Source organism: Rattus rattus, chromosome 8 (genome assembly GCF_011064425.1).
Source record: "Rattus rattus isolate New Zealand chromosome 8, Rrattus_CSIRO_v1, whole genome shotgun sequence".
Lineage (NCBI taxonomy): Eukaryota > Metazoa > Chordata > Mammalia > Rodentia > Muridae > Rattus > Rattus rattus.
Genome location: NC_046161.1, coordinates 11,464,137 through 11,536,225, shown reverse-complemented (window position 1 = coordinate 11,536,225; position 72,089 = coordinate 11,464,137). Strand labels below are relative to the sequence as shown.

The 72,089-nt window shown below is 45.0% G+C and overlaps 1 protein-coding gene across 1 annotated transcript; it reads right to left on the bottom strand.

The window, feature by feature from the left end:
• Nucleotides 1-40,476: 40,476 nt before the first annotated feature.
• On the bottom strand, nt 40,477-68,739 carry Slc36a4 (solute carrier family 36 member 4). The gene is made up of 11 exons (XM_032909965.1): nt 68,384-68,739; nt 56,962-57,085; nt 55,919-56,009; nt 54,714-54,802; nt 53,137-53,232; nt 52,157-52,241; nt 49,517-49,744; nt 48,006-48,104; nt 45,560-45,729; nt 41,784-41,953; nt 40,477-41,343 (listed from the first exon to the last, which is right to left on the bottom strand). Exons 1-11 carry the CDS (start codon nt 68,427-68,429, stop codon nt 41,039-41,041), a joined length of 1,503 nt encoding a protein of 500 aa, XP_032765856.1. The 5' UTR covers nt 68,430-68,739; the 3' UTR covers nt 40,477-41,038.
• Between the last annotated feature and the right edge of the window lie 3,350 nt (nt 68,740-72,089).

Sequence of the window (72,089 nt, the reverse complement as noted above, 5' to 3'; positions counted from 1 at the left end):
ATGACTGTCTTGTGTTTTCAATTTATTCACAGAACCAATTCTATCTGAAGGTGTGTTTTCCCACTTAACTGCTTTTTGGCTGAATCTCTAACAAAAATACCTGTATTCCAAAGACATCTTGTCAGAAAAGGTTGTCAGATGAGTCGGAGCTGAGACTATAACTGTGGCTATCTCTACACTCACCAGAGATTTAAAACCATAGGAGAGGGTGGAATATTATATGAGAAAGATAAAGGTAGATTCAAGCATGCTGCATGACACCTACAATCCAAAGTTTCAAGGTAGAGATAAGAAGATCAGACACTCAAGGACAGATTTGGCTACCAGTGAGTTCAAGGTGTTTGAAAAAATGGAAAGAAAAAAAGAACAATGTTATATAGATGCTTTGTATGTACACCGGAAGATGCTGTGCTATGTCTCCTGTAGGCAGCTTGTAATAGTGTACAAGAGCCCATTGTCAAACATTCGGCCAGTTTTCAAACATGGCCTTTGTTAAAGCCAAATAAAATCAATTCACAATTAAATAAACTCAATTAAAATAAAAGTAACAAATGCTCATCACTCATCTCTAACTTATTGCACTGGGTCATTCTCCAAGCTCAGGCTGTTTATGGTACCTGGTGATGGAAATACCTTCACATCCCATGACACCATTGTCTGAGCTATGAGGTCATGGCGTCTGATAGAGACACCTTTGAACAATGACTCATCTTTGTCCCACTCTGCATCCTGCATCCTCTTCACACGCATGGCCACGGCGGAAGTGTCTGCTCAAGTGTTATAAATCAGCTTGTCCTTCACTGGAGATACAGTTATGAAATAGTTACCAGCACGCTACAAAGACCACACAGAGGATGTCTTGAAGGGACGGTATAGATCCACATTTGGAGTTAGGAGGATGATTCTCTGAAGTAGTCACAGTGGCTTCATGTACACGCAGGAAGAGGTTAAGAAGTGGTTATGGAAAGCTCAAGATCTCAAAGGAATAACGAGGGCCCATGACTTGACCTTGCTTGTATGTGTTGGGGAGCACCAGGGAGGAGGAATAGACTCTGCAGGAAGACCTAGAAGGTTGGGCAGAAAGACCTGGGCTTTATGTATCCTGTAGGAGCAGACACTACTGATTGTAAGCTGCTCTGGGATGTGATTTGCTGTAGACACACAGCAAACTCTCAGCAGGATTCGATGAGGGAAACAAGAGGAAGAAGGCTAACAAAGTGCTTCGCAGTCCACCAAATCTACAAAGAATTGGAAGGATCATTCAGGACGTGTGAGCAAAAGATGCTCACACATAAAGAAAGTGATGTGCTTCCAGGGCCGACAAGACTGCTAGGGAGTAAAGGTGTTTGCTGGGCACCTCAATCTGGGACCCTCAATCCAGTCCTGAGGGCCCTGGGAAGGAAAGAACTGACCATGTGTGCTCTAACCTCCTCCCCACCCCACCCCCACACTAAATAGAATAATAAAAATAACTTAAAATATAGGCTGAAGAGTGAATATTTTACTTTCTCAGCAAGCCCAGAGCACGTGGGCTCCTGTAGAAGACTTTGGTTTGATTCCCAGTACCCGCAGCATAGTCCACAACCATCTGTAATTCCCATTCCAGAGGATCTGAAGGCTTCTACTGACCTCCTCAGGCAATGCACACATGTGGAGGACAGACAAACATGCAGGCAAAACACTTACGCACATAACAAAATAAAAATAATCTTTTAAAAATACTTTGAAACGTGATGTCAGGTAAAAATTTACCTCCCCAGGTTTGTGTGAACTACATGAAAATAAAGTGAGCTGTGGTCTGAGAACCTCTGAGTCTGAATAGTGGACTCGTGCAAAGGTTAGAGGAAAATATAGAATAAGGGTGACTCCTTGATGAAGTTCAGTACAATTAAATCTCCACAGGAAAAGAATCCTCATGAACCTCCCATCACACCCCCTCCACTGACCAAAAGCTCCCAGGAGCCTGCTCTCCTACGCTCTCCTACCCTCTCCACTGAGCTGAAAAGGAGTTTTCAATGCGCTTACTTAAGGACAGTCCCTTACCGTGGTTGAAGCTCATTAGTAGCAGCTGAAAGTAATTAGAGGGCTAATTAAAACAGAGTAATAAGGTGGTTCAGCACTAATGATAGGAGACTCTTTGTTACCCACTCAATGGAGCTCTTTGTGTCTCCTCCTTAACTGAGAGAAGAGCCGTGTTCTGCCGGATACTGGGGGTCTTGCCACTTTGGGCTTAACCTCGCAATTATGAACACAGGCGTAAAGTCGAAGAAGAAGAAAAACGTGCCACCTCTCCACTTGTATAAAGCAAACAAGGCACCCAACATGTGGGTGGTACCTGGGCTGTAATGGCTACTCTTTCATCGTCATGTGAGGACAGGTGTCTGTGGAAAGAGCAGCTTGCATGTGGAGAACACAGAGATACTAGCACAGCATGGAGAGTTGTTGAAGGAGAAGGGACCTGCTCCAAGGAGAATGTGAGAATCCTCATGAACCTCCCATCACACCCCCTCCACTGACCAAAAGCTCCCAGGAGCCTGCTCTCCTACGCTCTCCTACCCTCTCCACTGAGCTGAAAAGGAGTTTTCAATGCGCTTACTTAAGGACAGTCCCTTACCGTGGTTGAAGCTCATTACTTTGCTCGATACTTTGTCGAGAAAAGTAATGATAAACTATTAAGCACTATTGCTGTTGTTGTTATTGCTGTTGTTGTTTTGTTTTGTTTTGTTTTCTTGAGCCAGTTTGGTAACATTAACATGACTTGGAAGAAAATGACTATGTTCCCAGAGGAAACAGCCCAGGAGCAGAGCATTTCGAGTGCAGAAAATGACTGTATTATAAATGTTATTTTTCCTGGGGTGAGAAATCTAATAGAGAAAATGATACCATTAGTGGTTCAAAGCAAATGTTTGCATATATACTCGTAAAAGCCCACAGGACTATTTGAAGATGGTGATATGGAAGTCTTATTATAATTTCTAAGAAACTGTAAGACTGTGATCTAAATAGAGATGTGTGCCTGTTTTAAGACTGATTTCAAAACCAGTTGACAGAGTATCAATAGGAAACTTTGGGGATAGAAATGCCGATGCACTTCCCCAGTTTAGTGGGAGTGGGCTCTCTAGCAGAACTGACCTATCATGGTGTCAGGTCTACTTGTGTATGTCTCTAGTGCTGACAGGAACACTTGGCTCTCTGGTGTGAATCCCAGTTAAGCTGCCTGTTCCCAGGGCCAGGTCTACCCCAGGATGACTGACTGAAACCATGAGTAAAAAATAACCCTTCTCCGATATGATTTTCTGGTGAGCATTTTGTCACAGAAATGAGAAAAAATAACTCAACTGCCCCAGTGGTTAGTTTAAGCCTCTTGCCCTACCCAGAGCTAATGAAGTAAAGGCGGTTACTCTGTTCTCCCCACCATGTTGTTCTTCCTGCTGTGGCCTCTGAGTTCTTGGATTATAGACATGAGCTGCCATGGTCAGCTCAAACCCAGACTGTGTCTGATACAAGCACTGCCGAGACGCAGAGTCCTGTAAGCACTTGCTGTTCTGTGCACCGCATGGCGTTCGTAGCGGACCTGAGATTCAGTAGCATCTTGGGCAGGATTGTCCAGCATTGCTGCTCTCAGGGCACGGTGATCATTAATATCTCCAGGCAGCGCCAAGTGTTCTTTGGGAACAAAAATCACATTGATCTGAAAACCCAGTCATTACAATCCCCCTGCATTTATTAGCAGCATAGTCTGGGGACCTGTGTCCAAGGTCCTTTGCCAGGCAATTCACTAAGATTGTCACTCTCCGGTCTTGCTCAGAAATGTCAGATAAGGATCGGCAGCCTCATTTATGCCTGGAGACAAGGTTCGTAACTAGCTCAAGGTCACAGCTCTGGGGTGGTAATAGAGAGGCGGATGCTTGCAGCCAACCATTGGACTGAGCATGGGATGCCCAATGGAGGAGTTAGAGAAAGGACTGAAGGAGCTGAAGGGGTTTGCAACCTGATAGGAAGAACAATAATACCAACCAACCAGAGCTCCCAGGGACTAAACCACCAACCAAAGAGTACACATGGAGGGACCCATGGCTCCAGATGCATATGTAGCAGAGGATGGCCTTGTTGGACATCAATGGGAGGAGAAGCCCTTGGTCCTGGGAAGGCTTGATGCCCCAGAGTAGGGGAATGTCGGGGTTGGAAGGCAGGAGTGGGTAGGTGGCGGAGCACCCCCATAAAAGCAGAGGAGGAGGATGGGATAGGGGGTTTCCAGAGAGAAACCGGGAAGGGGATAAATTTGAAATGTAAATAAATAAAATATCCAATTAAAAATAAGAAGTTCTTCTGACTCCAGAGATGATTTGGGTAGCACCAGCTGCCCAGGTGGACCGCTTTTCTCAGATTCCCACCAACATCAACCCACATCACCCACCAATATCACCCCTTGGCTTCCCTTCCCTGCCAGGAGCAGCAGATGTCCCCGTGTTCACAGGGGCAAAATTGTTATGATCCCTCAGAGACTCCAGGACCTGTGTCCCCTTCTCACAGGCTATGTGTCACATCCTGGTGTCTCTTTATGCATAGGAGAGTCCCACACCATCCTCTGTCACCCCTGCCTAGGTGGCGGTCCCCACCAAGCTTCTCAGTGTTGGACATTTACCTTCTTTCTCTTGTTCTGCCAGCCCCGTATGATGGCCGCTTTCTGAACTTGGTGTTCCTATAATTTTTTATCTTTTATTCTTGTTATCATTGTTGTTGTTGTCAGGGAATCCCACACATCCCCAGAGTATATTTTGATCATACCACCCTGACACTCCCCCTCCAACTCCTTCCATATCCCTCCAGCCTCCTGAAATTTCCTAACCTCTTTTTTTAATAACCCACTGAATATGAGATTAATGCTATCCAAATGCATATGGTTAGGGAGCTATTCCAGTAGAGCCTTGTCAACCTGCCCAGGGCCATACCCCTGAAAAGAACTGACCCTCCATCAGCAGTAACTGCCAGTTGCTCCTCAGCTGGGGAAGGGAACAATTCACCAGCTCCAGCCTTTCCCATCTGAGAGAGCTCACAGGCTTGACCTTGTCCAGGTCTTAACACCGGTAACCACAGCTGCTTCAAGCTCTTAAGTGCAGCAGCCTGGGCTGTCCAGAAGCTAGCATCTCAGAGAAGTCTACCCAACTCTGGCTCTCACAATCTTACTACCTCCTCTTCCGCAGTGCCCCCTGAGCCTTGGGGGTAGCAGGAGAGATCTCTGTGATTCATAATTGCTTTCTCCTTACTATTCAATTAATCAATCATCCTGCTTTTATACCTAATTATGGACCTTTTGTATTGTTACCTCTCTTATAAAGACAGCTGACTTGATTCTCAGCTCCTGGTTGGACCCTAACAGCAACAGATGCTGGCTAACGTTCAGGAAGACCCATCACTGAACATTCCTAGAGGCAAAAGACAGAACTGGTGACATTTATTATATATAACTCAAACAATATCATGCAGAGCTTTGCGTGAAGTCTTAGACATTTTGACTCATCAAAAATGTTAACATATCTGATCTGTCTATGACATGCTCATGGAAGAAAATAAAACAGAGACTGTTGTAGTGATATGGTAAGGACTTAGCTTTAACTTTGACTCTGCTTTCCAAGGGAGGACTGAATGTGAAGAAGATTGAAATCTCCATGCACTAGAAGGAGCAACAGAGCACATCTAGTAAACTTTTGAAAAGGAAGACATTTAATAAGGCAATAAACTTTTGGAAGGAGATTAAATTGAAATATGAGAACAGGAGTTCCCTGGGTCAGTGCCCTAGGGAAGTGTTTGAAGAAAAGAAGTCTGTGAAGAACAGAGTTCTGGGTGACAAATCCCAATGCTTCATTCTGATTAGCAAATAACTTTTCCCTCCTAGTCACAGAATGTGAGTGGCAATGAGTTTTAATCACAGAAAAAAACATGCTTTATACTGATATCCCAGCAGGCAGTTCTAATACTTTTTCCAGGCACGATTCTGTGAAGTGCATTCTGCCTCCAAAATGTCTGAGGGCTTTCAATTACGGCTCTTGTAACAAGACCCATCTTGATTCAAATGTCTAACCTTCCATCCAAAGCATCCTTAAATCATTGCATTATTTCTAGACTGTCCTTGGGGGTTTCCATTAGCTAGTCAGGACCAACAGTTATGTACAGGAGACCTGAAATCTTACAAAGAAAGCTTCCTGTAGAGACCCCTGTCCCTCTAGCCTGAGTTATAGAAACTCTGCGAGGACCCCTGCAGACCTTGCAAAGACTGTGTTACCTCTAGGACCTCTTCCTGTTTCAACAACCACTCAGACTCCTACAGGGACCTTCCGTCACTGAGAAATAGCACATCCAGGTGAGTTTGCCAAGGTCCTTCTGAATTCCTTTTGGGTGTTTTTTTTTTTTCCTCCATAGTATGACATCCAACAAGTTTCTATGTTTATAATCTCATGATTCTCATAACTATACCTGGAAGTCAATAATAAAGATTTTTGAAGCCCTGGCTGCTTACTTGAAATTTACTTAAAAATGTTCATTATGCTTTAAAATACATAAGTAAAAATTATGAGTGGAAACCATCTGTTCTTCTATCACCAGTGTGGACTGGAAGCTGAGAAGAGTTTCATTCTCTGAGTTGGGCCTAGTTTGGTTTTCTATAGTTGTCAATATTCTTTTTTTTTTTTTTCCTTTTCTTTTTTTTTTTCGGAGCTGGGGACCGAACCCAGGGCCTTGCGCTTGCTAGGCAAGTGCTCTACCACTGAGCTAAATCCCCAACCCCTGGTTTTCTATAGTTGTAAGGAATATTATGACCAAAACAACTTGTGAAAAAAAAGAGTTTATTCATCAGGGAGGTTATATTTCACCATCCAGGGAAGCCAAGAAAGGTGAAGAAAGAAGAACCTTGAAGCAAAAACACTGGAGGAAACTGCCTACTTGCTCACCCACTGGTTCATGCTCACCCACTCGATATTTTTTGTTTTCGGAGCTGGGGACTGAACCCAGGGCCTTGCGCTTGCTAGGCAAGCGCTCTACTACTGAGCTAAATCCCCAACCCCCCACTCGATATTCTTACATAGCCCAGGTCTACCCGCCTAGGAATGGTAATGCCTGCAGTAGGCTGGACACTGCTACATCAATCAAGACATGGCCAGAGGCCTATCTGAGCTGTCCTTGGTTAAGATTCCTGTCAGGTAACACTAGATTGTGTCAAGAAGACGATAAAACCTAACAAATGCAATAACGACCCTGCCATTCTCCTCGGCAAGGATGACTTTGGAGCTGGGTAGAAATCATGCAGGGGTCCCTGGGATATCTTTCAATACCAGGAAGGGGGAAAGTGTGCAACAAAAAGCCTAAATTGACAGGGACATTCCCACAGAACATAGTAAACAACTGAAAAAATCCCCAATAAGCAAAACTAGGAATTTTTGAGCGGCAAATAAAGTGGAATTAGATCACAGTCCGACCTAAAAATAAATACCCGTGAGTTTACACTGGCGTAAGTAAGTGAGTGATGAAAGGAGAAACAAGAGGCAAATCTTGTGTGCCTGAGACTTGCAAATGACAGGTATAAACAGCAGAGTTTGGACGGCAACCTAGCAACGTTTAGCAAAATAACAATAGTTATTCTACCTCTGAGCCCCGAACCTCCCCAGCCATGGGCTTATGATCAGGGTTATAGTACCAGGCATAGAATCCCCTTCGGTGTAACAGACCTTGAGTCCTATCAGAAAGCAGTTCCTTATTCCTTTATAGCCATGCCAGTGTTGCCCCAGTGGGTGCTTCTTGCCTGACAGGTAGGTACTGTAGCATTCAGAGTCCAGCATTGACTGCCCTTACCCTGACTGCAGTGAGTATAGAAACAAAGGGCTGGTCAAAGGCTAAGAAGATACGTGAGTGTTCAGCCCTAGATGGGACATGTCTATCAGCAAGCCTCCTACCGTCTGCCAAGCCTCAGGGGACCATTATAGAAGAGAGGGAGGAAAGACTGGAAAGTGAGGAGTCTAGTGAAATGCTCTTCTGAACATGGCTATTGAATTCATAAAATCACACTAGCTGTGATTGGCTATATAAGATCAAGATCAATTTAACCAAAACCCCAGCATAGATGGGGTAGAACATCTGCAGGCCACACCCCTTCCTGAGGAGCTACCGTCAACTGAAAGCAACTGAGGAAGGGAAATGCACTGAGAAGCTTCTTCCCATGCTCCCGTGGGTGAGCCCACGTCCATGCACATAGGCAGCACTAGTTGAACGTAGGGGTTACCTAAAAAGGGAAGACGTAAAATCAAGAAGTGTTGGTGTAAATGGGAGGAGAAAATAGGGGGTATATGTGGTCATGTTTCATCATGTGCATGTACAAAACTCTAGGTGAATTTATAAATGGAAAAAAAGTCAAATGATGTATGTGGATACAGAAACCTCCACTCTTAGTATGTGGACTGTGGGCTCCTTCTGAAGAGTGTTGGTGCTGGGAGAAAATGTGTCACTATGAAGAAACCCAAATCCCATTCCAGCCAAAGGCCAAGTTCAGCAACCACCATGATTACTCATGTAAATATCATGCCCTCTTTCATGATTTGACAAAAGCGACCCTTTTCTGTGTTATCTCTTCCCTTAGTCAAATAGAGAGAAATCCAGAGAGTACCCTACTGCTCGAAGCCTGTGATTTGGTGGGGAAAGGATGTACAAAATGGACAGAAGGCTTCACCAACCTGGACTCTTTTTCTTCTTCAACCACCACTCTGGGATGCTGAGGAAAAGTGCACCTTACCAGCTCCTGTTCAGTTTAATTCCAAGCTCCAAGAGCTTTACTGTATTAAATGTGCTCCCCTTTTGAGTTCACTAGGGGAATCCTGAACATACGTTGTCAGTACAGCTTGAAACTGTCCCAATCATCAGAAATGTTGAGAGATCATCACAGTCCAGAGAAACCCAGGGGACTGAGGAAATCCAAAGCGATGTGTCTCAGAATTTTCTGGAATGGCAAAAATATTCAGGAGAAGTAATTAAGTAAACTGTGCCCTTGGATTAATGAAGTATCAACATTTATTGAATGTGCCAAACTGCAAAACGTTATGGGAAATGGGGTGAGGGAGCTAATTAAAAACTCTGCTAAAATTTATTGTTCAAACTTAAAATTACTCTAACAAATAAACTCAATTTTTAAAAATATTTTAAAAAAAGATTTAGGAATCACTCACATAAACAAACAAAACCTCCTAGCTGTATGTAGTGGTGCACATCTTTTAACCACAGCACCAGGAGGCAGAGTCAAGCAGATCTTGTGAGTTCCAAGCCAGCCCGTTCTATGTAGCAAGTTCCCGAAGAGGTGGGGCAACTTAGAGACCTTGACTGCATAAAAATCCATTATAGCATTATGCCTTCCTTTAGATTTTCTAAATATTAAAGAAAAGGACAAAGGTTATGCAGCAAACACTGAGTCACATGTCCAAAGCCATGATTCTACTAGCAATAAACCTCTCTTATGAGACGAGAGGGAGGAGGCCTTGGATTCCCGTTGAACACAGCTACTCCTATCACAAGGACACAACCTGGTTCTGATCATAGCGGAGCAGTTGGTCAGCTCCCTTCAGTCAGAACAAAATGGGAAACGTCAATTAAATGAGCCGTGTAGATCCGACGTTCACTTCCTCTAGCCTCACACGTGGGGGTGGAGCATTCCCCAGAGGATGGAACAACGCTGCAGACAGCATTTCATACCAACAGCCGAGCGTTCCCTCCATTGTGCCATCCAAAGAGGCATGCGCTACGTCTTTCCTTCTGATAATGGGACTGCCTTTCTGCCTGGGCTTCCTGGAAATTTAGAACCAAATGATACGCTAATTACATTAGCCAGACTATTACCAGGAATTGCTCATGGCCTTTTCCTATATTTCTTTTCCTATTCTAATTCCATTACCTAACGGAATGTCTTTTAATATGAACTACATTAAAATCCTTTCAAGTCATAGATAGAATACAAATAGCATTGTCGCATATCCACATAGCTTGGGTGAGGTCATAGAGCAAGCTCCGGCAAAGGCAGAGCTCTAACGGCCAATTTACAGTCCCAGAAATAAGTGCGTACAGCTTCTCTCCCAGGCCATCTGTTCACGCATGCTTGTAATTCAGGACACAACATCATAACCTTCTCCAGAAGTAATGCAAGTAAGACGGCCCGATGGCTCCCTACAGAGCGCAGCTCCAAGGCTTCTGTGGCTTTTCTAGAAAACAAACGTATACCAACATCGAAATGGGGGGAAGATAATGACATTTTTTTTCCCGACTCAGGGATGAATCCATTGCCTTGCTGTTTTTGTTGAGCGAACTGTCAAATGTCCCTTGATCCTCTTCTGTATCTTGTATTGTTATTGTTCACTGTTTCGTTATTTGAAAACAAGACTGTAAAGTTTAGCTTTGGGATCAGTGTGATGACTCCACAGGTAAAGGTGCTTGCTGTCAAGCCTCATGACCTGAGTTTAGCTCTATGTTAGAAAGGCAGCGAGCTGTTGTCTGACGTCCACATGCATCATGACACATCCTCTCTCTCTCTCTCTCTCTCTCTCTCTCTCTCTCTCTCTCTCTCTGTGTGTGTGTGTGTGTGTGTGTGTGTGTATGTCTAAACAAACACATAAATGAGTAAATAAATAAATGTAATTTTTAAAAGAACTAAGCTCAAATAGTTCATAATATTCACCCTTCATAATATCAACTGACAGACGAAAAGGCACTTTTGGATAAGAACAAATGGCTTTAGAATTGAAGTTTAGATTTTTTAAATCTAAAAAATGGGATCATAACAATAAAAATATAAATAATGCTGCAAACCGGCAACATTTATCTTGAGAGAGGCCTGTGTTAGTAAATATATCCATCTATTTAATTCTCAAGGCAACCATATAGACAAGTGTTGACAGGGTCCATTATACAGATGAAGAAACCGAGGCACATTTCAAGATTGAATATTGTCTTAGTTTGCTTTCCATTGCTGTGATCCAAAGCCACTTTCAGAGGAAAGCGTTTATTCATCATACAGCTTACTTAGAGGTCCATCACAGAGGGAGGTCACGGCAGGACTCAGAGTCGGCACCAGGAGACGAAGCAGAGGTCGTGGAGGAACACAGCTTGCTGACTGGCTCTCTACAGCTTGCTCAACCTGCTTCCATGTACACCCAGGACCACCTCCTCGGGCAGTACTAATATCAGGATACAGATGATGTAAAGGGGACGACAGGGCTGGAGCTTTAATGAGGTAGAGGGAGGGGTCAATACAGAATGAAAGGGGGACAGGAGAGAAAGGACAAACAACACTAACATTGTTTAAAAAGCTTTAACTCATATTGTTTTATATTTATCATATAAAATTACACACACACACACACACACACACACACACACACACACGGCTGATAGTGTGCCTCACAAGAACCATAGATACACAAAAGCCCGGTTCTCAGGCATGAGGAACCACCTTTCAAGCTGTAGGTCAGGATAGCCCAAGAAAGTCTCAAAACAATACCGTCTGTTGCTGCTGTCGTGGTCGCCTCCCAGAGGCTGAAGGTCAATCCCTACTACTGAAGACACCGCACATTTAGGAAGAAGGATTTAGAAGATTAGAGCTGGATGTGTCCTAAAAGCCTCCTTCTTCAGATCTAGCGTCCAGAGTGTCAGAAGGTGCCACGCCAGCTGTCAAGGGAGGCAAGTGATCAATAGTCCCCACAGCCGTGTCGCTATCTCTGAGCGACAGTAATCAGCACGCAAGACACGAGCAAGGTGAAGGACTGGCGCTCAGGCCTCCGTGGTGACCAACAGCGAGCTGCCTCTGGATTTAAGGCTCACTCCACAGGAAGGAAATCATGCGTGGTACTAGCAGCCTAGACAACGACCTGGAGCTAGTGAGGTTGTGGATCTGAGAGAATATACTATTTCCACTTGAGCAGACCAGCGCAATTCCTAAGCATTTATTTTTGTTTGGTTGGTTGGTTTTTGGTTTTTTTGTTTGTCTGACTTTTGTTTGTTTGTTTGTTTGTAAGGTGTGCACTTTTATTAAAATGGCCTCAAGTCAGTGTACAGGCCAGCCCTGGCTGCCTCAACACCTCAACCCACTCCCAAGGCTTAGTCTTATACCCACATGTGGTTCCGCGATTTGCCCAGCTACTGGGGTAGACAAAGGAATAGCAGAGACGCTAGTCTGCACGTACCCTATACCCGCTGTTACAGGGTGATGGGCTTTGGGAAACGCAGAAACACGGCTCAGGGAGTAGGAGAATACAGCCTTGTATGTGAGAGACAAAAGCTGGGTTTCCCTGACTCCCGGGTGTCCAGTCGCCTCTGGAAACCATGCAGAGGAGTCGGGAAGGAGGGTCGGGTCCACAAGCCTGCGATGAGGAGCCCAGGGCCAGGGCCTCCCAGACTTCAGGATATCCAGATGCTGCTGGGTCACAGGGAGTTGGGAACAGAAGAGGCCCACGGACTGAGGAGTCCAAGGCCCAGGAGAAAAAGAACCCCAGCTTAGCTCATCAGAGATTGTCCACAGCTTAGCAGCAAGTGTCTGGGAATGTGGAGGGGCCCTCTGCCAGAGACATGGATAGCGGGGCTCTGTAGATAAAGGCTTCCTCCATGATAACTAGGGCTGTTCTTGACGAGAGAGAGTCCTTGGTTCTAAACTGTTTATTGACTGTTCATAGTGGGAAATGGGTGCATGCCACCTCCTCGGGGTGGACCAGAGATTAAATACCTTTTGCAGGAAAAAATGTCCAGGAAAGGAAACTTATTGAAACTTTCAGAACATCTAGATACCTCATTAGCATGGAGAACTCTGTCGATCTATGTGACCATAGGTCATATTCCTGTGTAGGGAGTATGGTCATCTAACAGGGGCCTGGTCGGAAGAAGGTGAATCTCCCGCCGTCCCCTCTGGTTCTGGGCTTCCAACCTGCTCAACTTTACCAAATTTCCTGGTGCAGTTCACTGCCCCGCACCCACAGATAAGTGTAGCTCTCACCCTTTTTGCAGTAAACAGTCTCTGAAAACCACAACTGCTCTAAATGCAGAGATCAACCGCTCTTGGGATGCCCAGCCACAACAGATCCAGGTGCAACACAACTCTTACCCATGATGCTCAGGGAACATGGTGGAAAAGGCGGTGAATGGATTCTAAGAGTCAGAGAACCAGGAAGTCTGATGTGAGATTCTGATGCCTTGAAATGACTGGGAAGCCATTTTATCTCTTTATGGGGATACCCATAATATCTCAACACTACAGCTTCCTCAGACAGTATATTTTTCCCTACCCTTAATTTCCATATCCACAGGAACTGAGTTGATAGTATTGCTGCTTTTATAAGAGGATGACCTTTTTAGGAGACCAGACCTCGAGGAGACTCTTCTCATAGGAGGAACTCCACTAAAGACGTCTTACTGACGGCAAGTCAGTCTGAGGCAGTCTTACTTTTCTTGGACTCTGCTACTTACCTAGTTGTCCCCAGACTTGAAGATTTCAAGGATGAAGTATATTTCCTCTAGGTATATTCGTTCCACAGCCCAGGATGAAGTTGTCTGCAGACCGGAAAGTCTGCTCCTTCTGCCCCTATCCCTTCCAACAACACCAGGTACTTCTTGCCTTGTGGATGGCATGGAACCCTGATGAGCAAGCAGACTTAGAGCCCTTGTAAGAACAGATACTACCACCCTCCTATCTCCTCCTCCCCTTCTCTCTGCCATGCAAGGATATAGACAAGAAAATTGTGCAAACCAGTATTTGTTAAGTCACCAAACCTGGAGCAAATGGTTATAGCAGCCAAAGAGTGATGGGCTTTGAAACCGTGCAGCAAACTACTCTCCCCAGGAGCCATCACATTCCACTGTCATTTAGGATTCACAGCCCACTAACCACACACTCAGGGAGGAGTTGCTGTCTAAGCCACTCCTCTCTCGTCTCGTTTTTCTTCCTCCATAGGTGGATACTTTTAATGTCTATTCCATTTGAGCTTCTCACACCTTCAGGACAGGTGAGCTACTTGTGGTCCTGAAACAACTTGTCTAAGTCAGTGCCATGGAGTTAGTGAGACTGCTGGCTTCGTCTTGGAAAAGGTGCGCTTTAATAGTTTGTATAGCACCATTTAATTAAGGAAGAGAGAAACAGAATGGAACCTGGCCTATGGTTTGCTGACCATGCCTTAAGAGAATCTATTTGATCTTCTGATAAGTATTTTCATCTTGAGTACATGTCTTTTTAATGAACTCTGGCCACAGAAAATGTTTGCCAAATTATTTTTATTTTTTTCCAGTATAAATGTTAATGAGATAGCAATTCCTAAGGGAACACTTCTTTGAATAAAGTCCTAACTTCTCCATCCTACTAAATCACAGACTGTGGGTGTGTTCCATAATTTGAAAATAACTGAGGTTTTATGACCAGCAATGCGCAGTGGGCCTGTGGGGTGATAAAAATCTATATCTGGATTCGCTCTCATGTTTATATCCGATTCCTAGCATCAGAATGTATTAGTCTGAACTCAGGGAAGTCATCCAGAGTCTGAGTCATAGCTGTTAAGGTAATACTATCAAATCCATCTTATATAGTTCTTGTAAATACTGAGCTATAGATAAAACCAAACTGGAAATGGACTGTAAGCTTAAAAACAACAGATAAAAAAATAATACTCGAGGCTCTATCAAAATCTAAAAGTCTTACACTGTAATTAGTGGCATTAAGAAAGTGAAAGGAGTTCTCAGGGAGCAACTTCATATGCAAGCCTGCTGGAGCAGAGTTCAGATCTCCAGACTCCGGGTAAAAGCTGGGCAACCAGTTATGGCAGGTTATGACCTGTAACCCCAGTGCCTGGAAGAGAGACAGAATCCCTGAACAAGCTGACAGCCAACTGATCAGCCAGACGGCAGAATCGTTGTCTTGGTAAGCAACCCTGGCTCAATAAGTAAAGTGGAAAACACCAGAGGGAGACACGTGGCATCAACCATGGCCCTCCACATAGGTGCACTGTGCACACATCTGTGCCCCAACATGTACAAACCCACACACATAAATACATACATATACCCCCACACATACACAGATACACAAAAAAAGAAAAAATTCATAAGATCATAAAAACATTTGCAAGTCATAAATCTAATAAGACACTCACCCAAAATACAAAAGAAGTCTGGCAATGTTCTTTATATCCATATACATTCATAAATCCTTCCACGAGAGCATTCAGAACCAGTCTAGGCACAGCCAACCATGCTTATGATCCTAGAACCTTGGAAGCTGAAAGTGGTGGTGTTAAGACCAGCCTGGGCTGCACAGCACAAGATTTTCTCTAATGGGGAGTAAGAGGAGGGAGAGCCTGGGGGAGGGGGAGGAGGGGAGCCCGGCTGGAGAGATTGCTCAGTTAAGAGCACATGCTGCAATTGCATCAAGGTTTCTAGCACCAACATCATATCAGGCAGCTCACAACCACTTGTAACTCAGGTTACATCCTCCTTTGGCCTCCTAGAGTGCCTGCAAGCAAGTGGCACACATACAGAGAGGCAGGTAGGTGCACACACATATGCACAAATAAGAAAGCAAACAAAGGGTGATTACAGTGGAATCATTTACATAGCTAAAACATGAACAAGAAAAATCACAGTCAGATTATCAATGGACAAATGAAATCCAGTATGCGTGTGTAATGGAAAAGTGTTCAGCCATGAAAAGGTCTGAAATGCTGACATATACTATAATGTGCATGAAAACACGATACTAGATCTTTTTAAAACCAGATGCTAAAGCCAGGTATTATCTACTTGCATACAATGTTTTTGGAAAAAGACAAGTATATGCATAGAGATAGTGGGTTCATGGGTTGGTGATTGCCAGGGCCTGGCTGAGTGTGAAATAATGAATGGGAAGGGAATGGACTGCCTGAGAGTCTGGATCCCCCCTGTGCAAGGACACTTCTCTAAAGTCACATCATGATTGTGGTCATAGAGGCCTGGTTTGTGCACTATAACTCGCTGAGCTTAGGGTCTGTGCATGATGTTCTGGTGAAAGGACTTGTAAAGCATTAAACCTGCTAACACTTCTCCAACTGGTCCTTCCCTCTGGGCTATCACAACCTGGAGTAACTTTATGTATCTCATGACCTTTCCCTATTTATTAACTTCTATTGTCATCCTTATTCCCTGACTTGCTGCTAGTCAGTCGTGCCCAAACTGCTGAGTTCCAAGAGACCTTGTTCCAAACAAAAACAGGGAGAGAGGAGAGTGATTGATGGGGATCCTTGGTGTCCATCTCTGACCTACCCACATACTCTTCAACACAAACATGTTCAGACAGACATAGTTATAGTATGAAAAGTATATTAAGAGCAAGAGTCTTTCCCAAAATGATTTTCTTCTGGGCCTTGCCTGCCAGAGAAAATCTATCACAGATTTTAATCCCATCTCAGGAAGATAACCTGCTAGGTTTTAGCTCCTTCAGCAATAAGTAAGAGAAAATGCCTCAAAAAGTAAGTGATTGATGAAGATGCTCAATGTCGACCTGTGACCTACACACACATAAAACAAAACCTGAACCCAGCATATCTAATTAATGGTATGGATGATCCCAAAAGAAGGTATGGTCTCGATTACTTTGCATCCTTGTAAAACCCTTCTCCCTCTGAACAGGGATGTCTAAGAGAACCCAGACTTCTCCTAGCCCTGTTGATATGACTGGAACTGTGAGAGCCATACACAGGCCAAGGAAGTCAGCCAGGCCCAAGCTCAGTGGACCTATTCAGTCCAATGATGACTAGGCAGGGGAGAAGAGGAGAACTGAAGGAAGAGTGGAAGAGAAGTTTAAAGGGAAAGAGGAAGAAAGAAAGGAGGAAGAGGAGGAAGAGGAAGAAGAGAAGGAAGAGGAGGAGGAAAGGGGTGACAAGAAAGAAAGAAAGAAAGAAAGAGAGAAAGAAAGAAAGGAAGGAAGGAAGAAAGTAGGGAAGGAAGGAAGAAAGGAAGACAAAGAAGCAAAGAAAGGAAGGTTGATTCTTGGTACTAGGCACCAGCCCCTCCCTTACTACTTAGCATGTAGTGGGACTCAGCACAGGCCCTCATACTGGAAGAAGGATGATGCCAGGCTCTGACTTAAAGCCACATACAACTGTAGTTCTCTGTGATATTCCTTAGGAACGAAGTGTCTATGTACACAGTTGGAAATTTCAAAGTCTCTTTCTCTGCCCCGCCCCTTCTCCCCTCTCATGTGAACCATGACCATGACGGCTGTTTTTCATTCCTACCATTCATGGCTCGCCTGCTACATCGGGCACACTGCCAAGTGACTTCATTACTGTAATGCCTTCACTGTAATAGCAAACTTGTGAGGTAGGCACTGTCACCATTTTACATATGACATCTTACATTTGTATTTTTTTTTAATCTGGCAGGTACTGTATTAAGAACAGGTAAAAATCTCATTTTAAGGAAGGCAATATTCACAGTCCTATATTGTGGAGATGAACACAGAGAGAGAGAGAAGCAAAGAAGATTGTCCAAGGTCTCACCTGAAATGCCCTGTCAGTATTCCCCAGCAGAGTTCATAGCAAGGGAAATCACAGCCCAGCAGCCTAAGGTTAATGTCCTCCTGAGGCCCTCCTAGTGGATTCTTCCTAACAGCTCTGTCAAGATTTTTCCCTAGCAACACTGTCGACACGGAAGACCTGCCCCTTCAGAGTTTAGTTTTATTGCTGTGAAAAAATACCACAACCAAAGCAAAATTTAGGTGGAAGAATTCATTTGGGTCTCCATTCTAGAAAGCATGGGCAGAGTAGCCCAGGAGGCATGACAACAAGCAGCCAGAATGAGATGGAACAGTCAACCACATACAGAAGAAGAGAGAATGAACTAGAAACAGAGTGAGGCTATAAGCCCAGTTCATTAGCATATTTCCTTCAGAAAAGTTTACTCCCTAAAGTTTCCTCAACCTCCCCAAAGAGCTACACGAGCAGTGAAGCGAGTGTACAAACACATGAGTCCTAGGGGGACGTTTCTTATTAGAGCCACCACAGTTCCCATGCATGAGCTTGTCTGGGAAGCTTGTGTCGGCCTTCCTTCCCCTAGACACGTTTCAGATCCTGAAGGCTGAAGGTCATGAGGTTACACTCAATGGGAGTGGTGTGACCCTTGGACTGAACACATGGTGAGTCTCACGGTTGGTATGTGGGAAACTAGAGATGAATAGTGTGGGTAGAAAACTCCTGAGGTAGGTCAGAGGTCAGTGTGACATCATGGATGAACCTTTTTGCCTTGGTGACAAACAGACCAGAATACCAGACCTGGCTCTGTCAATAATACATCCCATTAGTGAACTTGAGAAAAAGGCATATGTGCTCATTTTCTTATCTATAAAACCCTAATTCGTGGATTATGGACATTAAATCCTATGGCTATGAAATAGTAGCAACTATCAGGCCAAGCATACAGACACATAGAAACAGGAGTTTCTTTGTGTTTCTATAACAAAGATAATTATTATTATCATTATTGCCATTAATACTACATTGTCACCAATACTAATACATTGTATAAAATCTCATATATCCGGACTGAAGAGATGGCTTAATAATTAGAAGCACCTATTGATCTTCTAAAGAACTTTGGTTCAGTTCCCAGTACCCACATCTAGATAGCTCACTCATAGCCACCCTCCAGTTTCAGGGACTCCCATGCCCACTTCTGGCCTCTGAGGGCACCTACACAGAAGTGTGAATATGCATGGAAATACATAGAGAGACACAAAAGTAAGATAACACTCTAAAAGAAAATCCTCTACATCACAGGCTGGCTTTGAACTTACTATATCACTGAAGATGCTTTGAACTTCTGATCCTCTTGATTCACCCTCGTGAGTCATGCCCTGGCTTATGGACCATGTGCATGAGACCCAGGCTTCATGTGTACTAGGCACTTCCAACTGAGCTGCATCTTCAGTCTCTATTTGGTTTTTGTTGTTGTTGTTGTTTGTTTGTTTGTTTGTTTGTCTATATTTAATGCTGTTCTGCAAATTGGCCGAAAATGTCAATCGACCTAAACATATAATTTGCTCAATTAAAAATCTTGTTCTAACAAAGATTCTAACTTTGAAAATCTGAGATGGGATCAAGAGTCTCATCTCTTAACAGGTTCCCAAAAGTGCAAATGGTGATTCTGGTCCCTCGCCCACAGTTTGAACATCAAGAATCCAAGTCTTTCAGCACTGACACCCAAATTGAAAGGGAAAAGGAAGAGGAAGGAGATGAGCCTGTTTCACTTCGAAAGCAATGTCTCAGTCTGTGTTTCTGCTGCTCTGATAAACCACTGACCAAAAGGGAAAATGGCTTGCTTGGCTTACAAGTCCCAATCATACTGTAACTGAGGGAAGATCAAGAAGGAAGCATAGAGGCATGCTATTTACTGGATTCCCCACCAGATTGCTCATATTTCTTGTACAATTCAGGAGCACCTGCTCAGGGGTGGCACTGTCACGGTAGGCTGGGACTTTCCATATCATCATTAACCAAAAATAAATGAATAAATACAAAAACAAAAACAAAACAATAACATCAAAAAACCACCCATAGACATGCCCACAGGCTAATCGAATGGGGACAGTTCCTCCATTGAAGGTCTTTCTTGCCAGGTGACTCTAATTCACAAGCCTTATCCCAGAATCAGGGACATTCAGCAAGGGTGAATCGTTACCATGAATCTTTAACATTAGAGCATATCTGTGCTCCTGAGAGCTCCTGAGCTCCTGAGCTCCTGAGCAGGACCGAACCCAGGCCCTTGTGCTTGCTAGGCGAGTGCTCTACCACTGAGCTAAATCCCCAACCCCTCTCCTTCTTCTCCTTCTTCTCCTTCTTCTCCTCCTCCTCCTCCTTCTTTTCTTTCTCACAATCCTTTTCCTCCTTCCTCTCTTCCCTCTCCTACTCCTCCTTCTATCCAAATTAAAATGTATACAGTTATGTGATGCCAGTGATTTTGATTTTAAGACTGAATCTTGCTATGCAGTCCTTGCTTGCCTCGAATCTGTGACAACACGGAGATTGTATCCAGCCCCGAGGTGTTGCAGGAGGTGCACAGGGCTGCAGGGTCATGTCTGTGCTGGGATGAAGGGAGAAATGGAAACCTGGTTTAACCTTCTGGCAATGTCTGGGACCCCAGTTCCCACTGAGATGAACTTAGATTCAAGAGCCAATCCAGCCCATTCTCCACTAGCACCTGAGGCCGGTTGGCCAGATGAATTCAGATGAAGATTCTCAAGTTTGGATCTTTTCAGCCTTCTAAAAAAATGTGCATTTTAAGTCAGATCCCCTGTGTTTTGCTGTGGAGCTATTGAGATCTGTGGATTCACAGTCAGGACAACAATACACAGAGGTTTTCATATTCTGGGAATGTCTTTGTAGCCTGTGTATTGAACCTTTTCTTGTAGGAAACTTTAGAGTTTGGTAGAATCTCACGGGTCAACTTTTGCTTTGGTTGTCTGTGTCTTGGGGTCATATTTAAAAAACTGTCTGCATAATCAGTCTATTCAGGGGATGATCACCCCTTAACTAGTTGTCCAATACCAAGTGATCAGTCCTAAAAACATCCCTACAAGCAACATGAGAGTGACTGGTGGGACTAGGAGAGAGCTAGGAAAGACTGGTTAGATGTTGGGATTAGCCTCCAGATGATGAGGTTAGCCTGCGCTACACAGTGACCTCTAGGACAGCTACAGGGCACCCTGCTTCAAAAGAACAAACACATAAGAAAAGGCCATTTAGGACATTTTAAGAGTGTTAACTCAAGGCTGGAGGGATGGCTCAGTGGTTAAGAGCTCTGACTGCTCTTCCAGAAGACCTGGGTTCAATTCCCAGCAACTACATGGCAGCTCGAAATGGTCTGTAACTTGAGTTTCACGAGATCTTCTACAGACGTTATGTACAGACAATGCACCTAAAATAAAAATAAATAGGTTCCTATAAAAATAATTCTTCAATCCACTAACACAGTGTCTTTCTTGGTTTTTGGTACCCTTTTCATTTTCTTTTCCCTGTAGTGGATAAGTTCCGCTATCGAGGCCATCCACTTCTGGATTCTAATTTTTCCCAGGTATTTTAGAATTTCCTATTACTATTTATGCATCAGATTGCTCTCCCGATGCCTTTCTCAGGAGTTTCATTGCCAGGATATAAAAGCCTGTTACTCTGTATGCTGCCCTTACGTTTGTTAGCCTTCTTAATTTGTAGGTCACTTCTCCTTCTGGTGCTATCCAGGTCACTTCCTTTCTCTCGTCTTATGGCTCTGGCCAGGTACACACAGATAAGTGTGTCCTTTTGACCGTGGTCCATAACTCTTTCTCATAGATGTCCTTAATTTTTTTTCTTTAAATAATTTTTGCTAGATAGTTATGCAAATTTTTCCAAGGCTCTTAAGAGTATTTAGAATTATTATTTAAGGGCTTCTTCGGCTCCAAGATTTCTGTTTGATTTTTCTTTAGTGGTCTCTGTTTAATCTTTCAATTTCTTTTTTTTTTTAAAAACCCCAACTCAATAGAAGATTTATTAATTTATTATATATAAGTACACTGTCGCTGTCTTCAGACACACCAGAAGAGGGCATCGGATCCCATTACAGATGGTTGTGAGCCACCATGTGGTTGCTGGGAATTGAACTCATGACCTCTGGAAGAGCAGTCGGTGCTCTTAACCACTGAGCCATCTCTCCAGCCCCCATATCATGGGTTTTCTGTCAGTGCTAGGATTATCTGTGATGTTACTGTGGCTGGACAAAGGGACAGGGAGGGACTTGAGAGTTAAACAAATTCAAACCTGTATTGAGCCTTTGCAACCCAGAAACACAGCTGTGAGGGCAAGACCACCCACGTCACTGGATACCGTTACCTGCTCCAGCGCCAGTCTCGGTCAGTCTCCCTACACAATGGCACAGCTAGGAAAATGTAGGATGATGTCACAGGTGAGGCAAGATAGAAGACAAGATAGAAGGAGGCCTGTCATTGGACGAGAAGGAAGGATGGGCGGGAGAAAAGTTTGAAGGAAGAGGAGGAGACTGGAACAGAGAGAGGGAGAGACAGGAGGGAGAGAGAGACAGGAGGGAGAGAGAAGCCGTGGCAGGACGATGGAGGCTGACGTTAAGATCTCGCTCTGTGTATTTACAGGTTGTTATTAATGTTCCTGAGGGATGGATGGTACTGGGCTTTGTATGTTTGGGTGCACAATTATATCTTACCAATTGGGTGTTCTTTTATGTGATCGTTTGAGTGTAGGAAAGTGTGCGGTGGTAGGAGCCTCTAGGCCACGGAGGAATTGGGATGTGTTTCCGCCAAGATATCTAACAGATATCTTGGGGCACCGCGGTGCGGACCTAGAGAGGTCAAAGACACCATACTTTTTTATTTTTTATGTTTTTACAACAGGAAAATGGTACCCCCCACCCCCAGGGCTGCAAAACATGTGCTGTGCTCAGCTCTCTCCAGGCAGGGGCAGCACCTACTCCCCCGGGTTGTTTTGAGAATTAAAATTGACCAGAGTTCCACAAGAGCAGTGATAAGCAGGTGATTCTGGTCTTCTGGGTCTGACAAAGAACTCTCCATTAATCCAACCCTGTGTTCTAGGCAACTGTGCCTCACTGTTCAGACATGATTAACTTAACTCAGCGCCTTCAGTTGTGTTAAAGAAGCCATGTGACTGGCTTACTGTATATCCCTCAGAAAAGAAAGAAAATAGAAAAGTTTCCTGTCACCTGTGTGAGGCTATCTCACACGACAGACGCTGTAAGTTGTTCCTAGTGGGAAAGGGAATAATGTCAGAGATCACTCGTGTAATAAATGTCAGAGATCATATGTGTAATGTCAGAGAGATCATTCGTGTAATTCCAGCACTGGGGAAGCTGAGGCAGGAGGATTTTGATTATGTGACCAGCATGGGCTCCAGGGTAAAGCTCATCTCAACCAAAACATTAAGGAGAGAGAGAGAGAGAGAGAGAGAGAGAGAGAGAGAGAGAGAGAGAGAGAGAGAGAGCGCTCCTGACCTCCTGATCTCCTGACCTCCTGACCTCTTGAGCTTCTTCGGTTGTGAAAAGGAGAGTCCTCACCAGTAGCTCAATCATTGCCTCCTCGCTCTTTAAGTCATCAGTCTCCAGAGTTACCCAAATCCCGTTCCTATCACTGAAGTCCCCTAATCCGTAGTATTTGCTACCTCATGCCAACTTCACCAAGACAAGTGATATCCTGTATGAAGCCAAAACCTAAGCTGACCTTTATTTACTAACAGATTATTTGGGTGGTGACCTGAAGCAAGTTAAAATAGAATTTGCTTCACGAAGTACAAGTTCTTAGAAAAGTCAAGTGGAAAGTACAGGGATTTCACACACACACACACACACACACACACACACACACCCCTCCTGCCCTCACCCAGCACATTCACGACCCCCTCTAGTAGCAGGGCTGCTCACCAGAGTGGTGAAGCATTTGTTGTAACTGAGGAGCCTGTGCTGACTCATCGCAATCACCCCACGGCTGTGGCACTAGGATTCTCTCTAGGTGTCGCACCTTCCTTAGGTTTCAACAGACCCGTAATGGCCTGTATCCATCATTGATGTTCTAAAAGTCCTCCATGGCATGCCTAGCCCCCACTTCCCAGCTCATCCCCTGGGAATCACTGGTATTTTTCTATTGCCATAGCTTTGACTTTTCCAGAAACTTCATGGCTGCACTCACGCAGGATCTACCCTCTCAACCTAGCTTGCTCTGTAAGACACACTAAAGTCATTTCCTATTGTGCTAAGGCACAATCCTTTTGTACGTAATAATATCCCATCGTCTTCATGTACAGCAATGTACCCATCCTCCAATGTGCTGTCTGTTGATCTGAGACTCAGACCAGTTCATCGCTATAACTGTACCTCCCCGCCCATGGGAGAAAGAAATGGAGGTGGGTGCTATTGTGAGGGAGGTAAAGTGGGAAATACAGAAGCTGGGAAGACGAAGAAGGAAAGAGCTGAAGGGGAAACTGAGGAAGTCTTTATGTCACATCTCATAACAATGATACCAGAAACAAAGCCACTTCTGAGACATAAGTTCCACCAGAATGAAGGGTCCCTTTCCCACAAGTAGATCTTTCATTAAGACAATGGCTGCCTTCTAACCCAGGTTCTACGGTACCTCATATGTGTTGTGCTTCAAGAGTGCTGGTCCTTGCTCTGCCCTCCAAGAGTAGATACAGTACATGATAGATGATGGAGTGTCCCCCCATTACCCATGTGCCTAGGTTTCCAAAATGTGGGGTATTCTTGTCAGCCATTGTCAAGTAGGAAAGAGGCAAACCTATGAAGGGAAGCTGCTCCTCAGATCCAGTATTTCTTAAGCTTCCTTGCTCCTAGCCCAAGCCTGGAAATGATACCTCTACCTTGACCCCACACCTCCTCCACTCTCTGCTGGTCTCACCCAGGTATTAGGAAGGAATCTGTCAGGCCTCCCTCCTGGGTGAGCCTCATTCTTTCTGTGAAGTTTGATATTTGATAACATGGAAAATGCTCTGATCTTGTTTTAATGTGTTATTTATTCTTTAACTATTCAGTCAATAAACATTTGCAACCCTTAGGATCTTCTAGTGTCCCATGTGCTGGAGCCAGGCACATAGAATCTCACCCTCGAAACAAATCCACATGGCAAAGGGGCTTTAAAGGGAGGTAGTCAGAGAGATTCAGGCAGAGAATTCATTCGGCCCACAATTTAAGATGCTGCTTTGGTACAATTACAGAAAAGTCTCTCTTTGTCTGAACTCCACAAAGAATGCCACATAACTTGTGCATCAGGGTGCAGGGAAACAAGAAATGCACAGCTGGCTGTCTGGATGCCCTGCAAGACTTGCCAGCCTGCCTCGCCCACTTCCTTAGAGTTTAGGTCTTACCTTCTGCTGTTGGTCCACATTGCAGCGAGGTCTGAGGGAGGCCTTGATTACAGTGAGATGTGATAACAGCATTGGAGCAAGTGGGAGCGGGTAACAACATCAGGGCTCCAGGAGCCCAACAGCAGAAGTGCTAGGTGAGCACAGCATTGCTCACAACTTAAAATGCATCCTCACTGTGACCCAAGCTATGGGTACCTGAACTCCTGAGAGAATGAGCTCAACAGTTACAGGAGTCACTTCTCAGAGACCTCCAAATCTCAGCCTTAGGCCATTTACATTAACAGAGCTTCCTGTTTCCCTAGATTTCCACAGCTCTAATCTCTACCACAAATGAATATGTCGTGACCAAGGTGAAAAATAATTTATTGGAGTAAATTCCGACCTTAAAAATGTATGTTTTTACTTCTGAACTGACAATGAGCAATCATTACACATAAGAAGACATGTTTACTATGTGTCTATTTTATGTTTTTTAATTAGTAGTAATTAATAGTTACATTTCTGTTCAGATAACCATAACAGTCTTATTTATATCATTCTGATCCTGATGGTAAAAATTTGTTTTTATATATGAGCCTACAATGGCCTTTTTTTTTTTTTTCCGGAGCTGGGGACCGAACCCAGGGCCTTGCGCCTCCTAGGCAAGCGCTCTACCACTGAGCCAAATCCCCAACCCCCCAAAAAATTTGTTTTTTTTTATCTACTTGTGTGTCTTTTAAAAGTAATCAATGTGATTTATTTCTGATCATTTTAATGAGTAGGTCTCTTGTTGTACCTCTTCTAACCATCCCAAAGCAAATTTTATATAGCTTTTGTCGCTATAAATAGGATGAGTTTGAGATAGACAATAAAAGTTCACTGGATAACCTTTGCATGAAAGGCAAAAGACTCTAGCTCCCCAGGGCGGTGACTTTCCTATGCGATTTTTCACTTCCATCAGGTAGGCGTTAACCTCTAATAAACTACAAAAATGGCTGTCTACGGACATTTCAATTAGAGGGACCAGTGCCTTATAAGTAGAATAGTATTCCAGGGTCATTTCAACATTTTCTTATCATACTACGACTCATGTACTTACTCAATAAAAAATTTAACATGTATTGATTTGTATCTGGAAGTCAAAAATCCTATCAATTTTTGAAAATTAGCCTCTGTAGTCACAAAATTTGGTTATTAGTATTATCAGGATGTGGAATATAGAAGCAGCCTTCTGCTCTTTTGGTCAGCACAGTAAAACAGACACAAAATACATAGGACTTGAATCAAAAGGCTTTCCTGAATTCCAGCCCTGGCCCAGTGTCTTTTATACAAATTTCTAATTAACTTGACAAAGACTCACACGTTTGCTGTGCACATCCATTGCTAGAGTCAAAACAGTGATGGAGACGTCCACATAGGGCACTAGAAGGGTTTTGTTGTTTAAGATATACCTAGGATATGGTGGAGAATCTTTTAGGTATGCCAAGGAGACTATAGTTGGATCTTGAGGTAGAACTATTCAGTTTTCTGATAAACTGTCAAAAATTGATTTCCAAAATGGTTGCCCAAGTTTGCACTCCCACCAGCAATGAAGGAGTACTCTCCTTCCTCCACATCCTCACCAGCACGTGCTGTCACCTGAATTTGAGTTGTTTTTTTCTTTTAGCCGTTCTGACTGGTGTAAGGTGGACTCTCAGAGTTGTTTTGATTTGCATTTCTCTGAGGACTAAGGACATCAGGCATTTCTTTAAGTGCTTCTTCTCAGCTATTAGAGATTCCTTTGTTGAGAATTCTCTGTTTAGTTCTGTACCCCATTCTTAATTGGATTATTTGATTTGCTGATGTCTAACTTCTTGAATTCTTTATATATTTTGAATATTAGCCCTCTATTGGATTTAGGGTTGGTGAAGATCTTTACCCATTCTGTAGGCTGGCATTTGTCCTACATTAATGGTGTTCTTTGCCTTACAGAAGCTTTTCAGTTTCATGAGGTCCCATTTATCACTTATTGATCTTAGTACCTGATCTATTGGTGTTCTGTTCAGGAAGTTGTCTCCTGTGCCAATGTGTTCATGAAAGTCCCCTGCTTGCTTTCCTATTAGATTTGGTGTTGAGGTCTGATCCACTTGAACTTGAGCTTTGTGGGGGTATTAGATATGCATCTATTTCCATTGTATGGTTTTGGCTTCTTTGCCAAAAATCAAGTGTCCACAGTTGTGTGGTATTATTCCTGGGTCTTTGATTCTATTCCATTGATCAATCTGTCTGTTTTTCTGCCAATCTATGTGGTTTTTATTACTGTTGCTGGGCAATGCAGCTTGAAATTGGGGATGGCGATACCTCCAGAAGTTCTTTTGTTGTACAGGATTGTTTTAACTAACCTGGGGGGTTTTGTTTCTTTGTTTTTACGCATGAAGTTGAGAATCGTTCTTTCAAGATCTGAAAGGAATTGAGTTAAAATTTTGATGGGAATTACATTAAATCTGTAGATTGCTTTTGGTAAAATGGCCATTTTTACCGTGGTAATCTACTCGTCCATGAGCAAGAACGCTTGCTCCACTATGCTCACAGCAGCTTTACTTGTAATAGCCAGGAACTGGAAGCAACCTCCATGTCCCTCCACCAAACATAGATAAGGAAAGTGTGTTACATTTATACAGTGGAATGCTACTCACTATTAAAACCAAAGACATCATGAAATTTGCAGGCAAAATGGATGGAACCAGAAACTATCATCCTCAGTGAGCTAACCTAAACCCAGAAAGGCACTCATGGTATGAACTCACTAATAAGTGGATATTAGCCATAAAATAGAGTATAACCATGCTACAATCGACAGACCCAAAGAAGCTAAGTGAGAGAGAGGGCTTGAATCTCGCTCAGAAAAGGAAATAGATATAGGAGGTAAATGGGGGGAGAGAACTGGGTTGGAAGAGAGAATGGAAATGGGGGCATCTCTGGGACAAGCTGGAGACCTGGGGTGAGCCAGAGCCCTGGGACTGGGAAGGCTCCCAAGAGTCTGTGGGGACAACCCTAGCTGAGAATCCGACCAGTGGTGGATACGGAGACTCAAGTGGCCACCTCCTGTAGCCAAGTGGGACTTCCAGTGTAGGGAGGGGGACATCAACCCACCCACAAAACCTTCTACCCCAAATGTGTCCTTCCTATAGGATGCACAGGGATAAAGACAGAGCAGAGATTAGGGGACAATCAAACAATGACCGCCCAGCTTGAGACAACCCATAGAACAGAGCCAGCCTCTGAGAATATTAACGATGCTCTGCTACTTTTGCGGACTGGAGCCTAACATAACTGTCTTCTGAGATCCTCCATCCAGCAGCTGATGGAAACAGATGCAAAGACCTACAGCCAAACAATAGGCAGAGCTCTCAACGACTTGTGGAGGAGTTGAAGGAAGGACTGAAAGAACCAGAGGGGTCAAGGTCACCACAAGATGACTTATGTGACCTGTGGGGGCTCACAATGACTAAACCACCAACCAAAGAGCATGCATGTGCTAGACCTAGGCACCCACACATAGGTAGCAGGTGCAGCTTGGTCTTCATACGGGTTCCCTAAGAACTGGAACACAGGCTGTCTCTGACTCTGTTGCCTGCCTTCGGATCCCCTACCCCTAACTGGGCTGTTTTGTCTGGTCTCAGCGGGAAAGGATGCCTTATTCCTGCTGCTACTTGATGAGGAGAATGGGAGGGATTTGGGGGAGAGATATTTGAGAGTGGGACTGGAAAAAGAGGGGAAGGGGAACTTCTATCAGGATATAAAGTGAAGAAAAAGAGAGAGAAAGGAGGGAGGAAGAAGGAGAAAAAGGGGAGAGAGAGCATGCGAAAAATAAGTGTACTTGGGAATGACAAGTATTTCTTAAAGTATCACAAACAATCTTAGCTATGAACCACTTAATGATTTTACAGTAAAGGGTCACAGCCAACAGCAGCATTCTCTGCAGAAATCTGGCAAACACCACTTGCCCAACTGTCTCAGTGAAAACGAGCAGTGGCACTGTTGGATGAATGGGCAAATGCACAAACCAGTGGCCATCGTCAGACCTCGGACAGCATGTCCCAGGAGTTAGCAACTGTATGGAGCAACAGGGCCTAAAGCCTGAAGTACGGAAGCCTGACGAGTGCTGCAAATGTCTACCGACCAAGTTCTAAGGAAATTGTGCCACACAAGAAACAGTAAATTAACTGTGGGGATTTTTTTTTTACAACTTATATTTTTCCTGTGAAAACAAATAAAATTTAAAAATATGGTAACCCTAGTGAGGAAATGTATGGATTTTTTTGATGTTTTAAAAGAGGGAATCTTGCTCAATAGTTTGAACTATTTTTTTCAAGGAGCCCTGTTCTATTCTACTCTCTTTCTGATTGTCTTGTCGTCATAATCTAATACTAATTCTATTGACACAAATCTATACAGATCCCTGAGGACTTTCCATGGCTCAAATTCAGTCGGGTCTCTTACGCTGTCTTCAGATTCACTTATTCCGTCTCAGATGTATTCATTCCATTTTTGACTCATCTGATGAGGGAATTTCCTCCTGTTGCTTATGACAAGGTTTGCTATAAAACCCAGGCTGATCTAGGTTAATGTCTTTAATTCCAACAAGTGCTTTTTCTCTGTTGAGCTAATTGTGGTTCGGCCTTTCTTCTATTGCTACAGCACATTACACTAATTGACATGGGAAGGCTTAAAGGATCTCAGAATCCTGGGGGAAATCCCTCTTAGCTATTATGGTGGTTTGAATAAGAATGGTCCCATAAATTCGGGTATTCAAATACTTATGGCGTGGCACTATTTGAAAGGATTAGGATGTATGGACTTGGAGAAAGCATATCACTACGGGTGGGCTTCGAGGTTTCTCCCTGCTGCCTGCAGATCTGGATATTGAACTCCCAGCTCCTTCTCCAGCACTGTGTCTGCCTGGATGCTGCCCTGCTTACTGCTCAGGACTAAACCTCTGAAACTGTAATCCAGCCCCAATTCAATGCTTTCCTTACAAGATCTTCCATGGCTCTAGTGTCTCTTCACGGCAACAGAAATTAAGTAAGGCAGTTACTTTGCATATTCCTTTTGACATGTGCGGAGAGCCTTCTCTCAGGTAATTTTGCCTCTACACTAAAAGGGAATATTGATTCTCAGTCTTCTGTCTGTGGTATCTTTATCAGGTTTTTTTTTATTAGGAATTTACTGTCTGGCATCACAGCATAAATAATGTTCTAATTTTTGGAAGACTGTAAAAAGTTAGCTTCAGCTTTTTAAATCTAGGTCAGCTTTCGGAATTGGAGGTTGAGGTGAACTGGCACACACAGATCTCCTGAAGATAGGCTTGTGATTAATTTCCCTGCTCATTCAGAGCTTCCATAGCCAGAAACAGGGAGGTTTGTTCTTCCCAGGGTCCACTGGGAAGATCTATGTCTGCTCCCACAGCAGTGTTAGGGTCACGTTCTGCACTGACCTTTCCTGCTGCTGGGTTTCCAGTATTTGCACACTTTCAATGGCATCATATTTCAGGAGTCCTTTGAAGAAATGGAAGCCCACTTCCCTTGACTAATCCCTGACAGACCTACCTATCCTGTGTGTGTGTGTGTGTGTGTGTGTGTGTGTGTGTGTGTGTGTGTGTGTATGAAGCAGAATTGCACTGTGATATATCAGTACCTTGGAAACTAGATTGTGTTGCCTAGTATATTACCTTAAGGTTTCCATATTTACAGAACGAGAATATCATTTGATTTGCCTTAAAGCCCCAAACATGCAGCACAAAATTCAGTGAGTTGGTTTTCCTATTTTCATTCTAATCATGTATACATATGTTAGAGGAATGTTATCTACATGTGAGTGTGTGTGTGTGTGTGTGTGTGTGTGTGTGTGTGTGTGTGTGTTGTCTGTTGTTGGGACTGTTGTTCTAGTTTGCTTTCTATTGCTGTTATTAAAATTATGACCAAAAGCAACTTGGGAAAGAAGGGATTCATTTGTCTTACAGGTTCCAATTATAGCACAACACTGAGTCAACCCGCAAGACAGGAACTTGCAACTTAAGAGTTCCAGCAAGAGACCATGGAGGAGTGCTACTTACTGGGTTACTCCTCCTGGCTTGCTCAGTTTGCTTTCCTGTATGTGCTACTGACCACTTGTCTGGGATGGCACTGCTCATAGTAAGCTGGGTCATTTTACATCCATCATCAATCAAGAAAATACCCCGCAAGATAGGCCCACAGACCTGATGGATGTAATTCTTCATCCTCTTCCCAGATGACTCCTGTGTTGACACAGGCTAGAGTCAAAAATAGAAACATACATACATGTATGAATGAGTGTGTTTGTGTATGTTTGTGTAGGATACGTACATATATGGTGTATACATATACATATATACATATCTGCCATTGTAACCATATTAAATTAATATTGAAATATTACATTACATGGCTCTCTTAATTTCTATTGAATTCGTAAATAGCAGCACAATATTATCAAAACCTAAATTTTCTAAATAATTCTTACATCCAGAGAGAATGGGTATTGTTTGATACATCCTGAGTATAATCAAGACATTAGATAAACATTATCAAGGAGCTGAATTTGAATGTGGGGTTTCCTTAGTAATGAAAACCATTAAAGATTTTCAAAATTAAGGTAGCCAGTTTCTCCTGTGCTGGGCAGAATCCTTTAAACCTTTTGAGGATTCTTTAACACATTCCATTTCTTAGTCATAAATTTCCATAGTTATTACACTCATAGGAAATTCTTCTTACATCTGACCTGCTCCACTTTGAACTTGTCTCCCCCTTTTATCTCCTGACATTTTGAAGGAGGCTAGAACATACTGGAAGCATCACGTAATCACCTCCAAGAAGTCCCTACCACGTTGTGTGACTTTTGAAAAATGCCAAGGGCTATTATCGTTAAAGTGGAATAATGCCATAGAATGGTAATTAATTCGATCTTTAACTGTTCGCTGTCATCCCCTGAATGGAGAAGCAATGGATGTATTAAGTAATATATGGGCTAAAGGCATGAGGTTTAGTGTAGGCCAGGTTGAGGGGTCTCTCCTGACCCTTGGGCATGCTGTTGAACCTTATTAACTCTCATTTTCCTCTCTCAAAAACAGCTATAATAATAGTGTCTCCTTTGTGTAGTTGTAAGATTTAAACAGGTGTGATGGTGGCTAGAAAGAGCCCTGCAATGACATGGACATGGAAGAGATCTCCTTCGACTGACCTGGGCTATCAGAGCATCACGTGTTCTAGACTGTGACTGTAAAGACATCTGAGAGGTCGATTCCATTCTCATCTCTCCACATGGTCAAAGTCCAAAGCAAGTGTGAGAGATTTTTTTTCTTAAGTGTTTTTTTCTAAGCATATAAAAGAGCGGTAATTTTTAAATGTTTTCACAAACTTTAAATAATTAGATTTTTCACAGAGTATATTCTGATCCTGATTTCTTTCTTGCAACTCCTCCCAGATCCTCCCCACCCATTACTCTTTGTTTTGTTTTGTTTTGTTTTGTTTTGTTTTGTTTCTCTCTTTCACAGCAGTGTCCTCAAAGCTAGAGGACCAGACAACATTGGAACCCCTGTGGTGACCCAGCTACAGAAGCCAAGTGTTTGTCAGGACTAAAGGGGCTAATTTGTAGACTGCTTCATTCAGGCCATTAGACCACTATTAATTGGGTCAAATAGAAAGAAGCGGTAGCAGGATAAATAAGACACCATCTACAGAGCACAAATGTTAGTGTTATTCTTGGTTAGTGAGAGATAACTGCGGGTGAGGAGACACTGGGGTAATATGAGGACCTCAGCCTCCTTACTGCTTGCAGTGCCCTGTGCTCACACAGAGGGGGCAGTACTCTGTCATGCTCAGCATGGACTCCACACACTAAACCTGGAACTCTCCAGAAACAAGGCAGCATAATCCATGTAAACTATACCAATCACATGATGGCCTGTCAGGTTTATTCATTATGCAAGCCATGAGCAGATGGGCTGACGTAGTAGGTAGTTGCTGGTGAAAACGAAGCGCAAAAGAACAGGCCTTCATCTGACCTGGATGGGATCTCAGTCTCGTTATGAAGGACGTCTGGTTGTGTATTATCTGTTACTCTGGTAAGGCAAAATTCCAGAGATAAACCATTTACCAAGAAAGAGAGAGGTTTATAGTTCATGGTGAAAATCTGGTGAGATCCCCAGAGGATCTCATGGATTCCCATGTAAGGAGCTAATAAGCACATAAAGAAGCACAGAAAGAATTTGGATTCCTCATCTCTTCTGAGGCCCTGCCTCCAATGACTTAAGCATGGCTCTCTTCACCACATCTCTTAAAGGATCCATGGCACCACTCCTCAAACCAAGGACCAACCAGCGTATGAACCTTTGGGAAGAATGCATTTCAACCATACTCAAGCCACACCCAACAGTTTCTGCATTATATCCAAAAGTATTCTCTTCAATATTAAACATGCTCTTTACTAAAAATACAAAGCTTACAGCAAGCAGCCATTTCCACCCATGCCACGATCAAGCATGCTACTAAGTCTCTGGAAATAAAGAGAAGACTCAACACAGCGGGTTTAATTACTGATTTTATCTTTTAAATGAATAATGGTAGAGCCTTGGGTCCTGCAGCGTCTAGGCTCTGCATCTGTTCCTCAATTCATCAAATGTTTATTGACAGCGTCTGATGCCTAGAAGGGAAATTTACATGCATCCCAGCATCTGCACGCCTTGAACGGTGCTTGGATAACTCTGAGAATTGGGGGTTGAAATGGAAAAAGTAGATGCAGATCTCAGAATCAAAACACAGTGGAATATTGCTCCGTATTCCCTGAAGTCAAGGTTTCCTTCTTACTTGTTGAATTCTAAAATCTGAAGAGAAGAAAAGAAGCAATGTGAGGAGAAGGGCGGGCTTGGGGCTGTGAAAGGGGGTCAGTGGAAAAGGGACCTAAACCAACACAGTGTAATGTCACAGATGTGTAGAAAGTACCACCATGGAGCCCATCGCTTTATATGGTAACTTGCACTGATCGGTTTTTATTGTTAATCTGACTCAACCTAGAGTCACCTGGGATGAGGGAACCTCAAATGAAGAATTGCCTTGATCAGACTGGCCTGTGGCCATGTCTAAAAGGAATTGTCCTGAGTGATATGGGAGGCTCCAGCTCACCATGGACACTAGACTAGCGGGGCATGGGTGACAGAAATAATCCATGGTAGAATTCTCATCTGCCTAAGTAGACGGGCATGGGCATGGGGATAAACCAATAGGAGGTGACAGAGAACAATCCAGAAAGCAGCTATGACAATTTTAATGAACATGGCCCCTTTGGGCTCAGATTTGAATGCCTGGTCCCTAGTTAGTAGAAGTGTTTTTGGAAGAATTAAGAGGCATGACCTTTATGGAATAGGTGTGTCACTGGGGTCTAAAGAGCTCACACCATTCCTTAGTTTTCTTCTCTTACCTCTCCTCTCTTCCCTCCCCCTTTCTCCTTACCCTGCCTCTCCCCTCTCTTTTTTCTCCCCTCCCTTGCCACTGGTTTGTGGATTAAATGCAAGCTATCAGCTGCTGCTCCAGCATCATATCTGCCTACCTGCTGCCATGCTCTTGCCAACATTATGATAACAACCAAGCTCCTGAAACCATAAGCAAGCCCCCAATTAAATGTTTCCTTTTATAAGTTGCCTTGGTCGTGATGCCTCTTCACAGAAATAGCAAAGCAGGGGTTGGGGATTTAGCTCAGTGGTAGAGCAGCGCTTGCCCAGCAAGTGCAAGGCCCTGGGTTTGGTCCTCAGCTCCGGAGGGGGGGGGGGGGATGGTTTAAGAAATAGCAAAGTAATTCAAACAGCAGCCCTCATCCATGGTTTCTGCCTCTGCCTCTGCCTCTGCTCCTGCTGGAGTTCTTGCCCTGACTTTCCTCCATCATATTGTGCCTTGAATACAAGCCAAATAAAAACCTTTCCCTTCCAAGTTGCTTTTGATCAGGGTGTTTAATCATAGCAACAGGAAAGAAAACTAGAGGTAGAAATTTAACTTTTTAAAAAACCGAGTAATCCAGGTTCCTTTCCACCTTATTGTAACAGAAACAAGTCCCCTGCCACTGCGTTTTCAGGGTCCCATGTGGGTGCTTGGTTCTAATGGTGAGCATTCCACAGGTTTTGGTCCCTCCCAAGTCATTTGTCTCCACAGCATGGGAGGAGGATGTGTGGGCGGGAATGCTCTCAGTGTAGCTCTGAACATCATGCTCTGGCTCTCCGTGCCCGTGACTGAGATGAAGATGAACCCATGCGGACAGCTCAGAGTGAGCCAGTTCTTACTAACTTCATCACTTCACCTGCTGAGGAGGATGAAAAGTCCAAAGAACAGTTTGCCAAAGCAGCTCCTGGTCAGCAGTGCCAATGAGTTTCCTCAGGGGTCCATAGAAAATCCCAAAACAGGATTCCTGAAATTCAAACTTCCTTAGGAGTATTGCTTTGGTCTCAATCTTCGTATTTTAAAATCGTACTTAATAGCACAATTGCCTTTTCATATAAAATAATACTCTCCCTAGTGTCTCATGACATTCCGACAGATGTTTTCAATCCTCCTTTCTCTTCCTGACGTGTGTGCTTTCTCGGCCCCTCTCTGGACTGGGGCTGGGCAGGCGATTAGTCCCAGGCATTACCATGAAGGTGGAAACAGCATCTCTCTAGTCCAGTCTCTTTTTATTTCTTTTCCCTCCGTGGTGACTGTGGTGGTGGCACTGATGAAAGATCTGGATGCTGCTTCCACGTGGAGAAGAGCCCAGGGTTCAATGTTGTAACACAAATCAGAATTAGACTTTTATTAATTAGTACAGATGGCGGGACAATGAGAGATGGCTTCTCACCATGGGGATATTTCCCTATATATTAGAGTGGAGAGAGAAGGGGTGGCCTGTCTCTTCTCTTGTGAGACAAACACATGTCCCACAGACAAGGGATTTTTGTTTACTGGTTTGGTTTTCACGATAGGGTCTTCTTCAGTAGCCCGGCCTGGCCTAGAGTTTCAGCTCTCCTGACTCGGCCTCCTCAGTGTGCTCTGCCCGCCCAGCAGGGCTTTGCTGTTATTTTCTGTTTGCAGCCTCTCTCTCTTGATGAAGTTCCTCACATACCTTGAGATGTCCTTGTCTCAAGTTCACAGGATCAGAATTCCTGGGAGTCGAGATATAAGTACCTTTGTTTCCTTTGATAAGGGGATGGGATGAAGCTTTCTGAAGCCATTGTCCCATTTTATCCAGTGATATGGCTGATACCTGGTCATTTCAAGGCTTTTTCAAAGGACACATCAAATTCTACAGATTTACGGAGCACAATGTGAGGTGTTAAAGCTCGTACACAATGCACGGTGATCAAGTCACAGAGCTGACACTCCCGTCAACTCAGCGTTTATCGGTCCTTAGTGGGATCAGGCATTTGCCACATTTAAGCTCCTTTGACATAATGGGAGTGGTAAGCCGACTAGTGCATGTCCCTGGGCTCATGGTTCTCAGGGTCCTCTCATTTTTCCTCTACTCTTAAACCTTTGAGGCACAGACTTCCCATAAAGACTGTTCCCACTATTCATTAAGAAAATATTCACACATCTCCCTCACACATACGCAGTAATAAGAATGCAATAAAACTTAAGTAATGAAAATTGGGAGGGGACAGCAAAATGTCTCAGGGGCTACAGAAGCCTGAGGACGTGAGTGTGATACCTGAGATCCCATGTAAAGACAGGAGAGAGACAACTCCACAAAGCTGTTCTCTGACCTCCACACACACTGCGGCAAATGCAGCCATATACTAATAAACAAAATAAAAATTAAAGATTTAATAGAAGAAAATACTTCCCTTGTGCCATTTTCAGCTAGGATATTTCGTATAATATTTAACCTTATGAGTGGAAAACTGAAGAGGCATTCATTAGCAAGCAAAATAATTATACTTTATTGACAACTCAGAAGTCACAGTACTTTCAGACATTTTCAGACTCTTTTACAAAGAAAAATAAATTATAAGAAATGACACACAAGTCCAATGAAACTTTACTTTCAATAACGTTTACAAAATCATTTTTGAAAACCATAAATCGATAGCCTGAATTGTTGCTGTCATGATTATGGATCTTCCTATGTGATCATCATCTGGTCCTATCTGGGGTGGAGTAGCTGAAGTGGATTCAGACGGGAGTCCCTGTGGGGTAACATGCATGGACGCACACAGGAACGAGCCCATTCTAACAGGAAATCGGGTGACTTGTCATTTCACTCGTTAGGCAATAAATTCTAGACCTAGCCGTTTCCTAAGCCGTTTCCTTTTTACATCCTAGGTCGGAACCAACGAGATGCAGAAAGTCATGTGTGGCCAGTAACATGCAGCCATCAACAACAGGAAGAATCCTGTTATCTGTGAGAGACAAATCCTTCACATTCTCTTAATTAAGGGACAATAACTGAGCCAAGCTGATCAAAACAAACACATTTTCCAACATTTTATAATTTGACATTATTGGTGCTTTCTAACGGTTTTACTGCTCAACAGTTAGCATCTGCTGAATCATCCATGTTCTAGAAACAACTGCATTTATTATCTCCTGGGCTCTGCGCCGTATCCCTCCCATCTTGACTGAGGAAAGAGGAGTTGCACACAGACCTACCGTATGCTGCCAATGTGCTGTGGGCACCCAAGGGAAATGGTGAGCCTGTAAAACCTAGTTAGAAGGGCACCGATGTGCACCTAAACTGGCATTCTCTAGGACCACAAACACATACACCAAGTAAGATCAAACCCTGTTAGGAAATTCACAAGTGCACTGCCACAAATGGCTTACAAACACTTTAAGTACATCATCATCATTGGGGTTGGGGATTTAGCTCAGTGGTAGAGCACTTGCCTAGCAAGCGCAAGGCCCTGGGTTTGGTCCCCAGCTCCGGAAAAAAAAAAAAAAATAAGTACATCATCTAACAAGACTCAGAGCCGGCTTTGGTGGCAGGTCAGAGAGAACAGACAGGACAGGAAAGTATGGGGGCACTGCAAACACAGCTCTGTGTACGTCAAGTGGCGCCAGCTAACCCGAAAACTTCCCAACTCCTACTTGCTCAACTGTGGAGAAACGGGGCCACACGGAGGGGAAGATCCTGTGTTGAAAGTCGTGTGGGAAGTGTTTTGACGGACTGAGACACCAATGCACTCCGTGGAGTGTCAGGAAACAGTGTCACGAGGCGAATGGCTGAGTCTGCCCATGGGGGGCAAACAGCAGCTTTCCCAATGCTGCTCAGAGGAAACCACATCCAGGCAACTGACTGGCTCTCCGAGACAGTTCCCACCACGACAGAAGTAACTGCTGGAGTCACCTCTGCCACGTGTGATCCATCAGGACAGTTCAACATGTGTGCCTGCTTCCCCTTCCTCCGGGTCCCCAAACAAAAGGAATAGCTGCTAGAATCGAAATATCTTCTCCAAAAATCTTTAGAAAATACAGTTCTGTAAAAGCAAATATCAGAGGGAAATTATCAAACCGTAAGGATGTCTTCAGGGTCCCTTAAACAAGTGCGTGCTTTTACACTGCTTGTAAACAGTGCCTCACGCCGCAAACTAAAACCATCCCCTCTTTCACCACGTCTTCCTTTCTGTGCTGACTCCTCTTGTGCTGACAATCTGGGGACTTCCGGACGGGCTGCTGACTCCGCAGTCTCACCACAGAGGACGTCCCAGCTGATGAGACGCTCGCCCCGTGCGCAGAACTTAAAAAGCCCCGCAGTGACCCGCTCGCTAAAAACCTGCTGCACTTGAATTCCGCAAGGAGCAGGTGAAGACACAAAAATAAAACAAGGCCAAGTACAGATACGACGTGAACACAGCTGACAAGAGCCGTGTGCCGCTGTACAGTTTTAAATACCTAACACATTCCTCACAGTCCAATTCCAATGAAATCACTTTCCTCACAACCTCATCCACTGCCTAAGGCTGAAGACTTGAAGTAACAATTTAACATAAAATATCACAATTATTAGAAATATCTAACATAAATGTTTTTAAAGTTTTGGTTCTTATGAATGCATAGCAAAATAAAGCTTCTGATATATTTATAGGCTCAGACTTAAAGACAAAGTAATGAGGTACGCAAAGCCACACCTGAATAAATTAACATTTACATAAGCATAGAGAATCCCCCAGGTGGCTTGGTAATGTCTTCCAGATAACACATTACAGAGCCAATGGGCAAAGACGTCAGCGACGACCCACCCGTCCCTCGAACCCCCAGTTCTCCTCTTCGTCATCAGGGGAGCTTGGTTGCTTTGGCTAGGGTGTGTGAAGACAGGGAGAAGACAGCATCTCTCTGGACGATGCCTAAAGTGCCCGGTCTTTCCCAGACAGTTCCCTATCGTCTCCAGTTTTCTTAAACATCCATCCCACAGTTCATCTGCCCATTCAGATCAACGGACGACGGCAGTAAGGAATGCTATGTGGCGAGGAGGCTCTAGAGTTCTGTGTTTATCAGGTATCTAAGAGGCCTGCAAACCTAGGAGACAGGAAGCATGGGCTAGATCACTACAGAGTTAGCCAGCTGTTTAAGGGGCCTCGCCTCCCGGGCCTCCGCCCTACAGCACACCCTGTGGCTGCCAGTCTCCGGCTGTGTAAAGGACTGGTAGCCTCTCCCTGTTTGAGGTCTTGGATTTCTTTTCTGGCTTTTTATCGTGTCACAAATACTATTCAGAGATAGGACACTCTCCCAAAGGATGAAAATGTAATTGAACTTTACACTAACATTAAACTGAATGTGCTTTTTAATTCTTACTGACTGTGACACGAAAAATAATTGTTTCAATGGGTCAAGTATCAGGTTCTCTTGACTCCAGGCTAAGTCCTCTTGACCAAGTAACCTAACATTTCTGGGACTCCATTTCCTACAACGTTAGCCATCCTGGCGAATTTTAAGTCAGTTTAACACAATCTGGAGTGGTTTTGGAAGAGACTCAATCAAGACAATGTCTCTGCAAGACAGAACTGCAGGCAAGCCTGTGGGGGCATTTTCCAGATTGATGATGAGGTGGGAGGGCTATACCCACTGTGGGTGGTACCAACCCGGGCTGGCTACCCTGGGTACTATACAAAAGCAGGCTGAGCAAGCCACGAGAAGCAAGCCACGAGAAGCAAGCCACGAGAAGCAAGCCAATAAGCAGCACCCCTCCATGGCATCTTCGTCAGGTCCTGCCTCCAGGTTCCCGCCTTGAGTTCCTGCCCTCACTCCCCTTAATGAAGGACTGTGGTGTGGAACTGTACACTGAAGCCTTCTCCTGCAGAACTGCTTCTGGTTGTGCTGTTGTATCACAGTGACAGAAACCCAACTAAGAGAGCAATAACTCCCTTAAGCTAAGACAGAACTAAGGGAGCAATAACTCCCTTAAGTTAAGACAGAACTAAGGGAGCGATAACTCCCGTAAGCTAAGACAGAACTAAGACAGAACTAAGGGAGCGCTATTCCAGATACCTCTGTGACCTTTTCACCTACGACTGAAACAGGAAGTCAGAGCCTTGCTCAGTGACCCTGACGCTGCACAATAAAGCGACTCTGGCTCTGGGAACGCTGTACTGCTCACACGGTGGTCAGTGGGAATCTGCCATCCCTCCAAGGCATCGCCCCGTCAGCAGCATCACCCACGGAAGAAAACACCATCAGTGCATTTTTGTGCACACGTACACAGGAGGTAAACACTGCTATTGTGGGATGCTTCCAAGAGGTTTTTAAAACTATGCCTCTGTTTAATTTATACCCTGTTGAAATCCTTTGTCTTCTCAATGGTGGTAAGAAAGATGACCCAAAGCATTTCTTACAGAAACAAAGAATATCAGGCTATGCTTATTGTTTACGTTTTGAATTTTAAACTTTTTCAGTCTTCAAAGCTAATTTAAAATGTTTCATTGTCATTAGATAAAAGCAATAATCTGCTATAGGTTATCACAGCTGCAAAAGATGTCAGTTCACAGTCAAATTACAATACTCTGCCGACAAAAACAGGAGTTTGGCACTGTGTTTAGTGTATGGCGATACACTGTACCCGTCCTTGATTGCTGTTGGAACTGGGGTGACAACCGAGGGTTCACCGCTCTTCTCCCACTATTACAAACCACTTGATACGCATGTAGAGTTCACGTTCAGAGAGAGACTCTGGGAGGCGCCATCAGCAACTGCTGTAGTTGGATAAATAATTTCTTCAACGGTGACATACGTGCCCAACAAGAAGCCCACGAACCCAGTGAACGCTATGGAAATGTTCTTCAGGATCATCCATACGTTGTAATGGTCCTTGGAAAACGTCAGGATCTCCACAAGCGGGGGCAGGATCAGGGCTAGTGTGCTGCTACTCACAGCCCCCACGAAGGAGATCACAATGTCCAGGCGGGGAATGAGAACCGCGCCAGCACCTATAACAAAAACACGGTTCCTGTTGACATGCATGCTACACACGTAGGGACTAACAGCAGATCCTCTTACACAGTGAGAGTAATTAGCAGAAGTCACCACTTATGGGAAACTGACAGAATTCATTCCAATCTAAGGAAGAACAGACCAGAGAAACATTTGCTGGACTCATACTTAACAACATTTCTCAAGTAAACAACTCGTAACTTTTTGGATAGCGATGTTTCTAATAGTAACTGTTTACAAAATACACAATTTAAGCAGTTCTCATTTTTTTTGGTTCTTTTTTTTTTTTTTTTTTTTTTCCGGAGCTGGGGACCGAACCCAGGGCCTTTCGCTTCCTAGGCAAGCGCTCTACCCCTGAGCTAAATCCCCAACCCCAGCAGTTCTCATCTGAACACACGAAAGTCAACCACTATGACAGACACGCACTGATACTTACAGGTGATACTAACCAAGAGGGACCGTATCCCAAAGTCACAGATGCGCTTCCATTTGGCATGAAGTCTAGCAGTGACTGCGGGGATAATGATCTCTGCTGGGACATAGAACTGAATAGAATAGGTCACAAAAATGCCAAAGGAATACAGGATTTTCACTGACTGATACAACCTGTTGGAAGAAAAGAAATTCAACATTTAGTTTTTCTTAATGTGAATCTGACTTTGCTCTTTTTTGAATTTTCAGAGGGTAAACAAGAACTATATATAGAGCAGAAGCCACTTTAGAAACCTCCTAATCAAAGATGCTTGTCTGTGCAAAGGCCAACCAAGCTAGATGTGGTGGGGCACGACTCTAATGCCAGCACTCAGGAGGCCAAGGCAGGAGGACTGCTCTAAGTTCCATAACAATCTGGGCTACATATGTAGTGACTTCCAGACCAGGATGTGGCTACAGAATAAGAACCCTGCTGAAGGAGTTGAAACCATGACTAACTTCATTTCTAGTCCTCGTGCAGACAGAAGAGCCTGGTGAGGCTGAGCACAGACTTGGGGATGTGGTGCTCAGAAGACAGCATCTAGGGCCAAGCCAGTCCACCGAGCTTATTCTCAGCCCCAAGGAGAGACTGTCAAAGCTTTCAAAGCGGGATTTTTTTCAACTTTGGAAAAACTTGACTATCCCTGTTCCTTCTTTAAAATAGTGAGTCACAGCCTCAGTGATCTACATGTAGAAGAAAATGTCATATTAGGCTCTGAATCTGGGTTCTCCTTGCTTGACATTTTTGTTAGCCAAAGGTCACAAGGAGAGCATCTGGGTCATTTCAACTACCAGAGTTCTCTAAGGTACACCTGCTTCATGTATTAACAATCACGCACTATGGGAATAGATCTGTTGCTCTTTGATTTGTGGTATAAACTTTCCCTTTAAGGTCAGGGCTTCAGAACTGCACATTAATGTTCAACCATATAAACATCTCTAGAATTCTCTAATGACTCACTTTATGTGATACACATGGATAAATATATATGGTGTGGCAGGGCAGGGCAGGGCAGGGCAGGGCAGAACAGGGCAGCTATTCATCCATCTTGTATTGTTGCTGAGGCCATACAGGTTAACTACAATTTCATCTCCTTGATGGAGAATCCCATGGAAAAGTACCCAGCTCTATTCCAGAAACTGAGGTCAAGATGCCCCAGCCAACTTATCTTAGCTTCTGTTAAACTGCTTGCTTGTGTAAACCTCCCCAAATAGCTGCCTTGTAAGATACCAGGAGGATGAGGGTTTTGTCTTTAAAAGTCCCTTGTTCTAAATGCTCAGGGCTAAAATTGGGTGCCCAGATATGTATGTATGGTCCAAGCCAGCCAGAATAAAGACTGAAACTGGCTATAAATTGTGGGCAGCTGAGTGGGCAGCTCTAGAGGGCTCCCTGTAAACGGTAGTACTTCAGGTAATGTATGAAATGTGACTGTCTTTAGATTTCTACCTTCATGATGGGCCCCTGCCAAAACTCAGCATGCACTTCGATTCTTACGATTTTAATTAATTATTTATGTGCTTTGTCTGCATGTGTGTCTGTGCACCATGGGAATGCCTGGGCCAGGTATCCATTTGGAGGCCAGAAGAGAGCATCAGATTCCCTAGGACCGGAATTACAAAAGCCATCCTGTGGGAATTAAACCGCGTCTTCTGGACGAGCGGCAAGTTCTCCGCATGAGCAAGAGCTGAGCCACCTCTGCAGAGCCTCGGCATGACAGTGACATCTTCAGAGAAACGGACAGAATGTGTGGACTCACGCAGGCTGAGTAAACGAGAAGCCTACTCCTCTCGTGTGTGAGTGATAACATTAGTGCACTGTATTCCAATACTTTGAGCATTCTGTTTATTTTATGTTTTTATATTAAAATTCACTTGCACGCTTTAAGAAACAAGCTAGAAAGAGGCCAGAGTGCTGTGACCCTGGGGCAGTGCTGCAGACTGGGGCGGGAACACCTCCTGGGCTCCTTCCCTGTGGAAATACCAAGGCCCACTGTCTCACCAAGAGTGGGATACGTGTGGGAAGCGCCTCTCCTCGGACCAAATCCTATTATCCTAAAAGGATATCAAGGCCTGTACTTTCAGCAGGCGATTAATCAGGGCTAAGCTCATCTCTGACAGCTTAAGACTTACAGCCGTAAGAGTACAGACAGCTCCCCAACAGCTCCCTAGTCTATGAGCAAGGAGGACGCAGGGGGCTTCTGCAACAGCACGTTCACCTTAGGAATGAGTAGATGGAGTAAAACTAGGTCTGAAATGTGGCAAATGACGTAATTAGGCCTGGAAATAATAAATCTTAATTTAAAAATTACCCAACAATGTACTTAGCTAGAGCCTTAAAAGTTAACTATAAATGGTTGTGGCTGGAAATACACAAACTTACTAAGTGACTATTCGTTCAAATATTCTGATAAGCAATTACAGAGAATTAAACATTCTCGTTAATTCACTGTTCATTTAAAAGAGGAGCATTGCTTTTCTTCTAATTATACTTTATTGTTGTGTTTTCAAAGTATGGCTGATAATATGCTTTAAAATGAAAATAGGTTCACAACCACTTTGCATATAAATGTAATTATATATACTCCACTGACAGAAAGCTGGAGTTACACAGCTAAAAGCGGTTAGTGTTAACACCATTCTGTATGCAGTACTGTTACTTAGTGCTACAGGGAGCACTGCTTCTTCACAGACATGTGCTACAGAGGTGAGCACTGCATAAACTGGCTTTTCAACCCCGCAAGTGTAATTCGGAAATGACAGTGTGTTCAAACAGGTCATATAAAAGCACCCGTTTCATTTTTACCTATTTTCTGTTCCAAAAGCCCATTTGTTTCTACAGTTGGCATGTGTACTTTCAATAATGCTTAATGGTTTTTCTCAACTTTTCAACCTTTGTTCTCATTTCAGTAATAAGTATCCACAGAGTTGTGCTTCCTGAATCACACACAAAAGACGTGAGGGAACGCATAGCCCCAGGGCCGTTCTGCTCTCTCACTTTCCAGAACACTCTAAGCTTTGAAAGGCAGCTCCCTCCACCTGTATCTCTTAGCCAGGGACAGTAACAGGTCCACAGCAGCAGACAGGGAAGCAGAGACCACACTGCACCCAGCCAAGAAGAGACTCGGACGACCTCTCTAACGGAACTCTCTCTTTACTCTGACTTGTTCTCCTGCTCTTCAGGATTCTGCTGTGTCCCAGGATAATTTCTGGAGGCTTTTTTTTTTTTTTTTTGCTAGCTGAAAAATCAGGTGACTTGCAAGGCTTTCTTGAGGCTAAGCTATGATTGGATAGTCATGGAGTCACAAGCCCCAACTTGCTCTCTTCTAACTTGAGAACCGTGGCTAGCAGGGTGTGGGTGAGGCAGTGGTGTAGAAAATGGAAGGTCACACACACTCAGGCTTGAACTGGGACCATATGAGCATGGTTTCATGCAGTCCTGCCCGTCCTCTGTGCCCTGGCTGGAACAGAGTGCATATTTCTCTGCATGCTTTCTCTTCAGCTCCTTTTGCAGTAAGACCTTCCACGGATACCTCTGTGGATGAAGACTGCTCTTGTTTCTACCCATGTCTCCTAAGTGAAATTTCAAGCACCTCTAATGCATTTTCAGTTTCCACTAATAAGGAAATCATAGTAAGAAGTTTAAACGCGTAAATCATCATCTAGAAACATATCTTACCCATGAATCTTGGTAAATTACATCTAAGACGCCTAAGTTCGGACGAATGAGTCATCTCCACTTACCACACGTCCTGGGGAAGATTCAGTGTTATGCTGCCTTTGATCTCATCGCGGAAACACATGTAGCCTAACGTGGCCAGGCTGATGTATAGCACCGTGACGATGGCCATGCCAATGTTCAACGCCTGAGGGAAGCGCTTGGACTCTCTCATTTGGTTTTCCAGTGGCAGCACCTAAGAGGAGAGTAACATTAGCTGCTTTTAAAGGAGCAGGGTACAGGAATTGCAGAATAACCACAGTCTTGTTAGATAGACAAGTTGGTCTGTCTTTTGTAGTCTGTGTGGAAAATCTTATCTTTGATCCACATTTAAGTGCCATTTTCTATGTGATATGTAGACGTGTGTGTGTTTGCATGTGTGTGTGGTTGATGTCCGTGTCTTCTATTGCTTTCCTCCTCAGACTCCCCCTGCCCCGTGGGTTTTCTTAGAGAGGGCTTCACAACATCGCCCTGGCTAGCCTGGAGCTGCACAGACCAGCCTGACCTCCAGCTCAGTGATCTGCCTGCCTCTGCCTCCACATTCTGGGACTAAAGGTGTGACCATCACACCAAGGTTCCAGCTGTTTCCTCGGTTTCTCACTGAACCTGGAGCTCACTGAGTAGGCTAGGCCGCACGCCTGTGAGTTCTAACAATCTACCTGTTTCCTCCTCCTAGCACTGGGGTTACAGATGCACCTCTACCCACCTTTTCTGTGGGTGATGAGGTCCCCCTTGTGCTGCAGGCATTTTACCAACTGACCTGTCTCCTCAACCCCTGCTTCTATAGGTTTTGATACTACTTTTTTTTTTAATTCACAAAAAGGTTTGATATCAGCTCTGAGGCAGTAACCTGCTGGTTATTTTTTAAAAATATATTTTTTAAAGAATTATTTATTTTATATATATGAGTGCACTGTAGCTGTCTTCAGACACACCAGAAGAGGGCACCGGATCTAGTCCATCGTCTAAGAACTAAGTGGGAATTGTCTATACCTGCTGAAGGGGGAGGCTCTGCCTGGGATCCTGGAGTCATTAGTTCCATCATTATGTCACTGTGGACTTGGAGAGATTGGTTATGTACGCTGAGTAGTAACCCGCCAATGCCATGCCCTCCATCACTCATCCTGTTCCAGCCTTTGTCACTGTGAAATGGCCAGGCACTCGTGCATCCCTGATGTTGTCTGCCACAGTGTCCCTCCCAGCATCCCCTTCCTCTCTGGCCTACAAAGAACCCCATGCTCACTTTGGATTCCATGGTTTCCATTTTCATCAGATATTTTTCTCCACTGAACTTAGTCTTTTTCTTGGAGCACAGCACTTAGAATTAGGGTTTCCATGCTAAGGGTGCTGTATGAGGAGTATTGCTTCTAACCGCTCAGGAGACAGAGCTCGTGAAGCTCACCTGCATATGAATGCACATGAAACCCTTGCCCCCGAGAGGCAACTCCTGAAAGTTGTGCTCTGAATTCCCCAACCCACACCATATACACCTTTAAAAAATGTGTTATTACAGTGACCAAGAGCACTGGCTGCTCTTCCAGAGGACTTAGGTTTGATTCCCAGCACCCACACAGTGGCTCACGTCTACTGTAACTCCAGTTCCAAGGTCTCAACACCTTCTTCTGGTCTCATGGGAACTAGGCATGCGCTTGAGTGTACAACCATCCACATGCATAATAGAAATTTTAAAATTTAAAAAAAAATGCTCTATTTGGGCATGCTTGAATATGTGGGACACAGAGAAAACAAACTTTCCATGAGTTGTGTTTCTGAAGTTATATGATACTTACAAGAGTTTTCAGTATGCGGCCTTAAGGCTTTTATAGGCTTACACTCCCAATAATTACTCCCAATAATGCTAAAACTCTAATCTAAAACTGAGACCCTAAGAAACACATCTAAGATTAAGTTACTCGTCAGTAGAAAAGCTAAACAATAGTTCAAGTCTACCGCACCGACTGTTAGGTCTCAAATCCAGCTCAAGTCTCACTGGTAATATCTGTGGCTCCTCCTAGCACGCCTCACCCCGCCCTGCCCTAAACCCCTCCCTCCCAGGGCTGGGCTTCCACTTCACTTCCCCCAGCCTGATCCTTACAGAACACAGCCATTCTGGCTACCCTGGTCTCTTGGTCTCCTGTCCAGACGCCTCTGCTGGTCCTTGGTTGGAGGCTCCTCTCTTGCTCTCCCTCACAGTCTCCCCTCATGGACTGGTTTCGCCTGCCAGCCATGTTCAGCTGGGACTCTTCCCTCTGCCTATTTTCTCTTATATCTATAATAAAAATCTCAGGAGTGGTCGTATCCCCCACCTGTTATTTCATTTTGTAATTTGTCCACCAAAATGGGAATCATGGTCTATGAGTACAAGAAATTAAAACACTGAAAGAAAATGTGTGCTTTCATATAGTTTGACTATATAGAGTCTTGTGCTAACTTTAGAGTTTAAAATCCAACCAAGCAATGGCAAGTTCTTACCACGCCTATGCCTTCAAAAGCAAACACAGCGGTACCGAAGAACAGTGGGTATTTCTTCCACCCTGCGACTATCGGAAGGTTGTGGGGATCCGGCATGTTCTGCAGAAGACAGAAAAGAAGGAAAAAGAAACCGTGTTATAGCTTCATCTAATTCTACCAAAATTATACAGCAGACTCACACTCTCACAAGCTTCACAAAGCAACCGGGGTTATGACATTGAGCAAACACTTCATGTCTCCTATGTTAGGGGAGGTCAAACTGTTAGGATGTAGATAGTTGCTGAAGAAACTGTTTCCCTGACAACCACACAATCCTCCTGCGAACCTATGTGCACTGGCCAGTAGCGGGCAGCACATGGGGCACATCTCCTGCCATATAAGAAGTGCACGGGCACTGCTGTGGTCTCCATGTGTCCCTCCTCCTCCATTCTCTATGACATCTGGCTCCTGCCTTCCTCCCTAGGTGTCCCTGGCACAAGTGTCCTGGGGTTTCAGTGTGCTCTGACACAGCGTGGACGACCCCACTGTCCTTCATTACTTGGCACCAACTCAGTAATGCTTCCCAGTCTCTTGATCTAGACAAAGTCACTGCAGCACACCTGGCTCAAACCCACTGACTACAATGACCGTTCCTCCAGATAGCCTAATTCTAGCCTTCCTTGCCACCGCCTTCCTCTCTGCCTTGCCTACGGAAGGAGAATTCAAGGCCAAGGAGAGAAGCTCTGCAGACGGAAGTGTGAAGGCACGTGGGGAGTCTGGGAACGTGGAGGTTGGGAACGTGGAGGTTGGGAACAGTAGAGGCGCATGCAGAATTTCATGATATGAAGGTGCCGTGTGAACCAGAGTGAGCAGGAGCTTCGTCATCTGCAAATGCTGAACTGCTCTCCAGTGTGCAGATGTCGTGCGCTGTGCTCTTCGCTCTCCTGGGAGAGCTACTTTTCTAAGGAAACTTGAAGCAGATGCGGCATGAGTGTGTCTGAACTGCTAATGGAAATGTTCTGATTATCTTAGAAGTAATATACTTAATCGATTAGATCATGAGGAAATAAAACAGAAACCCTCAACTGGATTAAAAGTCCTGAGACTTCAAAGAGTGACCTCGGTTTTCATTACTGCAGAGTCTACAAACAAAGGAGTCACACACGTGTGCCATGGCAGTGGAGGGCATGTGGCAGCAAGCACAAAGCTTGGAGAATTATACACACGCCCACCCTTGTGACTGACTCAAATCTCAGAAGCACAAGCCCAATAACTCAATCAGCTGAGTCACAGGACGCTCAGAGTAAGAGCCCGATCCTAAATCTCACAGCAGCTCTACCAGGAAAGGCAGGAGGTTTGGAAACAGCCACAAACCCACAAACATCGTCATCAGTGTTAAAGCCAGGCTCAACATCTTAGCACCTACTTCATGTGTTAACATTTCATGAAGGGAAACCAACATTTACTACCTACCTGTGTACCACATACGTGGAACAGGTCTCTCCACCTCTCACCTTCAAAAGCACACTTACCCTAACAACATACTGGTAAATTATCACGAGACTGGCAGCCATGGAAATGTTGGCAAGGAATGAAAGTACGAAGAGACTCTTCAGCTCTCGAATGAACACCAAGAGAATTAGAAGTGGGAGAAAGCAGAGCATGTAGACCCTGAGGTCCACACTTCTCCTCTCACAGGCATGAGACGGATCCGAGCTATTCGAAACGACCACTGTGGTCTCCAGGAGTCCTTCATGAACCTGCAGTGTGCACAGAGGAAGAAATGACCCATGAGCTCACAGTCAAGAGAGACCAGTCAAATAAAACCACACCCTCTACCATCGAGCCTGTGACACTGGTGACCACTGAGGTCAAACCACAGTGTCTTACTGTGACACTGGTGACCACTGAGGTCAAACCACAGTTTCTCACTGGGACACTGGTGACCACTGAGGTCAAACCACAGTTTCTCACTGGGACACTGGTGACCACTGAGGTCAAACCACAGTTTCTCACTGGGACACTGGTGACCTCAGTGTTTTCCTGAGGTGGTGGTGGTGTTGGTGGTGGTGGTGGTGGGGAGGAGGAGGAGTAGTGAGTTGTAACGACTGTGTTCAGTAATGTGCATGGCCATGGAAGGAAACTTCCTACAAGAGTGACAATTCCCAATCCCACACCTCTGTGACTGCTGCCTGCCCTGCCCGTGTGGGCGCTCGCTGTTGCCTCAGGCTGTTCTTTAAAGTCCGACTGCATGTCTTTTCTGTGGTTCCCTTTGTGCTTCTAAACGGCTTTCATCTTCTAGCTATAAAAGACAACGTCTCTTTCTAACCACCCAGGAAGCAGCTTTTCTACCTCATCTTCTCATGACTTAAAATTTCCATTAAACTCTGGAACAGACTTCATGGGAGAAGTCAAAGCATTTAAATGTTTCCTCTCTCTCTCTCTCTCTCTCTCTCTCTCTCTCTCTCACACACACACACACACACACACACACACACACATACACACAGAGAGAGAGACAGAGAGAGACAGAGAGAGACAGAGAGACAGAGAAAGACAGAGAGAGACAGAGAGAGAGACAGAGAGAGAGAGACAGAGAGAGAAGAAACCTCAAAATAAATCTACCCAATGATAAAAGCATTTCCAGGTCCCAGCGGTGGCTAACCAGGCTAACCAGGTGTGATGATACACACCTAGGAACCCAACTAGGAAACTGAGGCACTGAGAGCCTGAATTTCAAGGCCATACTTAACTGACAAACAACACAGTAGGAGCCACTGTGACTGAGGTCTCCATTCAGGAAAATGTGCAGGAAGCTGAGGAGACGTCAATCATAGACACAAGACTGGGGAATAACTTCCAGGATAACTGTGAAAGTTAATGCCGTGCTGAGGTTCATAAACCAAGCGCAGGCATTATTCCTACATTCAAACAGGGCTTGCTGGCAACTCCCTTGGGAGAGCTAGGATAGCCCCAGCAATGACCAGCCATGGTGGTACACATCTGTGGGCCAGCACTTGGGAGTATGTGCAGGAGGATCAGGAGGTTCAAGGCCCTCCTGAGCTATACAGAAAGTTCACAATGAGCATGAATTAGAAGAGTCCATCTCAGACAAGCAAGTGAAAATGGTGGGGATGAGAAAACAAGCTCCACAGCTGCCATTCTGCCCGCTCCCTGATAGGCTGCTGCCATTCTGCACGGCTCCCTGATAGGCTGCTGCCATTCTGCACGGCTCCCTGATAGGCTGCTGCCATTCTGCACGGCTCCCTGATAGGCTGCTGCCATTCTGCACGGCTCCCTGATAGGCTGCTGCCATTCTGCACGGCTCCCTGATAGGCTACTGCCATTCTGCATGCTCCCTGATAGGCTGCTGCCGTTCTGCATGCTCCCTGATAGGCTGCTGCTGTTCTGCATGCTCCCTGATAGGCTACTGCCATTCTGCATGCTCCCTGATAGGCTGCTGCCATTCTGCATGCTCCCTGATAGGCTGCTGCCATTCTGCATGCTCCCTGATAGGCTGCTGCCATTCTGCCCGCTCCCTGATAGGCTGCTGCCATTCTGCATGTTCCCTGATAGGCTGCTGCCATTCTGCATGCTCCCTGATAGGCTGCTGCCATTCTGCATGCTCCCTGATAGGCTGCTGCCATTCTGCCCGCTCCCTGATAGGCTGCTGCCATTCTGCATGTTCCCTGATAGGCTGCTGCCATTCTGCATGCTCCCTGATAGGCAGCTGCCATTCTGCCCGCTCCCTGAGAGGCTGCTGCCATCTTGTTCCGTGGGAATGCCACATGGCATGTGATTCCAGAGCCTTTTTACACAAGTGCAGCAATTACTGAGCCTTGGGAGTAAACACTCCTTCTTAGCCCCGGCTTTCCGCTGCTGTGCACTATCTTATACTGCCTTAAGGACACCAGCAACGTGAAGGACATCACCCCAATGCCTACGCACATGCTTTAGAGATGTGAGTTTGAACCACACCACAGCCCAGCCCAAATACACAACCACGGCTGACATAATGTCAGGCATGACAATACAGAAATCCAGCTTTTAAGGGAGAACGTAAAGAATGATCACAAGTGAAACGTGTCCTGATCTTCAACCACGGCATCATCCACTATGCAATAAACAGGGCACCGGAAGGAAGCAACATCACAAAGCGGAAACATACTCACCTGTTTCACATTCTCAGCTAAGAAGACAATATAGACACTGCAGAATCCCAGCTGTGTTATCACCAGAAAGAAGTCGACCACGCTCCTGCAAACAGTCCCACAGGAAGGGTCATGGGGGCTCTGAACAGGCAGCAGAGCTCGTTCTCTGACTACTTTAAAACTCTATAATAGCGTTTTCCTGTTACTTCCTGAGACAGTGCTCACGTAAGTACTTGATGCCTACGGAGGTCACACGTCACAGTCAGTAAGGCACGAGACGAGGACAGTGAAAGCTCCATTCAGCTTAAAGGCAGAGACCTTTACATCACTTCCTACTTGTGCAATTCTGGGTAAGAATAGCTGCTTGTCAAACAGTTTTACAGAAATACGTTCAGACTTGGGGTGTGCTCGGGACCTTCATTCAGGCCTCAGTGCTGAGAAAAGTTCCTGATTTAGAGGAAACCCATCCCTCCTACTTCTCGTGATCTTCCTCACACCCAGCCAGCCTCAGGTCACTTGCACACGTGCTAAGTACACTTGCTACTTCCCAAATAATAAGGAAGTAAAGCGCAAGAGGTGGGGATGTGGATCAAACTTCTAGAGACTCCTTTGGTAAATTTTGTTTTTAATTTCTAGTAAGATTCACTGAAAAGGTCCAGAATGAAGCAGTTGTGTAGAAGGAGGGAGCAGCTGCTGTCTTATGTGATATCTTTGTGATGTCACTGGAACACGGCAGGCCCCAGAACGACATCCTGCATACTGGACTTGGAGCAAGGACAGAGCACTCAGTCAGACTGCCTGACTCATTGATGAATCCTGTCAACATCATCAACTCATAAACCATCAAACTGGCGGGGACTAGATCAGAGCCTGTCCAACTATAAAGACTACTTCTATGATCTCATAACTACTTCATACTTTGAGTTATGTCTTATTTGATGAAAATAGGTAAAACTTAGAATAACTTCAACAGAGACATGAGAAGCAAGGCCAGTGCTCACCGCCCCCACGCTGCCTGCCTCTGAAGACAACTCCACGGGCTAGCCTCCATGGCAAAACTCACGGTGTCACTGTACCCCAACGTTGACTTCTTAAACCTGAAATTTAATGACAAACGTACACAGAAAAGTATTAAAGTGGTCTATAAGGACATTTTGTAAAAATAGTATCAAATAAATACAGATTTGAGAACCCAAGGATGTACATTAGCAGATTTGTTTTCAAAGTGTAAGTATCCGTGTACTTGAGCATGACTCAAGAAATGTCAAGATATCAGTGCCCTGTCACGGGCGTACAGAGTTATATCCATGGCTGAAGTTTTCTTATCTGTAGACTTCAGACAATTCTGTATTAGTGCTTCATTGATTTAAAATTTTTAAGCACCTAAAAACACCAACTCTACTGTTCTTCTGACGATTATTCCATGCTGACCGCACCACGGGACAGTGCACACCAGGCTCTGCGGTACAGTTCTACATAAACTGTCTCATATAATCTTCTGAACATCTCCACGACACGCGGCCCATGCCTCCTTCCATCCTCCACACTGCCTTCTTCTCTAGAGTACGCATCATTATTTAAACAACATAGATGAAATAAACAGTTTCGCGGACATTTAATGAAGAGTTGGGCCCAGACCACTTATCCACTCTAATCTGAAGCACGTTTAAAGTCTGATTTATTGTCCAGTAGACGCATCTCATGGCACAGAACTAAGAGGGGATATATTATTCTTATGACAGTCTGTCAGCCCATACATCAGGAACCGTCACTGAAGGATGCTATGCCCCACACTGACTCACTAATGACCGAAGAGCTGGCGCTGTCACTCCGCGTGCACAGCTCCTCGGCCTCCTTCCTGTTCCGTCTCCCCAGTAGACTTTTTGAGCATCTGTAGTCTCGGGCTGGCATGAGGACTCGGCAGCCAAAGCACCCACCACAAGAGCCTGAGAAGCCGAGTTCAAGCCCCAGGGCTCCATGAGGTACAGGAAAGTACTGATGCCACATAATTGTCCTCTCTCCTCCATGTGCATGCTGTGTCATACGTGTGCCCGCATACATACATCATATACATACACACAATGATAGACATTAAAAAGATAAACTACACTCATCCCTCCATACCCACAAGTTCCTCATGTGTGGGCTGACCAATTGCATATGGAAAATTTATGAAAAAACATGTCTGTGTTGACTACATATACAGCCTTGCTTTTCTTGTCTTTACCTGGGAAACAGTATAGAATGATAACATGCATGGCATTTATACTGTATGGAAGATGACCGTAGCATCTGAAAGGTTGTGCAGAGTTTCATCATTTTATGTGAGGGACTTAAGCAATGGGGATCCTGAGACCAACTCTCTAGGACCACTAAGGGACAAGTGGGACCAGACCCTGAGTAATTTAAGTATAGAAAATGCTAGCCTGTCCCACGGTCACTGTCTTGGCTGTGTCTATGCCGTGGAAGGAAGTGCAATCTCTACATACAATGCACAACAAATACAGGAGACAACGATGCCATAAGCAAACACTAAACTTTACAATTAATCAAATAGACTGAATGAGTCCACATTTACCTCTGACATAGAAAGTGACTGCAACGTACCAATATGTGCATACAGTGGACGGAAATAATTCCTATAAACACAAGGCTGATTGGTCCAAGCTGTGGAGAAGAAAATACAAAGATTTAAACAATTATTTTAAAAACTGAGTAAACTTACAAGCCATGAGTCGATGGACAATTTATTTACAATGAACAAATTGCTGGATCCATTGATTAAATCATCACAGGCATGAGAAACATTAGTACACAGAAATTATGTCAGGTGACATTTTAGACAATGATGCTACCTTGCTGACTTTGCAACAGAAGCCTGGGTTACAAAGTACAGATGCTCAGGGAAGAATACAGAATACAACGGCATGTTCAGAACAAGACAGACCTAAAGTATCAGTGTCTCACGGGCATAATACACACTACGGCCCTATCTAGACAAAGAAGAAAAATCTTATTACCCTTCACTCTTAGAGAAACTGAGCGTGTGTCAGGAACAACAATTAGGAAATAATTATTCACAAAGTGGTTCATGAGATGTTTCAAGTGTGTACTCGCCAGTAGTGTCTGGGTAACAGAACCAGGCAAAGCTTACTTAGACAATCAAAACTCCAGTTACTTTGCATGCAGGCTGTTAAACACAGGGAAAGGGGGGATAGCTACAACCTCGATGGAAACCAATCCATTTTAAAACGATCAGATCTCATTTTCTTCCTCCACGAATCAGCCTCAACGAGGCTCTCAAATGCAGTCATTAGGGGAGCTGTCTCTAACACCCTTTGATGTTTGTCTCTAAAAGACATTGTTACTCATTTCAACTATTTTTCTTAGATATGAATGCTGCATATAAACTGATCCTGACTCTAAGATACTAAAGAAGTTTCACCATAAAAATTATCCAGTCCCTTAATACATTATGGCTTAAGTACCTGAGAACCCAAAACACTGAGACAAACCCATCTAAGGTTTGTTAGGTTTGAAAACCCATCACGGTGGGTGTCATTGTTAAATATTAAAGTAAGTAATCACATAGAAATGAAAACAGTAAATATCACTCTGGGCTAGGTACGATGATTACACTTCACATAACTATCAGGACAACAGCCAATGGCCACCTACAGGTCACCCGACCAGGTTATACTAGATGAGGCTCTAGGTATGGGACTTAGAAGTCATTTCTGCAGACAAACAACTGTATCTACTGGAAGGCACAGACTGGCTTACCACGATGCCCGCGTTCTTTATTGCCAAGGGAAGCCCTAAGAGGCCGGTTCCAATGTTCCCCTTGAGAAGGTGCATCAAGGTCTGCACAAACCTGGAAGGTGAAAGTCATAAGTGATGATTTAAGCATTCAAGCTAGGGACCCACACACCAACGCATGGTTCCCACCATGCGGCAGCACGAGTCACCCTAGGCTCTATCGCCCAGGCTCCAGTCTTGTCTTCACTCGACAGAAGCAAGCATAGAGGTTTATTGTGGCGATCCAATGAAATGTTTAGTGGATCGTTGTGCACACAGAACAGCAATTTTCTCATGGGATGCTTTGCTGCCGTGGTGTCAAGAACACTCAAGGTCTGACTGGTAAAACAACTTGTACTGTCTAATTACAGTTCTAAACATTTGATCCGTGATTGTCACCTAAACAGAGGTTATCGACGAAAAGTATGTATACAAGTTCTAAAGCTAGCCTCAGGTAAAATGACAATTTTTATTATCATGAGCTCCCTCAGGGCTTGCCGTTGGACATTCTACTTCACCAGAGTTACTCTCCACGACCAAGAAGAAATGAACTAAAATTAAGAAGACTATGAAATTCAAACTTATAAAGCAAGAATACCAGCCTGGAATTACTCGTTTGGGGGCTGTGTATCTGTTTACACTCGTGATCGAATTTCAGGTGACTGTGTTAATCATTAAACTATTGTTAAGACAGGAATTTAATGATCATAAGAAAGCAGGTTTTTATAGCATTCCACCTGTAGCTTGTCTCCTCAAGCTGCACGAGCCATTCCCCACTCCCTCAAGATCCCTCCCTCTTCTGAGACCTTCCTTTGAGGGACACAGCATTTGATATCTCTCACTACTGAAGATCCCCCATGATGTTCAGTCACCTCATGTCCCTCTCTTGCAGACCACAAGCATGGAGGAGTCTGACTCCTTAACCTTCTTACTCATCTCTGTGTCATCTGCAGCATAAAACGCTCAGACCGATGGGAGACTGAGAAATGCACGCTTCAATAACAAGGCCAAGGACCCATGACACTCACGAAATCCCGTGCTGCCCATCGAGCTGGTAGTGTTTCTGCATGGGCAGGAGCGTCTGTTCCTGCTCCTCGTCGGACGACCCATCGAAATTCTGTTCGTTTATTAAGGGCCTCATCACGTCCATATCTACAAAACAGAAGAAAGGTCCTGAACCACGGCTTGTAAAACTGACATATGGCTATGACTTCTATCAGGCTAGAGAGATGGCTCACTGGATAAAACATCTGACCCTCAGTGCAAGGATCTGAGTTCTGAGCCCTGACACTCCCAATAGCAAGCCGTGGCAGCTGCTTGTAACATTAGCACTCGGGAGGCAGAGACAGGCGACGAGCTAAGTGGCCGACAAAACCAGCAAGATATCACGAACTCTGGATTCAGTGAAAGACCCTGCCTCAATACATAAAGTAGAAAGCAGCCTAGCAAGATGATCAAGTTCCCCTTCAGACCTACATACACACACATGTAAGCATGTATACCCTCTGCACACCACACACACTTACACATGCAAGCATGTATACCCTCTGCACACTACCACACTTACACATGCAAGCATGTATACCCTCTGCACACTACCACACTTACACATGCAAGCATGTATACCCTCAGCACACTACACACATTTACACATGCAAGCATGTATACCCTCTGCATACCACACACACTTACACATGCAAGCATGTATACCCTCTGCACACTACCACACTTACACATGCAAGCATGTATACCCTCAGCACACTACACACATTTACACATGCAAGCATGTATACCCTCTGCACATTACACACATTTATACATGCAAACATGTATATCCTCTGCATACTATACACATTTACACATGCAAGCATGTATACCCTCTGCACATTACACACATTTATACATGCAAGCATGTATATCCTCTGCATACTATACACATTTACACATGCAAGCATGTATACCCTCTGCACACTACACACATTTACACATGCAAGCATGTATACCCTCTGCACACTACACACATTTATACATGCAAGCATGTATATCCTCTGCATACTATACACATTTACACATGCAAGCATGTATACCCTCTGCACACTATACACATTTACACATGCAAGCATGTATACCCTCTGCACACACACACATACACACACACACACAGACATACAGACACACACACACAGACACACACAGACACATACACACACACACACACACACACACACACACACGCACATGCACTGAAATGCCATTCGTATTCACTGCAGCAGGGTATCTTAGTTCACCTCAACCCCACACCCTGAGTCTTGATATTACCACAAAGAAACAGTGAGACTTGCTTTCTGGAGGTTCTATTTGAATTACACAGTGCAGAGGGAAAAGCTGACTTACTATAGAAAACAGTTCTCGTTTTATCCACATGAAGTTTACAGGACAAGAAATATAAAGAAATAATCAAATATATTTTCTATATCTGACCAGTTTCAAATCATATTGTAATGGGTAAATAATAATCATATTTTTTTAAAATATTTTTTGTAAAGATTTATTTATTTATTATATATAAGTGCACTGTCGCTGTCCTCAGACACACCAGAGAGGGCATCAGATCTCATTACAGATGGTTGTGAGCCACCATGTGATTGCTAGGATTTGAACTCAAGACCTTTAGAAGAACAGTCAGTGCTCTTAACCTCTGAGCCATCTCTCCAGCCCTAATAATCACATTTTTAAGTACTTAAAATTACATCCATCTCAATGTTAAAATTTTAATATCAGAATGCTATCTTCTTCCTAATGTTTTCACTTGGCTGTTCACCACCGCCTCTCACTATAATAAAAGAAATCATTAAACCTGAGCTCGCTAAGACAGAAATACAAAGATTTTAAAGTTAAATACATTCATCTACCACTCATGGAACGCATGCCAGGGAGTAGAGTAACTACAGTTAGAAATGATCACCCTCGCTCTTCAAACTCTTCATTTTAGAATTATTTCAGGTTTAAATTTACCAAACGGAGAAAAATAGTACCAACACTGTGTATTTTTTTTTTTTGCAGACTTTAACTTTCACCATTTGCTGCAACTATCCTTTCCCTCCCAAATGCAGACTCGCGTCCACGAGTTCCTACAGAGCATGCACACGTGATCTCAGTTCACCCTGTGACAGCACCCTTCCTGAGAACTAGAGAATCCACACATCAGAGTTCTGCCTTCCCAAGCTGCACCGATGAACTGGGCTGCTTCGGGCCAGGCAGTCAATGCCAGTCAGGGCCACAGACTGCAGTGACTTGGGCTGTTCTGCTGGTCACCTCTGTCACTGTGTGTTTTAGAATGTCCTTAGCTCTCCTTGTCTTCTTAGCTTTTTACTATCTAGACAGTTTTTAGGTGTTTAAATCATGTGTGTACGTGCGTCTGTATGTGAGTCTGTGCAAGCGTGAGTGCAGGTGTCTGCAGAGTCCAGAAGGAGGCATTGGATCTCTTGGAACTAGAACTACAGGCCACCTGTAAACCACCTATGTGAGTACTGGGAACAAAACTCAGGTCCTCTGCAAGAACAATGGGCATTCTCAGCACCTTTGTGACACCTGCTGTGACAGTTTTGGGTGCTGTACAATCTCTACCTACCACCTGTATGCTACAGTTCAAATGCAAAGCATCCCCTGTTCATGTGTTTGAACACTTGGTCCCCACCAGGAAGACCGCAGACCTTTAGAAGTGGAGCCCAGCTAGAAGTGAGTCTCTGGGCCTTGAGGTTCACAGTCCAGTCTTTCTGTCCTGCCTCTACGTCCTGATCCAGCCATGTGAGCTAGCTCATGCATGCTCCCACCAGCAAAGGGCCACCTGCAGCCATGCCGCCTCTGCCATCATGTTCCCCCTGCCACGACAGACTAGCAAAGATAAAGCTTCCTGTGGTGCATGTGGTCACAGCAAGGAAGAAAGTCAGGCACACTGCATGGCTACGGCTTGTGCCGCCTGCGTTCTCTGCTCCTTTCACTTGAACCACTTCCTGTGTATGTTCTTCCCACCATGTCTCCATTCGCACTTTAGATTTAGATCAGCATTCCTGTAGTTCTCTGACAGTCTCCTCAATCGTCCATTAGTTTATACCAACTGGACTGTCTCAGCGAGGCCCAGCAAGGCTTGCTGACAAACTGATATGCTCCACCCGACCTGCGCTGGAGCTGAGAGGAAGGCCTTGAGGTCCTGGCGTGCTGTGGACTCGCTCTGAGCACAAAGTTCTAGCAGGTTCTTTAGGAAGAACTCACCACTACACTATTCTGTGAGGACTCAGTCTTCATTCAAAATTTAGTATACAAAGTACCGGCTTTCGTATTTTCGTGCATACTTTGTTTTTGTTGATTTCCCCCCTCCCCAGCCATTCCCCTACTTTGCTCCCAGGGTCCCCTTTCTTTCCCACATTCCTCTTCTGCCTCCATGTCCCCCTCTTTCATCCCCTTCACAATCAGGGTGTGAGGAACCTCTCGTCTGTTCTGCCCAGCTCCCCTCCATAAGCAATCTTTGACAAGGCTGCCCCTCAGTCCTGCTACTAATAAAATTCCTTTCCTGGCCTCCGCCCTCAACGACTCTCTCTTAGTACTTCAAGATGATCACATTGAAAGAGGTTTCCCACTTGTTTCTTCCTAGTCCCTTACCCTCTACTCTTCACAGATCCTAATGCCACCACTGTCCTCTCCGTGCCATGCTCCTGTCCTCTCCATACCGTGCTCCTGTACACTCCGTGCTGTGCTCCTGTGCACTCCGTGCTGTGCTCCTGTGCACTCCGTGCCGTGCTCCTGTGCACTCTGTGCTGTGCTCCTGTACACTCCGTGCCGTGCTCCTGTGCACTCTGTGCTGTGCTCCTGTGCACTCTGTGCTGTGCTCCTGTGCACTCTGTGCTGTGCTCCTGTACACTCTGTGCTGTGCTCCTGTACACTCTGTGCTATGCTCCTGTGCACTCTGTGCTGTGCTCCTGTGCACTCCGTGCTGTGCTCCTGTACACTCTGTGCTGTGCTCCTGTACACTCTGTGCCGTGCTCCTGTCCTCTCCACACCGTGCTCCTGTACACTCCGTGCCGTGCTCCTGTCCACCCTCCATGTTTTCAACAACATGATAAACGGTTCCTTTCTCTGCTTCCCAATGTCTTGGTGCTCATAGTATCTTTGGTCTCCCCACACTGTTTCATGAACCATTTACTCTTGCTCCTTACTGGATTCACAGGCTAGGGACTGACATGTTTAGACATTAGAACTAGACAGTCCAGTCTAGTGCCACTTAGATTTCAGCCTATGGATTTTTAGTAATTTGGTAAGGCCTTACAATACTGGGCAATACTTTAAAAGTCTATGCTTCTATCATTCCTCCTGAAGTGAGTTACTAACAGAGAGGGTAAAACCAGCTAAGCTATGGAAAGTTCCAAATTCCTGTCATCATCTAAATTCATGAGGACTTTTATAATTCAGACTCTACCGCCTTTCGTCATGAAGTGGTTCCTCAGATTCTGTCACAGTCAGTGCATTCTCCAGGGCTGCTATGTAAGGTCCCCTTGTTTCCTAGTCTCTAGTATCACAGAATATAAAGGCTAGACCTGAACACAATGAAAACGTATAAGGGGAGAGTTAACTGTTTCCCCATGGAAGGTCTCCTGTGGTACTCTCTTAATTAGCCCCACACACATTAGGATCAGGTATATGTATCTCAGCACAGATCCTGCTTCCTTTTCTGTCATGCTTCACCCAAAACAATGCCATTGTTTCCCTACAAAGCCATCACTGGAGTTTTGTGAGGGTGACCGTAACAAAATGGGACTTAAGACAACAGACATCATCATCCCATGGGTCCAGATGCCTGAAACAGTGTTGGGAAGGCAGGTTCCTCCGGGGGTTGGGAAAGTGTTGGCCTCTGTGCTCATTTCCATGGCCATGTAACATGCTCCCGTAACCGAGTCTGTGCTCATTTCCATGGCCATGTAACATGCTCCCGTAACCGAGTCTGTGCTCATTTCCATGGCCATGTAACATGCTCCCGTAACCGAGTCTGTGCTCATTTCCATGGCCATGTAACATGCTCCCGTAACCGAGTCTGTGCTCATTTCCATGGCCATGTAACATGCTCCCGTAACCGAGTCTGTGCCTGACTCCACCTCTCTGTAAAGACTCAGTCACACTCAGTCTACAGGAGGTCCTATCTCCAAGTAAGATCACTTCCTGAGGCACTGTGCAGGACCAACAAATGACTTCTGGGAAAGTTGGTGAACCCACAACAGCCATCCCTATTCTTTTCATGGGCTTTGGTTTTATAACTCAGTGCACCCTGCTGCCCTGTGGACTGTTGACATTCTCTTTGATCAGCTGAGCTTGTCCAAACTACCAGCCACGCCCACCTGCTCATTTCTGCCCTGTGCTGTGCCATAGTGAGGTCACTGCGCTCTCCATAAAGACAGCTATCACTACCAACACTTCAAAACCTTAACCATCTTATCTGAAGCCCGCTGCCAAAGAGATCACAGAAGCCGTGCAAAGTCGAGGAAAAGGTAAGTTCTCTCACGCCTTTAAAAACGTATCGTCTCTAAATGAGAAGTTTGCTTTTACTAGTTAAGGGGGTAAATTTATTTTCAGTATCTTTGTAGATAAAACCTGAGACTGTAATCTGCAAGTATTAAAATGGCTGTAAATAGCAGTTTTGTAATTTATGTTTGTCTTTCAAATCAGCTTCACAACGCTGGCTTGACTCCCACATACAGGTCAGCTGGGCTCTCGGTCCCTCACAACGTAGGTTTTCTAGCAAATGACTTTCTGCGGTTCTAAAGTCATTCTCAATGTTCTAACAGTCTAGGAAACATGATCCCATAGCATGCTGAAAAATATTTTCCGATATTTCTTTGCCTTCAATCAACTCTCATACCCCTCATGTTTGAACATCTTAATAAGTTAATTATTATTAGGACGCTCCTCTAACCTTCTCATAACAGGATTTAAACGAATTCATTTACAAAAGTTGAAGCTGAGAGAAAAGTGCTTAGCAGGTTAGGAACTCGAGTCTACATTTCTGGATTACTCTGCCTCTGCCACGGAAGGAGGACTCAGCAGCAGGACGCACAAGTAGCTAAGTCCTACCCCTGTGCTTACACCAGGACAGCTGCATCTAAGAAGCCACAACTTAGCATGTTCATTGATATCCCGCTTGAAGTAGAGCCGCTGAGGATGAGATCTCTGTAAACAGTCTCAGTCACTTACAGCGCTCAGCATCTCCACGAGTCACTAGGAACACTATGTGAAACTGCACTCTGTCTGAATTCCAGGACTTAGTAGGTAAACACATCAATAACAGCTCTCAGCACTAACACTGGCTTTGGTCAGAAGACCGCACAGCACACACCAGGCCTGAACCTCTGCCTGCTGCTGAGAGGACGTGTAAGAGTTCCCTGTATTTAATGTGAGGAGTCCAACATATTGTCACCTGACCAGATAACCAACATAAAATGTAGGGTGGTTTACATCCTGTTTTCCACACTGATTATCTGAACTCCGGGGTGTATTTTACTGGGACACACACACTGCGAATACTCAGAGACCAACCTCATGCAGGCAGTGGCCACTGGAGAGTTTTAAGCGGAGGTATGAAGCCCTCGGATGACCTCCTACCCAAGGCCTCTGTTACATGCATGATGAAACTCACAATTCCCACCTCTCAGAGGACTAGGGGATAAAATGAGACATCAGGCATGAAGTGCGAAGCCCCCTCCAAGCCCACAAGCCATCAACGAGCAACAGTTCCACCCCTGCTAGTCCAATGTTACAAATTATGCTAAGACTTAAAAGTACAAATATTTGACATGAAATTAGGAATGCCCTAATAAAAATAATTGACACTGAGTATTTTGGAGCGACAGGGTGTCTGGTCAGACTTAGTTTGTAAAGATGGGACATCACACCAGCTAAAAGGAGACAGAAGTGGAAGCTAAAGCACAGGCCGTACTCAAGGAGACAGCGCTGTAGGTGAGGATGCTGGCCACCAAGTGTGAAGACCTGAATTTGATTCCCGAGACCCACACAGTAGAAGGAGAGAACTGGCTCCAGGCTGTGCCCTGAGCTGCACTCTCCCACAGGCTATACCCTGACTTGCATTTGCATACTATAGGAACTAGTAAATTAATCCTCTAATAATAATCATGGTGATGATGATACCTGAAACCCCAACATGGTAGAGGATTTAACAGAGTTAAGAACACATGGAACAATGTCTGAATAACTCTACACCAAGTAATTAAAAATTACATGAGCCCATGTAGCTTATACATGGTCTGTTATTCGCTGAAGTTTTATGTAATTTTTAGAAAGCAATAAATTAAACTATTCCTATAAAGGCTGTGGTAAAATAGGCAAAATTAGTAATTCCTGATAAAATACTACTAAGAAGGAGATTTCAAACTACTCGGCTATAATTATTCCTATTTACAAGTGTTCAACATATAACAAAAAACACTTAGTCAATTAAATACTATACACCTTAGATATAATGCACAACTAATGAAGCTTAAATTAGGGAGAATACAAATGCTCTCTGTTCTGTCACCCCAACTTTCGTTTCAGCCTCAATTGCCTACCCTGAAATCAGCTCCAGGTGTAGCTAAAAGCCAACAAATTTAGGAACACATATTAGATTCTTACAGGGTTCATCACTCTCATCCTGAAATGCTACTTCTGACAAGCTACTCGTAAAGGTGTTTGTTGAAGCAGAAATCCTTAAAGTCTGCTAACTACACAGACTTACTCTGCTCACTGTGGCGTGCCTGCCCTAGAGAGTACAACCCCGCCTTCACGGTGCGATTGCGAAGCCCAGACAAGGGCAGTCATCCAATGAGTCAGGAGAGTGACTGTGTACACACACTATACCGTGGTGTTTTAAAAGGTAAAGTGGAAATGGAGAGAAGGAAACATAACAAAGTGGGAACCAGCTAACGGTGTGGGTGGAGCACAGAACCGTCTCTGTGCTTTCCTTCCTATGGACAGATTAAAAACCTTTAGAGGTGCTATATTGCTCTTATATTCCCACAAAATAAGAAGCCACTTACATACTGGCAATTGGAAAAAAGTATGGCGGACATTGTTTCTTTTATGAAAAATAGCGCAAACCTATGAACTGCCACCTTGATCATGAAAGCAGACTGCTTTAATTCCTGTGGGTGAGGGAAGAGAATATAAGAAACAAGCCAGAAACCCCAATGGCTTTGGAATGTAAGAAGCCCATCCTCTGTCTCCAGCAGAGCTCTCCCCAGAGGGCCAATGTTAAACCGCCTTCTGTATTATGTAACACTCAGCCACTGTACAAAACCATAAAGCCTGGGAAACAGTGTAACAGTGCTCTCTAAAAAACTAACTATGTCACCACCCTCAATCTACCTCAGTAACAATTCAGGGTATTTTTGTATTCCTTCTCCTTCTCTTCCTCCCTCCCTGCCTGCCCTCCCCACAACTTTAGGGTTACCTGTATGTGACAACTTCCAGACTTTCCTCCCTCTTCCTCACCTTCCAGTAACTGTACACATGAACAGCTCTAACCCAAACCCTCATCTTCCTCTCCAAACCCATGTGAGCAAGTCTCCTCCTAAGTCTGGGTTCTCAGGGATCACTTCTATGGTTGGGTTGTGTCAGGAGGCCTCTGATCTGCACCCTGTAGCCACTATCTTTGGGCCATGCCCCATGAACAGTCTTTGTGCTGCCTGAGTGTCCTATGGTGGCCGACTTCCCTTCAAGTGAGTAACCATAAATGAGAGAGCGCAGAGAAAGGCACAGAGACTCGCATGGTCTAACTCAAGGGGAGAGTCATCCTGTCAGCCAACAACTAGTCATCAGAAGTGTGTTTAATGAGGGAAACATAAAAGGCTGGACACGCTATAAACTGTCATAAGCCCTCAGCCCAAGCACTTCTGCTTCAGACATTCAGGTCCCTGTAGCCATCCTGCCTGCCTTCACCCAGTCTCTTTGGAAATCACGCTGGTCTACTTCATCCAGGGTCTACCCGCCTCTCTCTGTTTCCATTGCTGCCACCATGCTGGTCTGAAGAACACACTGGCCTCTCTCCAGTTCCCGCTTTTGCGCTAACGTCCATTGGTCACATGGAAACCACCATAAGCACGTGTTTTTGTTGTGTTTCTGTTTTTTTAAACAAGGTCTCGTGTAGACCAGAGTGGCTTCAAACTTACTAGGTAGCAGAGGTTGATTCTGAACTTCTAATCTCCCTCCCTCTACCTCCTGGGCGACACACCACCATGCCCAGTTCATGCAGGGATGGGGATCAAACCTAGAGCTTAAGGCAGACTAGACCAACACTCTAGCAGCTTAGCCAGACTCCGCTCCCCTTCCCCACCACCCTTCTAAAACCTAACTCATGCAGGGCCCACCCTTTCATCCTGGCCCTCTGGAGGCAGAGGCCGACAGCTCTCTGAGTTCTAAGATAGCCAGGGCTACGTAGTATGACCCTGTCTCAAAACTATAAATAAACCAAAGTCGGCCAAGCGCTGCAAATGCTCAGCTCACAGTCCCTTACAGGCCCCTTCCACTGCTCCTCCTCCCACAGCAGCCTTCGCTGGACAGGCGAACCACCTGAGGTACCTCCGCTGTTCACCCTCTGTGTCGCTTACTAAATACAATGGCCAAGGGAGCAGCATCCTGATGAGTTGACTGGCTGGAGTTTGGGGGAGATGGTCCTTTCCTCATGATGTATCCTGTGCCCTGAACTACAAAGTAAGACCTCACCTCAAAAATCCAAAAACAAGAGGGCCAGGGAGGACAGAGCCAGTGAGCTTCCCCAGTTAACAGATGATATAGGGTGAACGTGCTTCCGTAACACTTTGAACAGCTGAGCAGGAGATGACTGTACTAAATCACATCTTACTTCATGCAGCTGCCATTCAAGCACATGAGTGATGCCTCTGCCTCTGTCTCCCACCTCGGTGTCCAAGGATGACAGACTCCCATGTTCCACTGCTTTACATGGGTTCTGGGAGTCCAAATTCAGGTCGTCCGGCTTGCGTGGGAAGTGCTCTCACCCACTGAACCATCCTCTCAACCCGACACAGTTTAATTACATGATTTAATCCTTTGAGAAATATCCTACACATAAAATTGCTGAGTGAAAGGATAAACTTTTCCAGAGGGTAAGGGCAGAGTCAGGACCTCACTGTGTGGGCCACACTGACCTAGAACTCACAGTGGGGCATAGGCCGACGGTCCACTTGCCTCAACCCCTTGAACACTGGGATTGCAAGTGTGTAACCACACCAGATTTACATGTGTTAATGATAATGTCCTACCCTGCTCCTGCTAAACTCCTTACCACTCACCAACATAGGTGATAACGAACTAAAAAGTCGGATAAACTTGAGTTTGTACTAACAGGGCCCTGCCTTTAATGAGATCATTTGCAAGACAAAAGAACTTGCCTCCCTGGATTCTTGTGAGGATCAAGTAGGCATTGGCTAGCATAGTATGCAGCACCCAGCTTGACAGTCTGTTCTCAATGAAAGCTAGACTTACAGTTTCTACCTTTGTTGTAAATACCTTTGTTGAAAACAACCATGAAGGGCTGGCACATTATTACAGGAATGCCAGTCTGTGAATTACTTCAAAGTATGTTTAAATTTAACCTCTTTCTTCAAGAAATAGTCCTTAACACAGTGTGCCGCTGGAAGGACATCGTTCTATCCTGATCCTGACTTCTGTTTTCTTTCTGACAGCAGTAACAGAAGCAAGGCTTCCAAAACCATGGAAACAGAGCGCGCTCGGGGGGGCCCCAGTCAGAGCCCAGGAATGTCCTGTTCTCCAGGCAGCAACTTCCCTGTTAGAACAGCTGGGCAGCAGAGGAGTCAGTGAGGCTTCACCTGGAGACGCCCAGAGTTGAGATCCAGGGCTTAGAAAAGAAAACAATGGTAACTTCCTTAAAGCATCCTGGAAAAAAACAGAGCGGCAGCAGCTCCCGCCTCCCTTTGACGTGGACAAAGAGGGCGACTCCCCCCGCGCTGGCGCACAGTGCTACAAGCACAGGCCCGTGGGACAGACAGATGGACAGGATGACAGACATAGAAAGATTGAAGACTCTCAGGCAGACAGACGCTCAAACACGGTGCAGAAACCTGCAAGGCCCCGCCAGGCCTGGGGACCACTGTGCTGTGCTGGCCCTAGGAACTCACGCCCAGCCAGGGTCCTGGGACCAACCAACCTCGGCCTGGAGCCACTGCAAACCACGTCACCCCGCCACCCCGCCATCCCGCCATCCCGCCATCCTGCTACCCCAGTGCTCAGTGCGCGCGCAGGGACGCCCCCACCAGGCGCGCGAGACACCCGGAGCCCGGATGCCGCCGCGGCGGACCCGAAGGCCCGCGCCCTCACTGCGAACGCCGGAGACGCCCACGCCCCGGGTACGGTTCGGGCCCAGCAGACACCCACCGAGCTCCTCGCATCCCGCCGCCTCCGCCGGCGCCGGCGCTTCCATCCCTCGGGGGTCTCCAGGTCTCCGCCGCCCGCTCTGCCGGCCGCACCGCCGAGCATGCGCAGAGCCGCCCCGAGGGGCGGGGCCCGGGCCGGCCTTGACCGTAGCCCACGCGGGTCCGCGCCTCGCAGGGTGACAGGAGCCGCACCTAAAGGCTAAGGAGCTATTCTCTGAACTCCGGGGCTTCGGGTGCCGGGGAGACAGGGTCTCGGACCGCGCGGAAAGCAGGCAGACTGCAGCTCCGACGGCCGACTGTCAGTCTTCCACCCTAGTTGACACTAGCAAAGGCAGCTCGATGTTGGTAGGCTCTGGCCCTGGTGTCTTAAAGACTGCTGACGTCAGGGTTAAGGCTTAGAGGGCGGTGTCCCACACTGTCAGGCGCTACACTACTCAATGTAATCTGTAAGCCACTGAGCTCACTGCCCACGCCAAGGGAAGTCACTTCACCACCACCAACAGTAAACCAATGAAGGCAGGCGAGGCATCTGCCAGTTCAGCGGGGACTCCCAGCCTGCATGCAAAGCTGGCCTCGAGTGGACACCAATAAATGTACGATTAATCCACAGACAAGATACCTAACTTTAAGATTGAAGACTTCATAGTGCCCCAGCACTCAGAGGAAGAGGCAGGCAGGTCTGTGTGTTCAAGGCCAGCCTTGGCTACATAGAGAGTTCCAGGACACCCAGGGCTGCACACAGACATGCTTGCTGTCTTACATAAAACTAAAATTTAAAAAGATTACCATGATGAGACATGCCTGTAGTCCCAGCACTTGGGAGGCTGAGTCTAGAGGATTAAGAGTTTAGGCTATCCTCGGCTTCATAGGAATTTTGAGCCAGCCTAAGCTGCATGAGATTCTGTCTTTAAAAAAAAAAAATAAGTAAACAAATAATTTAGAAATTACCATTTTTCACATCATAGTTATTTAATGTCAGGATGTCACAAGAAACTTTTCGTTTCATGACTGTGTGTTGGGGTATGTATGTTTCAGTGGGAACTGGGCAGTCTGGGCTCAGGGGACAGATAAAATTGGAAACCTGCTAGACATCAAACTGCTCAGATTAAGAAAGAACAAGTTCCGGGTTGGGGATTTAGCTCAGCGGTAGAGTGCTTGCCTAGGGAGCGCAAGGCCCTGGGTTCGGTCCCCAGCTCCGAAAAAAAAAAAAAAAGAAAAGAAAAAAAAAGAAAGAACAAGTTCCCCTCAGACCCACATCTTTCTTCCTCTTGAAAAACCTCAAGGTTTTCACTACTTAACTAGGCACAGCTAAGCTTTTGTTCAGAACCAATTTCCCCCTGAAATCACACACTGCAGGGAAATTCCCATCCCTCAAAAATAGCACAAACGTAGCAGAGATGGTTTACCTTGGGGGACAGGAGGACAGCAGAGATCTGCATCAGAAGGGGTAGTCTTGGTTTATCTCTGAGTGTTAAAAGCATCAAAAGCCATTGTCTCTTAATCACAGCGGGCAAAGGGTAAACCAGCCTGACTGTCCTCTGAGGCCTCCTTAGGACAGACTTCCTCGTAGGATAAATCAAGTGACGGTGAATCAAGCTCTCTGCATTCATACATGGTTGCTTGAAAATGCGTTTCCTTAGGTCAGTCCTGCTCCAAGTCTTATGAATGGGAAGAGGCAAAAGTCCAAGCCCAAAGACCAACAGAATGGCTGCAACTGTGGGTGAAATAAACACTGAATCTTATGCAGGCCAGCATAGGACAGGGTTTAACTGATGAAACAACAGACTCTTGTGAGGTTGGCATTGGGATACTGGGCTGCCTCCTAGCAGTAACTGGATGCTAGTTCTATGGCACTAACGTAGTGGTAAGGTAAATTAAGACACTAAGGGAGAAGTGGGTAGATTATAGTGTAGTGCATGGATGAATGGTTCACAAACAGGGCAGAGAAGGGTCAGTGTTAAACTTCACCACGGTATTTGGAGTGTGACGTGTCACGGTAATGTGTGACTTCTTCATCTCTAAGATTTTCATTTTCTATTTTCAGACCACAGTCGACAGGGAGTAACTCTAGACTTAGGAGTTGAAACTACGTATAAGAGTACACATTAGTCCCTGGCACCCTGCCCTGAACTGCTACCACTGGTGTAGTCGAAGGTGTAGGATTGTCACTGCCTGAGTCCGTCCACCTGAAACTGAAGGTGCCTTGTCTTATGAACCCGAGGTATTGGGATGTTGGTTGTGATGTGGCTGGAAGGCTGCTCTGTGACTTCCATGGCCCTTGGCTCTTCCAGTTTCCATCCTACCACTAAGGATAGTAATGCAGAGTGAGGAACCTGAGCTCAGGGGCAAGGCATGCTGGCCACACCCTTAGTGCCAGCCTCTGGGAGGCAGGGATGGGTCTCTGAGCCTGGCAGCCTGGTATACATATCAAATTCCAGCCCAGCCATAGTTAAATAGAAAGTCACTGTAGGTAGGCAGGAATGGAGAAGGGGAGGGAGGGAAAAGAGAGGAGGAAGGGGAGGAGGAGGAGGAGGAGGAGGAGGAGGAGGGACAGGAGAAAGAGAGAGAAGGAGAAAATGAATGAAAGGGAAGGAAACTGAGCACATCTGAAGAACCCGGTGCATCTTGTTATAGTAATTCTTCTGCATTCTCAGGACACTAGAAAATTTCAAGTAGCAGATGAACGACACATGTGTTGTCCCATCACTTGATGCTGAACTGGAAGAGCGTCTGAGGAATATAACAAGCCAGAGAGTGGGGATGAGATGGGGAGGGAGGACAGGAGAGAGAGGGGAGCTGACGTATAATCTCCATTGCTAATGTAGGAGATGATAGAGCGGTGGTAGGAATCTGAATCCCACTTCAGATTGGGGAGGTTGAACGGTTTGACTGCTTCGGGAAGAGTTGACCCGACATGTGGAAACCATTTCAGCCTGCCTACTAAGTATTGCCTGTTTTCCATTTTAAAGTGGCTTCACCATCTGCTGACTTCCAGAAGGAGGGCAGGCTTCTCCCTCTCCTCCCGTGTTCTATGAACTCCCGTGTTCTATGGGTGGACCTAGGGAATAGCAATGCCGGTGTCTAGGAGAGCCCTCACTGTTGCTGACAACTTGACCCTTCCTGCAATGTCTTTGCTTACTTAACGCTTCATGACTGACTTATCCAACTGAAAACTAAGAAAGAAGCATGGTGCATACGTTTAACTTATTTCAAAAAAGCTCCACACTGTCCTCACATAGTTTTTTTGTTTGTTTGTTTTGTATATGAATATATCACATCTACTTACTACCTTATTTAGGGTTTCTATTGCTATGATAAAGCCCTACTGACCCAGTGCCATTTGGGGAGGAAAGAGCTTATTTCACTTGAGAACTTGAACGTCCATCACTGTGGAAACGCAGGGCAGGAACTCAGGCCAGGAACTGAAGCCGAAGCCGTGGAGGAATGCTGCTCACTGGCTTGCTCTCTGTGGTTTGCTCGCTCTGATTTTTTTATATCACCCAGAAACAAACTCAGTCGGAGCTCCGTCTTTTCAGATATGTCTAGAATTGTGCCAAGTTAGCAAAATACAACCAGCACATCTACAAAAACTAAAATAGAATAGCATGCCTCGGAGAGGTGAGGAACGTAGGAGCAGAAAGCAGATCAACCAACAAGGGAAGCCGAAGTCTGGGAACCATCCAGCAGCTCTGGAATCTGTAGTCAGA

What these genes read in the sequence shown, in the direction of transcription:
- Slc36a4 (XM_032909965.1), bottom strand. Translation starts at nt 68,429, where the DNA reads ATGGAAGCGCCGGCGCCGGCGGAGGCGGCGGGATGCGAGGAGCTCG. An exon ending in AGTCACTTTCTATGTCAGAG is followed by an intron (nt 53,233 to 54,713) that starts GTAAATGTGGAC and finishes ATTAAATTTCAG; the next exon opens with GTTTAAGAAGTCAACGTTGG. An exon ending in AGGCAGGCAGCGTGGGGGCG is followed by an intron (nt 52,242 to 53,136) that starts GTGAGCACTGGC and finishes GACTGTTTGCAG; the next exon opens with GAGCGTGGTCGACTTCTTTC.